General features: G+C 40.8%; 2 protein-coding genes across 3 annotated transcripts; both read left to right on the top strand.

Moving 5' to 3' along the window:
* The first annotated feature begins 20647 nt into the window (after window positions 1–20647).
* On the top strand, window positions 20648–42715 carry LOC139210552 (receptor-type tyrosine-protein phosphatase epsilon-like). 2 transcript variants are annotated; one of them, XM_070840596.1, is made up of 21 exons: window positions 20648–20842; window positions 26989–27220; window positions 33002–33073; window positions 33827–33923; window positions 34385–34458; window positions 34889–35025; window positions 35177–35267; window positions 35432–35508; window positions 35593–35629; window positions 35722–35819; window positions 36441–36560; window positions 37516–37679; window positions 38523–38658; window positions 38855–39004; window positions 39463–39553; window positions 39920–39996; window positions 40135–40269; window positions 40498–40623; window positions 40813–40964; window positions 41964–42099; window positions 42233–42715. In XM_070840596.1, the coding sequence occupies exons 3-21, from the start codon at window positions 33007–33009 to the stop codon at window positions 42305–42307; spliced, it is 2040 nt and encodes a 679-aa protein (XP_070696697.1). In that variant the 5' UTR covers window positions 20648–20842; window positions 26989–27220; window positions 33002–33006; the 3' UTR covers window positions 42308–42715. The 2 variants fall into 2 exon arrangements, with proteins under 2 accessions (XP_070696697.1, XP_070696696.1); XM_070840595.1 differs by having other exon boundaries at window positions 39460–39553.
* Window positions 42716–44691: 1976 nt separating this feature from the next.
* On the top strand, window positions 44692–45498 carry gnrh3 (gonadotropin-releasing hormone 3). Its single transcript, XM_070840942.1, has 3 exons — window positions 44692–44829; window positions 45047–45127; window positions 45445–45498. The coding sequence occupies exons 1-3, from the start codon at window positions 44692–44694 to the stop codon at window positions 45496–45498; spliced, it is 273 nt and encodes a 90-aa protein (XP_070697043.1).
* The last annotated feature ends 26591 nt before the right edge of the window (window positions 45499–72089 follow it).

Here is a 72089-nt window from a genome sequence, read left to right as displayed (position 1 = left end):
TGTATTGAGTGACATTTTTATCAATGCAAGCAATTTCTTTTCCATTATACAAGCATTGAACAACGTCAGCCGCAGGAACACAGTTACCATGACCATCTCTCTGAATTTCTGAATCTGAATTATAATGTGCTTCTAACTTTTTAATCTACTTTTGCTGCCATTAGAACAAAATTCTTGCAGAGATGATATAAACCCTTAATAAACCAAACAGTTTGAATGTAAATGTAACCAGCAGCTTGCTTAAACGTCGTCTGAGTTAGCCAGAAACTTTCAACAATATATCGACAAAACATGCATCCAAAACATCTTCATGTAAAACAACACTAACATGAGGAAAAACTACGACGTCGGGTCATGAATTAATAGTGCTTTGTGCACAGTTATTACTTTAGACAAGGATATAGGAATCTGAGAAAGATGCAGACTAAACACCATAGACTGTATAAATGAAGTGGACTTGCAGTGAAGTGAAGCCAGTGTGGAAGTGCCTTAAACCTGCATTCTTTCTCATGACTATCAAAAAGAAGTCCGAATGAACGGAGGATTATCAGAAAATGACCCTCGGTCTCAGTTGCTAGTTTCAAGTTTTCTTCAGCACAGCATGATGTTCATTTAGTAAATTTTGATCTCATTTAGAGTAAAGCAAGGTACGCTTTAAGGCAGGACTACGTTGAGACTAACCAATCAGAGGCGATCGTCATGGAATCAACAGCACTTCTGGCTCCAAAAAAACCAAGATGGTGACGCTCATAAAGCCAAACTCGTTGGTTTGTATTAAGTGAGGGAGAAGAGTGCAGTCCCTCATAGTGGAGCCTTGAAGCATTACCAACAAGTCGAAGAACAATTGACCCCATCAGACAAGGATCTGTATTACTGATCTCCATTGTTCTATTTATCACTAGTTGCAGTTTTAACAATGACAAGTACTCACATATATATGAAACTGAAAATGAAATTGCGTGTGTTGAAAATACAATACCACAGTAAGACAAGAATGAAATGAGTTTTTCAAATGTAATACTCTCGACTGAAAATGAAACATTTATACTTTATTTAAATGAAAACAGGCATTTTACACCTTGCATTTCGTTGAATGTGTTTAGCAATTCACCTCCAAACCAGCAGGATGAAACGGTATATTGCAGTGAACGCCAGCTCATTTCACGATGTGTTATTCAGGCTCCCACGTGCTTCATTCACATAAGATGCTCTCCTGCTGCTGGTGCCCATTATATCCTACAAAGTACAGAGAGACGGTTGAAGACTTACTATGGATTTTTCTAGTCAATCTCACAGTGGGAAATAAAATGGCCACATGGTTTGATATATATTGAACATACATCGAAACCTGTAAAACATAAAAATTAGTGAGCATAAAAGCAGCTATCAGAACATATCCTGTTTGGCCCACTTCATTAATTTTAAGCACAAACTTGTACAGTATCTCTGCATTAAGACTTTGTAGAAGTGAAGAAGTGAACCACTGCAGTGATTGATATATCCACCAAAAAAAAAAAATTGTTGGATTTAATTCCACAAACCATCTCCTTCAAGAATATGAGTAAAGAAATCTCTTTACAAGTTATGTTGTTGGACTGCTACATCATATACTGTACCGTGGCTGGGGTTTGATTATGACTAGATTAAAAGATACTAATCTGTAATATAGGTTGTTTAGGAGTTAGATATGTTGGTGATTTCATTCTAAAATAGGTTCTTGTGTGCTGCATTGAACTGCTTTGATGATGCAATACCTCATTGAGAATACACTGAGTATTCCTTTTTAAGATTATTATGATAGAATTTATTCTTTTTATTTTAGGAAGAATACATATTTTATTCTATCCTGTCTCTCATTTTGGTTGTTTACTGTTGTAGAACAGAACATTGATTGGCTATTAATTTTGAATTTGAATTTGTGTCTGATTTGAGCATCTTTAATAGGCACTAAGAATGCTTTGCAAGAAAATGTTCACTGACATTTAAAGACATGACTAAACGTGCAATGTGGACAATTATTACTCTTTCCATCTTTTCTCTTTTTTTTTTTAACCTTTATTTCCTTGTTTCTTTTCCTTCTGTCTATGGAGAGGCAGACTTGATAGAAGTGCTAATGCAACATTTAGGGATTCCACATGAGTCCTGTAGCCATTCCCCTTTGATTTGTGCTGTAGCTGTGATGCATGGGCAGTGGTGCTGCTGAAGTGGCTGCGGGTGGTAAGGCTGAGGAATCAGTAGGAATTATCCCACTAAAGTGATGTGCCTAGGGTGCATAATGGACACGTTCGGTGTTGTGGGAAAGTCACACAATAGGGAGAGAGAGCACTGATTGCCTCTGTCGGTCATCATTTAAGTGCTGACCTCTGTTCAAGAGCGGGCTCACTCAGCCTTGCAGTGGAGTGTCACTGCTGTGTGGTTTCTTATCTAACATAAGGCCAACGTTGTTTAATTTTAAACATTACGTGATGCTGGTGTGTGCCTTACTTCGCAGTATCACATGCCCCTTGCCATTTTGCCGCTTGAAGAGACTGAAACTACACATGAATATACATAAACGTACATAAAACGTGTAATGTTTTGATTCGAGTTTCCGTGTGTGCCACCGTGGGTTGAGAGAGACGAGCATGACTGGTATTTGCAATCTGAGCCTCACATGTTGTGGTGTCCCACTGTGCAGGTAAAAGGGCCAGTTGTATTCAGATGCAAAAATATTATGCATAATGTGATTACTGTCTCTACAGAGATGGAACTGGAAACACATCTCATGCCATTATTAGGCTCTCTACGCCAAACATCTCGCCAGAATTATGTGTTCACTGCATAGCAAAGTGTTTATTGTTTTCTTTTTCTCAGCATTACCACGGTGCTGAGGAGCTCTTGTGGGAGCAGCAGGTGTTTCTTGATCCCAGCTCTGCTACTCCTGTTCCTCACCGTGCTGCCTGTCAGACTGACACCAACCCCTGCTACTTGCTCTCTACTGCAGTCTGTTTACCTGACACCAACTTAATAAAACCTCTCTACTGTACCTTCACAAGGGCTCTGAAAGCCAGTGGCTGAGCCTGCTGTGCCTGAATTACCCCTCATGCTTTTTTTCCAATAATAGATTTACAGTGGAGCGATTAAATGGCCTTGAGAGAATTTATACGCTCACAATTCAGGCAAATGAAATAGTGTCATAAAGTGCACTGTTGAGCACCGATTGAAACTTAGACTTGCTAGAAGAAAAAAATGGCAAATTATTCTAGAAAGCAATTAAACGTTCACTAAATCCCTCCCCTGAAGAGCTATTGTCCAATCATAGCTTAACAACTTTAAGCATGGCAGGCTTTTCAAGCTTTGTAATTCTCTGCATGCTGACGCGAAAGAGATAGAGTGTGGAGGGTGTTTAGCCTCTCCAAAACCAAAAACACAAGAGCAGCACAAGTGTAAGAAATTGATTAAACATTGTGTTCTGCTCTAATGTAAGCTGAAATCGTTAGCATGTACAGCAAACTGGGTACTATTGAGTGTTACTTCCAATACTGAGGTCCTCACCGTTTAGCCTATTAACTACATTGGCTTGTAGGGTTGTAGTTTATAGGGTTATACATTATGTTAGTCATCTATAGTGGATGGATTAGTGCACCCATTGTGTGGTGTTTCCCCACTGTGTGGATGCTGATCCTGCATGTTACTGTCAGAGTGTAGGCTAATGTTAGCAGCTCTGTCCTGCTCTTTAGTCTATTGCTGGTAGAAAGTAACTAAGTACTCACATACTGTATTTAATTGTAGATTTGAGGTACTTTAACTTGAGTATTCTGAATGTTCTCTGCTTTGTATTTCTGCTCCTCTACACCTCAGAAAACATATTCTACTTTACTTTAATTATTTATTAAACAGCTTTAGTTACAACACAATAATGTGCTGAAAAATTATAATCCAGTTATATAATATATACTATTTCTGAAACGAGCCATTCCGCTTAATGACTACTCTCACTTTTGGTGATTTAAGTGCATATGTGCCAGCTTATCTTGTGGCCTATTTTGCCTTGTTAGATTTTATAATTAAATAAATCCAAATAAAATAAGATGTATTTGATTATCAAAGCAAGATGATCAAAACCACCCTAACTGACTTTAGTTTCTTACCTCTTCACCTTTTTCACTGTAGAGTTTGCAGGTCTAGTTACAGAAAAAAGAACAGTTATAGGTGTCACTGTCAAACCGCAGTCTGACAACTTCAGGCCTTAAATGCATACTGACAGTGACTGTTTGGCATTTGTATAGAACAAAACACGACAGCACAAATTCAGTTTGCTTGGATGTGTCATTGGCCCAAAACACGCACTGCCAATATCTATACTTTTAAGTACAATTCAGAAGTGCGGATAAGCACTTCAACCTTGGAGACCTGGAAATGGATAGATTCACTGGTTATTCATAGAAATAAATAAAATCTGAAATTCATGCAATCATTTGTGACTTGATTAAAGGAAACATGCAACATTTATCTGCAGGTTTTGTTCTGCTGACTGTAGTCGACCGCATCCATTTCCTCTTGAAGAAGTTCAATCAATATTTAATTGCCTCTCTTTTGTGTGAGATGTTTTAAGTTCACCGCAAGTACATGGCAACGACAATTGTCTGGACATAAGCTCTCCTCTCTCCTAAGTGAGAACCTAAAATATTTAGGTAGAACAGTCAGTCATTACAATGCAAAACCCTTTTTACCAGGCAATCATATTTCAAGTAGACACAAAGCATATTGTAGACTCAAGCAAAAATATGGGGTTGAGCAAGAAACATAAAAATAAGAGCAGGTTACAGTTACAGTCCTGCCTGAATGTTGCATTTTGAACAACTTGCAAAATGAAAATGTGTGCGCTTGTGTGATTTATTTATTTATTTTTTTTTTCCCCCAAGGCTGCTTTAGAAGTCTCCTGTGTTTTTTGTAAGGCTGCTCCGGATGACCAAAGCAATGACATCTAACTACAACAGCAATCCAAGTAACAGCCTTGTGATCAATAAAGCACATATTGTAGCTGAAGGGGAAAGGGGTGAGGTGAGGGCTAAGGGGCGGGGGGGGGGGGGGGTCCACTCTCCCTTTAATGGATGCATGTTTTTGCTTTCAAAGAGAGCATAGACATGGATGGACTGTTGAATTTCAGTAGATTTCAGTGAATGTGAAAGAGAATGTTTTTGTCCCTCATGAGAGGATTCAAGCGGCTTTATGTTGTTCCATTCTCCTATGTCCATTGTCTTCACAGTAAATTTGTCGCCTTCTGAACTCAGCGCTATGCTCACTTGACACTGTCTGACACAAACACTTGACCATTACCCTCTTGGTTGTGTTTCCTAAAGCCACGCTGTCACAGGAAGATATTTTACACAGTTGGAGGATGACCCTGTCTTTTGCAGATAAACCTGCAAATGGCTTAAAAAAAACCTCTCACTGCAGGGATAAAAGAATTCCTTCTCCCATAGGAAGTTTTTGTAGATATCACCTTAATGTTTGGTGTTACCTCAGGAATTTGTTAAATCTCATAAATGAAGAGGCCTTTATTTTCATGACAGGGCCATCACGCAGAGAAAAAAGAGATTTTTCTGTTCTCTTGGGAGACTGTAGTCTTGCCTGAGCTGTGGTAAAGCCGCACTGGAAATCCCTGCTATGCTGATGAGGGTTTAAAAAGGAATAGCTCATATAATGGGGTGATCCTGGGTGACTTATCCAAATCCCTCACTCATCTTCTTTTATTGCTGTTCACTTTGTCCCCTGTGGCCGCTCCACACATGGTGGGTGAGCAACGCCAGAGAAATCCTCAGTGTACTGCTTGTTAATTTGATCTGCTCAGGTTATGTCTCACCGGGATAGACACCCAGTTATAAAGAACACTTTTTTTAATGATGATTTTAGAGTACGAGTATAATGATAACAAAAACCTGTTGAATCAAGAAGTGTCCTGTTTGATTTTGTGAAAGACATTTGTTAATTCAGTCATTCACTGACATTAGAACATATAACAGGAAATCATGTTCTTGGTACATCTAATTTGCAACAACAAAAAAGTTTTAAAAGACATGTAATCCTGCGCGTTCTCAAAATGTTGCCTGACAATAAAACCTTCAAGTACAAGACAGAACAAGTTTATTTTTTTCAAAATTTAAATGAAGCCATAATCTTTCTGTGGCCTCAACCGAAGTGTTTTTGTTGTGTAAGCCTAACAACACACAGGATGCAAACCCCAGTCCTGCTGTTTGGGGCGTCACAGTACCCAAATATTTAAGCCATGAACCATGTAATCACAACATACTGGGTTTGATTCCCATCTGTACCATCAGCCGTCATTCCAATGACTTGTGTGTAGTACAAAATTATAGCTCTTCCTTTGCATGAACAAATTGTGCCCTGGGAACATATTTTTCATAATCAAGCTTTCCAACACAACATAATTGGAAATTACTTTTACATTTCCAAATTACAACATAATTTTACGATATACAGGGCAAGCTGGGTAATTGAAACGTAATTTCTAGGAAAACGGTTGCTACAGGTGGCACACTGACACATCGCAATTATTCTTGTCTCCATTTCTGCTGCTAAACTGCGCTGGGCCTTTGCACATATGACAATGTGTGTCCTTTAATAGGCAAACTGACTCATCTGGGATCCCGGTTTAATATTTTGCAAGTCAGATCTCCAAAGATTAAATATTCATGTCACTGATGGCAAATAGTTTGAGTAGCTGATGCATAGACACAGTTAATGTTCTGAGCCTGATTGTTATGTTTGTGTAATTAGACTTTTGCGGGCATTTATCAGCGTGAGATGGTGTTTCTTTGTATCTCATTATATGCTGTAATTTCATGAATGAATCATCTTTGCAACATATCTGCCCGATCCAATTACGTTGTTCTTTGCATGACCAGCATTCAATTTCTCATCCTGACATACCTCTTGCTCAACTTTTAAATTAGGCCCATGATCGTTAATGATAATTCAGCAACGAAATAAAGGACAATTACAGTACCTTAATGATATTAATCAGATTTGCCTATTAAACTACCACCTTCAGGGCAATTTAATGTATGCGAATATATGCTGTTTATGTAATCATTGGATTTTTCTGAATTTCAGTGAAAGAGTGGGGTGTTATAACTACAGAAACAAGACTTGACCTTTTCACTAAAATATATTGTGAGTTTACACAGCAGATGTTTCAGTAATAAATTGGTGTCTGATAGTATAACGTACACTGTTGCCCATAAAGTTGGAGTAATTGTTCAATACCCCCAATTTTGTTAAAGCCTGAATACACAGTTTGCAAAGGTTAATTGTGGTTTAAGTTTCACTGTGATATGTTTGGAAGAGTTTGATCAATAAAGTTGAGAAGATATACACTTTATTTATCAAGAACAAATCACATCGTCACAATCATTTCATGAGAAGAGGTAAAAAACATTTTATTCCAACTTTACGGGCAACAGTGTATATAGAGAGTTACATGGTCCAATTTCCCATGAGATTGTGGAATGTTATAGGATTTTGTCCTGACACATTAACACTAATATGATTGTTAGTCATGTTTAAATGTGTGTTGCATTGAGCTGGTTGATTATTTGGCAGCCAGTTGAGTTCCAGTCAATGGTCACCACCAGTCCATAATGTGATGTGTTTCTGGTTGAGAATGTTGACTCGAGCAACCACGGACATACAAGTATAACATATGCTGCATTGTAATGTAACAGGAGAGGAGTAAACAAAGATTGCTTCACTTTTGATGACATTATCTACAAGTTGCAATGTGCTGCTGTAATGTTACAAGTGTACTTCTTATGTATAACATTATATAATTTCTAAAATCCAGCTCCAGTAAATAATTCAAACAGCTGTTATAATAAGAGGTAACACGGTGAAATTGCCCATTCCAGTCAATTTAATTGGGTGAAAGTCAAACTTTACATTCAATAAACAACAAAATTGAATTAAAGTGAACCTGAACAAAATAAAAAAGATGAAAACGAAAATAAATGAAGTTTCTATTTGGGGGATTACAGCAGACCAAGAGACACTGAGTGTTACTTAACGACCACTAGACAAACTTGAATATATTCACTGGGGCTTATGTGTGGGACAATGTTATCTTTAGCCCTGAATAAAATGCAGAAATTACTGAAGTCCTGAGAAAGATGTCCCTTCAAGGAAAATTTAAATGTAACCCCAAACTAGTTAGTTTCTATGAATTCATCTTAACTCTGCCCTGTACAAATATCAAATGACTGCTTAGTTTCTGCTCCAGTGAGAGGAGTGTGTGTGCTTGAGAGCTTGAGTTTGTGTGTGTATGTCAGGGTATGCAAATGCCAGTGTACTTGTCTCATTGCTCGTGTGTGTGTGTGTGTGTGTTGTGTTATAAAAGCGGCCTTTATTTATAGGATGTGTTTTGGAGTTGAATCCATAGATTTCTCACAGGAAAGACGGCCAGCCATGTCTATGATAATAGAGTTGTTTGTGTGTAAATAAATCAGTAAAGGTCAAAACCTCCTCCACTCTAGAACCGCAATTAGAGATAGTCCCTTAACTCTGGGCTCTCTTGAGTACCAGGGCAATGTGCCTCTGACCCCCACCCCCCTGTTTCCCACCAGCAGAGTTGAACCAAGACAAGCAAGCAGACAGAATCTGAGTGGGAGTCGGATTCAATGGGATGCTGTCACACTGTTTACAATTTTTCATTCAGCACAGTGGCAGACTGGGAGTGATGCTGACATATGCAGCGGGATTCTCTTCTGCTGTTAGAGTTTCGCTGACACATCCTGTATATGAGTCATGCATTGCCTGATAGATACTTTATGGAGTTTAACGTGCACTCCGGTGTTATTAGATGTGAAATCTATTCAATATTTAAAAGCCTCTACAGCACACCAATATCTGGCTGACAAATGTGTTAGCGATGAATAATTTAAGGGGAACAATTTACAAAGACTAGCCACAGCAGAGGTTATGATGCTGTCCCTTTTCTGTTCCTCAGTGGCATCCCTGTGATATGAGAGCGATGAACACACCTACGCTCTGGCTGTGTGTGACTGCTCATGTAATACTGTGTGTGCTTTAAAATACATGCTTATACATGCTTGTGTGAGAGATAAAAGTCGTATACTGTACTATGGGGCATCAAGGGCACAAAGGTACCGCTGCTATTTTCTGTGATGGTAATTCCGTAATGTGCCTGAATTACACAGCGGTGATACAGTGTTTTGCTTCTGAATAAATATTGATGAAAGCGGAAAGCCAGGCGCTGCTTTGTTATCAAGATACCCAGTGTTTCATTTTCACTTTTTTTGTGTTTTTTTTTTTTCATGAAGTGGAATGATAAGACTGCTACAGACTAGGGGTAAACGTTGTTTATGATGCAGTGATGATGCAGCAAAACATTTTTCAAGGTGAAATGCATATTACAAAATGTTGTTTACCACAGCAGGGGGAGAAGCTCTGCCAGATAGACACTGCTAGCCTGTAAAATCTATATTTGTCTCATTACAAGCCAAGATATCTTGCTTATAAAAGTTTACTGTTAAACGAATCTGAATGATGGAGGGAGTCATGAGCCAATAGATTTATTAGAGGCAGAGACAGAGTGAGGGAGACAGCGACCCTGGTGAGAAGAGATAGAAAGATGATCTTATCTCTTATTATGTCATTGATATATTCACACATGGAAATGGGGGCAAAACAGTATTTCATCAGAGTAATTAAAGCTAGAGAAAAAAAGATTGAGCCCCTGTGTCTTCGTTCGTTGTTGCATATTCATTCGGTTTCACATCGAAGGAATAATTACACATTGATTATCCATGTCCAACACCAAGGACCAATCGTTACTTTGTGAAAAACCACTGGTTTCTGCAGACGCCGAAAGACAATTATGTCCTTATCAGGAGAAAGATGGTTTGTGATGAATTACATGTTGAATATAGCAACAATGATTTTTCTAATGAATATTCAATGATGACTTGATACTATGTTCACTTTCAGACAGACAGGACATTTCCTAACCTTGTGGTATTTGCCTTAAGTTATCCATGTAGCAAATAAAGTAGTAACTGATCAAATAAAATCACATAGAAGGAAGACAAGAAACAAGAAATCGGTACAAAATAAATCAGAATCTTTTATGCAAATTAATAAAGCATTATTCTGTGTTTTGAATAGCCTGGGTGTGCATTTCACCATGTTTTCGGCGAGGTGAAGCATGCTCCAAAAGAAACAGTGCGCTGATGTAAAATGCAAACTTGTGACACTGGTCACACTTCAGGCACTTGCAATTAAAAAGTTGTTTATCGCAGCTCCCAGTCATTGTATTGAAAAGCATAGCAATGAGCTGCGGAGCTTTAATCAGACTTATGCAGCGCTAAGAATTAAAATATCCGGGTGAAAGATGATGGCCACTGCTGCTTTTTACTATTAGCTTTATGACACCCGCTGTGCTCCACTGAATAATTAAAAGATTTATTAATTATTATGAAACAGTTCCATCAGCTGTATGGGAACAATTTCACCTATGATGTTAATCAGGGCGATCATTAAAGAATCAATATTTTGTGCTTGCACAAGTGAGCTGAGTGACAGACATCAACAGGAGATAGTTGCAACTAAGAAGTAGTACTTTAAAATGAGAATGAGGCAAAGCCTGGAATAAGGTGCCTCTGCTGAGATAATTAATTGTTTGGAGTTAATTGTTATAAGCGGCTGCTCTGTAATGTGATTGAAGAATGTGTACAGTGAAGGTGTTAGAGACCCCCAACATTTCCACAGTAGCTTCAAAGGAATAGTTAGACATTTTTTTATATAAATACATTTATTTACTCTCTGGTGGAAAGGTGGGTGAGGAAATTGATACCTCTCTAGTATCTGTCTATTAAATATGAAGCCAATGTTAGCAGTTGGTTATCTTAGCTTAGCATGAAGACTTGAAACAGGGGGAAACAGCTAGCCTGACTGTCCAACAGTAGCAAAATACATGATCCACTGTGACAAGGACACTTGTTGTTTTTACACTTCGGTTCTTGAACCTGGTTTGGTTCTGATGCGCGTTAATTTGTGACCTTTAGAGTGGTATTGATCTGTGATCTGTGATCTGTTTGACTGTTTGATCTCATCTGTGACTTGAGCAACTAAGCACATTTCCCAAAATACTAAATTATTCCATTCAACTATTGAACTTGCTTTCACACTGCTTTCCTCAAATGTTCTATAGTGATACATTTCCAGCCTTTAATATTATCTGTTTTTCTATCTTATATATTGCTATTTCCAGACTTATCAGATTACTCTGTAGCTTTGTGCAAAGCTCTGACTTGCAGCGTATGTAGTTTCCCTCTATTTTGTCAAGGACACATATGTCATCTGATTTGTGTGTGTGTGTGTGTGTGTGTGTGTGTGGTTGGGGGAGGTGCAAAAGTCACCTGATTGCTTTCATTTTGTTTATGTCCCTCCATTTGAGGATCTCTATTTTTAGTCTACGTCGTTGCCACCTCACTTTGTCATGTCACTCAGCAGGGTTTTCTCTCAGCCAATATTCTTCATTACTTCTCCTCTCTCCTGCTGTTTTTACCCTCCAGATATCTCTTTCTCTTCTTACCTCGCCTGCCCCGTGTTCCTCGTCTCATCCTCTTCCCACACACAAGCCTCACCTGCGCTCCTTCGAGCTACAACAGAATGACTGAACGTGTCATTTACAGCTGAAACTCCTTGCAAACGGAAAATCTAATCGTTATCTGATTTTCTTTTTGATTTGAATATTACGCTGTGATTGGCCCGTGGTATTATTGCAACATGACATGGGGAAAAAAGGAAACTGTTGTATTTTACAGTTACATAAGGGGGGGGGGGGGTCTCACAGGGCAAAGCTGTGTGCCAAATATACTAAAAATAAATAAACCTCAGTGATAGTTGATGCTGTGACTTGTACTTTCCAATGCATTTCAGCAGCAAATGTCTGCACATATGGTCATACTTCAAGCCGCTAAGCATGCGTTTAAAACACAGTGGCACTTTTCCTGTGGCAAAGAGCATAGTGATCTTTTATGACAGAATAATGTTTGTTAAGGGTTTTCAGCAGGCATGCTGCATTAGGAGCCTACAGCAGCCTTTAATTTAGTTCACATCTGTTGAATACTTAATGACTGCATCTTGTGTGAGGAATCAGGATACAGGTTTACGTAACAAAAGCTTATCCAAAAAATATTCTGCTTTGCTTCACTTCAAGCTGCATTTGTTACAGATGCATAAATATTAAGATTGTTCTGCCTTTTTTTTTTGTCTAGTTGTCAGAGGAAAACGTCAAAACTGCAATGATATGTGATACAAAGGTTAGAGTCACAGAGAGCACTTAGCCACGCATGAACGAACACACAAACCTTTCTCTGTTATACTTAATTCATGCTGACTGAACAATCTGTCCAAATGATGCTACACTTTGTTTACTTCGTGTGTCCTTTGAAAGAAAAAGAACAAAACTGGATGTGACACAGTTACAGCTCTTTCATCTACAGTGAGATAATTCCAGATGTTGCGAGTTTCAATTGTGCAGTTCTGCGCATTTTTTATCTTTTTTTACCTTAGGCTCCACAATGCATTCACTCTACATCAATCCTGCTATAATACTGCAGCGGCTGTGTTTTAGGTGCTCCTCAAAATGGAGTCAAGTTTGAAAGTAAAACACCAAGTTCTGACCCTGACCAGTACTGCAGCGTTTCAAAACTAAATGTCAGCACAACGCCCATGCACGCAGTAACTGCAAAATCTGAAAATCAGAGGGACAAGCTTCTTCTCACAGGCCATTCACAATGTTACTAATGTAATGGGTTTAGGTCGCGTGGTGACAAGTTAGCTGATGGATGAGGTGATTATATCGCTCTTTTGCTTCACTCGAGGACAGTCCCCAGTTCCTAATTGGTAAGAGAGCAGACGACAAGAGAAGAGACGTTTTCCTCTCTTTGCTCCTCTCCCCCCTCCGTCCTTCCCTTACTACTTCCCCAGTTCCCAGTCATTTAACTAATCTTGTTTTATCCCCTTGTCGACAGGCACAGGACTCAGGCAGTAAAATGGAGTGCAGTAGAGATAACTTGCATGGCAGGGCCACAGTAATTTTAATGGGAACAGATGTTTCCTCTGCTAGAGTGACAGCAGATCCTTCTCCAGTTCCCTGAAGGGAGGAGTGGACACATTACAGATGGTTGTTGTGCCTGTGGTCATCATTACTAAGGCCCAGGTTTGGACTGGGCTCCCATCCTGTTCAAGATATGAAAGCAATGATGGGCAGAAGAGCCCCTGGATAGAAAATGACTTAAAAGGTCTTTGCCTTAAACCTTGAAACAGAAGCAGTGATGCAAAAGTGTGAGAGATAGACGAGGCAACAGAGAGACATGTATAAACACACTGGGTGTGTGTTTGTGGGTGTCCTTGCATGTGTCCATGGATTCATTTTTCTGTGTTTGTACCATAAGTGTGTGTGGGTTTTCCTGTATTTATGTATGAGAGTATGTGTGGGCATTTGAGGCACAGTCTGTACAATCTCATCACCAGAGATGGGCTCCACAGACAGTGAGGCAGCAGACACTGATCGACCCGCGCACTGCACAACAAACACAGGCAACGACGGCAAGAAAGGCTCAGAATGTGCTCCTCTCTGCCTTTTCTTTCTCCGTCTCTTTGCACTCAAGAGATGAATCCCTCTCTAGGACCTCCTCAAATTGAATTCTTCCCTTTTGTGTCATGCAAAAACAAGGAAACATTTCATCAAGTCGTTGCTTTTGGGGTCATGCTTGTAATTCGTGTTGTTAGCTGTGCTCCGTGAGTCAACATCACACCGCATTTTCCTGGCTGCACTGCCATTCATAGTTTTTTCTCTTTTACTTTGGCAAGACAAGTTCTTTTTCTACAACAAAAAAAGCCTGAGAAAAGCAAGACCACAAGCTTGAACAAATGAAAATCAAGTCTTATTTATAGGGATTCTGAGGCAACATACACAATAAAATACACTGATTTAAAGCAGTATTGTAATTCATTTGATAAACGTGATACACTGCACTTCAAGTACAAAAATAGCATTTACTGTAAATCCTGTGGCTCCTAGTGATGATAGTATTTCCAAATCAAACATCCACTCAAGCTTTTTGTTTTGATAGTGTTGCCAGTTCATTCTGCACTAATATTTCCCAGTGATTGCTCTTCCTAACAGTTCCACTGAAAGGTAATCTATTCAAGTAAACAGTGATTTTTGGCAATCACTCCCCGTGCTTCTATCCCCAACCCCTGTGCAGAAATGCATTTTATGATACAATCTATCCACATTGTACACAGGGAGACTGGGAATTTTATTGGTGTATTCTGTGAAAGCTGTATTTTCAGTGTGTCTCCCATGTGTGTATTTTGTCTTGTATTTCTTACAGTATGTGTTAACGGTCCAGCAAATAATTTCTTACAGGCCAGTAGTTCTCATTGAGTTTCAAAGTGTTAAGACAGCTCTACGGGAATACTTTTGTCTTTCTGCATCTTGTTGGCATGGCGTATTGCATATTCATGCAAAATAAAGGCTTTTGTGTCAGTCATGCTGTTTAATTGCTGTGAATGGCCACAGTTTAATCAATCCCCAGCTTGAATCTGTCCTCATTTTTTTTTTTTTTTTTAAAGAAAACCCCACAATCTAGTGTTAAATTTACATGGATCTTATTATTTATTCACCATGCTGAACATTAAATAAACGCCATATTTCATTTTATATGCAGGCATCTATAGAAATCCTTTAGAAGGAGTCTTTTTTTTCAGGGATCCATCAGACTGGAGCTGAAAATCGAGCACAATGGGACCACCATAAACTTCCAGTGACAACTGACACATCCAATGTCAAAAAGCACCGCCACACTGATTGTACAGTATGTTCTCGCTCCGAGCTCTCCAATAGGCAAAAATGCAATTTATGTGCATATTAAATGCAAGATCACTCCTGGTTTCGGGAAAGAAAAGCTGTCATATTCGTAAGAGGATGTGCCAATTGGAAAGGTCACAACTGTCTATAGAGAACAAATGAGGCCGGTAATCGTTTTTCCTGCCAGCCTTCTACAGGCACATAAAAGACCAGGTGCTTGTCTGAATCTTGATGATCCCCTCTAAGTGAAATCATTGACGCGCATCCAGCTCAATTAAGCAGCTACTATGGTGAGCAAAGAATGATCACATTCTGTAGCAGATAGTGGAAAAAGTCACACTGTGTGGTGACAGCATCATGAGGATAAGTTAAATTAGTGGTTATGATTAGCTGTAATGTCACTGATGACTCTGCGAGGAATTGTGGAGCAAGAGAAGTCTTTAAATCCTGTTTCAAAACAACTTTTTCACCCACAAACGCCAGCAGCCAAAGTGCCTCTGACATTTACTATACCTCTGTGAGAACTCAGGAGCTGTTAAAATAGCGTGTACTGTTATACCTCAAGGTCGTGTGTGGCACCGGGTGAGGAGGATTACAGGGTCTAATGGACAGTGCTCGACTGTAATGAAGAGCCCTGATGAGAAGGCAGATTGGTCCCCATCGACGGATCACCCGCTGCCATTTCCATTTTCATGGGTGCCCAGATGCATCACTGGGGGAATTTCATGGGTGATTGGTGATCCCTGTGGACTAAATTTGCCTTTGCACATACAAATGCGTGTGTATGTATACATGTTTCCTCTGTGTTGGTGTTTTACAGTATGTAGGCTCAGACTGATCCATTTTAGATACAGTGGAAAGTTTAGCCTGGTTGAGTTCTTTGATCCTGAGTCAGTATTCACGTGACACATTCAGAAACACAATGTGCTGTAAACAGAGATGGGCAGTATTTGAATTAAGTATATTTAAAATATGCATTTAATTAATTTGGAGTAAAACCCCCCAATATGAAATATGCAATAAAACACTTTAAGAACTTGTATTTGTTTATTTTAAATACTTCAAATAAGACACGTTTTCATCCTCATGTTTAAGCAGTAGATAAAACTGTACGATTAGACTAATCACAGCTAAATGTCCTGTCGGGTCCAACAGCATGTTTGGTGCAAACAGCTGAACTGATGGAGGAATTAGTTTTGCTGAAAAAGCACTGAAATGGAGGTACTGCAGTGTTAGGGGGTACACAAAGGAGAATACTTTTTTTAGGTTGCTGTTGGTTGGGGGGGGGGGTCAGTCCTTCTCTTTCTCTCTTTCTACCATTTTGTATTGCATCATATTCTGCTGTAATGGTACTGTTTTGTGTCTTTTGTGCTTGTTCAATTGGTTCCTTGTAAAGTTGGATCTTGGAAGATTACTTCCTCCACTGCACTTACATTTATCGCTCTTGAAAAAGGCATCAGCTCAATGTCCAGTCTTATTGTCACCTGAAGAAAAAACGAGTGCGTCACTAGTGCATGGCCCAACTGTTAAGCTCCCCTTGTTGCATTTCAATTGACTGTTTACTCAGTCAATCAGTGGTCGCTTGAACAGAAACCACCCAGTATGCACCAATGAATTTGCAGCCTCCGATGGCCAAGACATCCAGATTGGCTACATCAAATCAAATGATGTGCAAAATTTGCAGAGGTCATATTTTCACTGAAGGGCGGGGGTTAAAGTCAGACCCATACTGAGGCTGCTGAATGCCTAAAACGTTCGTATCAAATGTATTTTTATATTTTCAAATTCCATATTATTTTGATACATTTGATGAGCAAGTATTTGTAATATGTATCACGATACCTTTGGATGTACTTGTGCCCATCTCTGGTTGTAAAAAGATTTCAGGCTGTAAGTCCGGCAGCCTTATACACATATGGCTTATATGAAGACTAATCAGAAAACTGTTGGGATTTCCTGATCACAAAAAAAAGCTTCTGATGCAGCTCTTTTGTAGTCTGCAGAGCAACCAGAAACGTGAATTGGATTGTGGTTTCATCCATGATACTTAATCATTTTCTTATCAGTGGTTGCTGTCAGAGCCCAGCTAAGGAATGACCCAAAAAGAACGAGGAGAAATGAAGGACAGAGGGCGCCTCATGCTAACCCGCCATCTCCTTTGAGCTCAGTGACACACCTGCCTATTGACACCGGTGCTTTATTCCACCTGAAATCCCCTCCTGATACCCACTCTGTGAAGGTTAATGGGGGATAAAGCATTTTGTCATAAAGCTCGCCGCAGCACCCTTTCTCTTGGTCAGGCATTAGAGCCAACAGGCAGGACAGAAAGAAAAATGTATATCACTGCAAGCGGTCACTAGTGAACAACTTGTCATCATGGCCTATTTCAGAACAATATACCCGCTTGTGCCAAGCTGTGGATGCTCCAAGTACAAGGGCACAGCTTAAGATGTGCAGTGTGGGTATTTCACTGGTCGCAGGCAGGACATTTCTGCTTCGTGATAAGCTTTAATAAATCAAATCAGTGTTATCAATCACTGTATTGTAGTAGATAGGAAGAAAAAGCATATAAACTGTCTTATTAAACGCTTAAAACCCATTTAACGAATTCCCTCTCTCAGATGTGATAAAATTAAGTGATGAAGGTCAGATACACTGAGTTGTTTCTCAGGACAGAAGTCTATTTGACATGCAGGTGGAAAACGTTTTTTTCCCTAAAGGTCTCCTGAGCTTTGAGGAAGAATATATCCATAGCATAGTGCCACGTCGTCCATCCATGAAGCGCTTCGCTAAACGCCACAGTGCAGTGTCACTGTAAAACCTGCAAGTTTGAATATTCTCTGGGAAAAACAAACCAAAAGAAAAAGGAAATGTGGTCACTGAGGACCAAAGCAATCAGGTGAAGACCAATGCTTTCTGTCAATTCGGGGGTGATGTTTGCACGTCGCACAAAGCACTGATCATTTAAACTTCAAACAGTGAGAATGCAATGATTTTTGTTTCGAGATGCTCTATGAATGCCCCGTATTCATGGCATCTTTTGTTTGCTCAGCAGGCTTAAGTGTTTCGTCTATCACAATTAACTTCAGCTGGGCGAGCAATCCACATGATTAACTCACAATGCATTTCGTTTAATTGGAGCCGAGAATGACGGTTGGATCTCTTTTGACATAAATATGGAGTGAAACTTAAATAATTTGATTGCATGATGAGGTGAATTAGGTAAAGGATTGGGTCATTGTTGCACACACACACACACACACACACACACACACACAACAACAACAAACTTTATAAATCACAGAGCAGAGTTCAGCATTGCCAGATGTTTATTCAGTATTTATAGAGCAATACTGCCCCCAGCTGACATGCTGTATGTGTTACTGGTGTTACAAGTTCACTGAAATACATACTGCCAAGACAAGTGAGTACAGAAGCACAATGTGCACATGTAACAGACCTGGACATATGACCACCACTGCAGACATCATGAACATTGGTACTTGATTTCAAAGGCACAGTACAGGTGACTGGACAGAAGTTATGTTCCATGTTTGCGACTTTTGAAGAGGCAGAAGTTTTCTAATGATATGAAATACTGCATATTATGGAGTCACAACACAAGGCTGCAATTTATTTTCAGTTCTAGCTCAAATATTTGATTATCTCTGACAGTACAAGCGTGTGATTGCTTCTGTAAATGGGAAACTGACTGTGACGCACTGATGGGGAGGTTATGTCTTGTAGAGTTATATGTAAAGTGAGCAGAGAACATTGACAGACATTAACAAAATGACATAAACTAATCTCATTCAAATATCAGATGACCCTGCTGCCCTGATCACGTGGACTCATATTCTTACTCTTGTTAGCAGTGATTTTCATGTTCTTTTCAGGTCCAACTAACACATGTAAAGTCTGCTTTGTCATCAAGACAATTCAGTTATAGTGCTAACTTTATCAACTATTTCATTTGATAGGCTCAGCTTCATTTTCAGTTGTATATTTGTGTATTCCCACACAAAACACCTCAGTTCACTGAAAAACATCTGAGGATTTTCCTCTTTTGGAGAGCTGTTTAGATGTGTGCGTACAGATTTTTTTCAGTAAAATGTGTTGTAGACACATTTCAGTGTTATCACTGATTTATGATAACATCATAATAACATCATCCTTCAAAATTGTCTGTGTCACAATTCTCTTTAGAATTTCTATAATCAATAATTTTAACAACTGAACCACTAAACTCAGTCCTGTCATGGCTAGAATAAAGTCAGGCAGGGAAGAAAGAAAGAAAACACAGGAGTGTACGTAAAGAAATAAAATAGAAAATAAAAAGGAAAACAAGTTTCTTATGTGATGACTGACGTCATAACCACCTAAGACGTCCATCAAGCTTGTGAATTAGTATTAAGACAGTTTTAATGCACCTTTAAATGAATGGGTCTCTCAGTCATTTGTTGACTATTTGTCCCACCTCTTGAATGTATTAATTTGGGAACAGCCTCCTGAATGAAGAGTGAATCACTCTGTTATCTCAGTGTAGAATAAATGATTTGCTTTTATGTATCTGCAGCATCAATAAAAGCCACAACAGATTATACCACACAAGTGCAATTGTTTATCACACTGTCTAACTGTGATGAATGCCAAGTAATACATTTCAATACTCACCAACCTCTGCGGTCTTTAACTTTGCCTGTTTGGCTGCATATGCTGGGAGCAGAGGAGATTTTACACAGCTGCCTTTAGTAAAACTGCCCTCAGGTGTTATATTTCTTATATTTCTAACTCATGAGTCACACAAGTAAATGCCACTTATTGCTCACAAGTATTTTATGTTAACAAAATGTGACTGTACACATTAGCTGTGATTGCAGCAGAATATATGCATGTAGGATCCACATACTTTACTAATAACAACATTGAAAATGAAAGTAAATAGATGAAATAAAGGTTTTATACTTTCTCCAACAATACCAAACTTACAATTGGGTCTAGTATTGTAATTTTTTGCGTGAAATTGATGTAATATGTCAAATCCTAACCTTATTTTGCTGTTTGCTCATCCTATTAACAACTTTTTGTGAGCTGATGAAGGCAGCATGAAGACAACATGACCAGCAGATGGCCCTACTTACATCTATGGTGAGTGGTAAGTTTGGCCAGTTCATATTTTACCATGTAGGTTTTGTGATATAAGAACATAAAGTTAAAAAAAAATCTGATTTGCATCGTGTATATATATATTTTTTTAATAAATTGAAATGAAATGATCTACCTGCTGTGGAGCTCCTAGGAGATTTAGGGCTGATAGAAAATTACTAAACAACAGAAAAGTGGAGAAAAATGTCAGCGAACATGCCAATTTGTAACGAGATAAGGTCAGTGTGAATTGGTACTTTAACCTCTAGAGGACAAGTGCAGGGATGTTACACCTTGAGGCTCATCTCATCCTAAAATGTCAACCCTTAAAAAAAAACATCATAAGGGAGAAAAACCAACAAAGTGAGCCTTGCCATGCACAGACCTGCCCTTTGTCGTCCAGTGATGCAGGAATGTGGAGGATGCTGAGCGTCCACCTGATACACTGCTCTGCGCCCGGGGGAGGGTCTCCAGTCTCCTCTCTGGCTGCCATAACGCGGCTCAGCGCAGGCAGGCAGGCAGGCAGGCAGGCAGGCAGGCAGGCAGGGGGGGGGTGGGAAGCGCATCCTCAGAGAGCTTTACAGGAAACATGATCATCAGGGGAACCTAAGCGCAGGCCTCGGCTCCGGTTAAATGATGCGACAACTTGGTGTGTTTTGAGTTTTTCTCCAAAGGACATTGCAGAGGAGGAGGTAGTGGAGGAGGAGGAGGAGGAGGAGGGAGCTGAAGAGGAAAAGACACAGACCAAGATCATCAGCCGCTTCGCCGTGTGAGGCGAGGTCACCGCAGAGCACCACGGTAAGATGCCAAAAAAAAAAAAAAACCAAACAAACTGAAAACCCATCTGCGGATTAATGCGTAAAAACGGACTCGTCTCTGTCGATTATTCAGCCAGCCTCGTCTCTGAAACCTCTCCCCGGCACTCAGTGCAGCTTTGATGCATGAAGCTCCACGCATCTCTCTTATAATTAGACCACGCTGCGTTTCGCCAAAAGCGAGAAAAGGTTGTTTATTGCTACAGCAAATTTCCTGAGATTGGAAACGAATGCAGGCCACGGGGATTGGACTTGACATTTCTGTCCGTCCGCGATGCCATTCCTGAACACGGCCAACATGGAGTAAATATGGGTTAGTGGAGCAGATCCACCCTGCGACCACCAGGATGCTCCATGCGATTATTTCCTCCTTTACTATGGCTGGTTTTTACATTCACAGCAGTGTGATCGGACACATTATTGATTGCGTACTGAAATCCTGACCAGATTTTATGGGGAGGGTTGGAGATGCTCTCTGGTCTAGACAGCCATACACAAGGGGGCGAGCACGCGTACTATACAGTATAGTAGACAGGCCTGTACGCTGCATACTCAGCTGTCACAGTGGATGCTATAGCCTACACTCTATTGGCTGTTTTCTGAGGCAGTAATAATCAGTTTATTTTGATCAGAAAGCTGAAATTTTAATTCTGTATCAACAAAAAAATAAGAATATCTTCTAATTACACATCCACAAAAGGAGCAGAACAGGAAGTCTATAGATTTGTTTTGATGTATTTCACATATATACAAACTGTCATGCACTGCGACACATGCGTATTCATTTTAAATGTTGAGAATAACACAATAAAGTTGCAAAATAACTTGTAATTCTAACTGATGTGGTCCCCCAGTAAAGCGATGTCATTTCTGCAGCTGTGATTGTTTAGTACAGGCTCTGTTGTTAGCGTGGAACTCATTTAACAATGAGATGATCCTGCCATAATCGGCTGGAAATGCCATGTGTTCATACATGAATTATAAATGTTCCTCATTCACCATAACCTCATTCACAATAACTTAACCTCTAGTTCCTTCCCTGATTAAATGGCCTAGTAAAAACTGCTGCTAATTTTAGAATTACCTCAGATTTTTCATCTGTGGTCTAAATATCGGGCTACATAGCTCACATCTTTTTTTTTTTTTTTTTTTCACCTTGGGGAATGTGAGCTATAGTTAGACATGTGCTAATATAAAGATTCATTTTCTGACGATGACTTTTCAATATCCTAAGGAGAGAATGATGTTGATGTGTTAAAGGCAGCCACATTAGCCTGAATAAGTGTTATATAAGAATATTTACACTGTTTAGTGCATCTAAACTCTGACACATGAATGCAGGACATGATAACAGCCTGTGTAGAAAGACGTTACTCATTGCTGAGTCAACGTGAGCCACTTCTCTTGCTTAAAGAACATCCATCCGCTTGATGGATAATGCAGAGGTTGCCATAGATGCTCTATCAGATGACGGCCATAAAACCTATTTCAGGGTTTCACTGCAGGGCATCATCAGGCGAGAGCTTGGAGGTGAACACCTGGGCTGAAAGAAGAATGGAGAGGGGGACATGAGACTGTGAAGGTGGAGGATCAGTGTGTGCTTTAAAAGTTGAGACATTTGATATATGGGTCCTCTTAATTTCAAAGCAAATGAGCCGTGATGGGGACGTCATTGGAATCCTTTTTTTTTTTTTATACTGGAGTTTTGTATATAAAACAGTTTAGGACACCACTATCTATTCACAACCAGGTTTATAGAATTGTTTTATAGATTTTCTCACAGATGAAGTTTGTTTTGGAGAGCTCTTTCATCAGACATGTTCGAGCCAGATAGGATTTGTCTAGCGTGGGAAAGCAAAGTCTTCTATCTAAACTGATTTATATTTGAACATTTTGTTATCTTGATTGCACTCTTCTGTCGTGGCTGGCTAATTCAGTCATGTGGACTAATCAGATGTTAACTTAGCCGTACAAAATGTACTTAGGTGCCTGGGTAATTACCTTTGGTAATTCGCTGATCGTAACTGGTCAGAGTTTCATCACTGTTGCCTTAGAGGTAGTGCTGTCTGCAGGTGTGCATTGGCCAGTGTGAGGTGTTTGGTGAAACAAAGAAATGAGAAAGACCCCATAACCCTCATGAAACACTGCAGTGTTATGTTAAGTGTCTGTGGATGAAAATGACTGTTCCACACACACACACACACACACACACACAGACACATATATATATCCAACCCAATTAAAAAAAAAGTTTCCTGCTCATGACTCCAGTCTGACTCTTATCTGTCATATTTCATTAACACACAGCATCTATTTAATGCTCAGCCGCTTGTCATGCCAAGTCAGTCAGTTTCATAAGTAAACCATGACTTGAGGAAGCGCTCATGTCTGATAGAGAGGGAAGAAACTAAGTGACTTTTCGTTTTAATGAAAGCTACTGCACTTAAACACAAAGGGCTGTTTCGAGAAACATGAACATGGCCATATTAATTAGAGCGGCAGTTTGCCAGGTCAGACTGATGCCACAAAATAGTTTAAAACAATGTGTTTATATCCCAATATTTAAGGATATAACAGTCAGGAGTGGACTGCTGTAGCACCGCTTACTCGATTCACAGTCTCTCCAGCTTTAATCCACTTATACTTTACTGTAGTGAAAGGAGCAAACTTGTTACCCGTGGTTGAGCCACAGTAGAACGAGTGGTGACGCTGTAATTGCAATGATTACGATCTCTTGTCCCTGGTTTCACCTACACTGTGCCCCAGAAGTGTCATTTTCAGAGTCCTCAAACTTGAGGCTGAAGATTACTCTGCTCGTCCTCTGATATGAAGGCACAAAAATAATGATTCTCAGCTATTTCCCTCGGCAGTTGCCACTAATTTCAAAGCAATCGGGTGCGAAGCTCAGGCTCTGACATGCTCAGTAGACCAGTCAGTTAAGGTTCACGACGGAGTGAGGACTTTTATGAAGTCTCAAAGTGGCATCTTTACATGATCACTAAGAAATGTATCATAATATATTGCATTGTATTGTATTGTACAATTGTTTCACCTTCTCAGCATGGTGTTCCTTTATATCAAGCCGTGAAAAGCAGCATTTTGTCTTGTTGTCCAGGCAATTTCTCAGCAGGCAGCCGAGCAGATTGAACTGAATTAGCAAGCATACAGATGCTCAGCATGGTCTGAACTCGTGTGAAATCACATTTTCCAACCTGCCTGACAAAACAGTCCCGGCTTGCTGTCTACATTGAGCCTCATGAATGAAGGTTACTGCATGCATCTGTGCTCTCTGAAGAGTAGTTTACCCCATTATATGTGAAACCCTGGATTCAGCATCTCAGTCAACCACATGGCCCTTGGGGTTAGAAGCCATCAGTATTGGATTTATGTGTCAGGAAGACAGCATGTGGATAGCGTGAATAGCTAACTTTAGATTCATTGAATTCATTGAATATGTGGGGAATGTGTGTGAATAGCAACCATCAGATTTGGGCATGGATTTCAAATATTTTGACCATGCAAATCATCATTAAAACAGTTTTAAAACAACAGAATATTTAAGAAAGACAGTAATAGTGATCTAATTCTTTACTTCATAGAAATAACTTCGTACTTGCTTAGCCACAGTACTTTACTTCAGTGTTGTCTGTGTTTGGGTATGAATTAATGATTGAACCACAGAGTGCTGGGTGATGACTGCACTCCCATAAAACTTTAATGGCCTGCATGTTTCCCCTCTTAGTCAAAGGGCAGAGTGGCACAGAAAGGAAGCGCTTGTGCCTGCAGTAATTGTATGCCGTGAGCACGTCTCCCTCTTCTTTGGGCTCAATGTGCAGAGCTGACAGGAGAACAATACTGTGTGTGAAAAGATGGTTTCATAAAAGTCTACCGAAAGACTTTTAGGCAATGAAATAAAGTATGAATAACTTAACATTTTTCATACATTTTTTATGCCTATTATCATTTAGCTTTGGTTTTTTAACATTAATAATAATATATTAGCTTTGCAAAAAACGTAGCCTGGTTCTTTGAAGCGTATTATTACTTCAGTGTAGCACGTTATCTATTTGATCAATTATTAATATCTTTGTACATCTGCTTGGTTACTAAACTTCCCTTAATCCCACTGTATAACAACCAGCAGGGAGCTCCACTTGGAGGATAAAATGCGCTCAGATACTGTGCCAGTTCTGTGTGGTTACTGCGACTCATTTTTGATTGACAGATTCGGTTACAGGATTAATGTTTGCAGGCCAAGTCAAAGGTCACAGCGCAGTGACAGTTTTTTTTTCCTTTGTTAATCTTTTTAGCTTGACCTTCTTGTATCAGCGGTACATTAAGAAGTTCCACATACAGATTAAATCACCGGAGAGTGACTTAATATTCTGCTGATTGGAGCCACACACTGACATGTTGGAGACGTTTTACCTTAAAGGAACATATCACTTTAGTAATCTTTGCTTGTGGATGAAGTTTGAATGACGGGTGTTAACAAGGCAGGGAGTTTCTATAAAAGAGTTACATCATGTGAGGTGTAAGATCCAGTGTTTTTGGATATTGGCCCATACTAGGATCTAAAAGTCAGGACAACTCAGCCTTTGCTGCATCGTTTTTTATACCACTGTGGTGTGAATGAACATCTATGATCGGATATAAAAGATATGAACAGTAAACAGGATATTATTTAGATGTTTGAATTTTGTGCCTGGGATGTTCTAACCCTAAACGTCATGATTTAAGGAAGTAAAAAAGAAAAAGTATGTTACTGGGACGCTGAAAAGCTCAACTGTGCTCTGTAATGTGCCAGGCAGGCTCCCAACTGGACTTAAATGAATGCTAAGAATGTACCCTTTAAAATGACATTAATAAGAATATGGAGCTAATTATGTGACAAAGCTGCCACATCTAAATATTAACTATAGACATGGCTTTTAACATATTCTTCTAACTGGATTTTGCCACCTTGAGTGCTTCTAAAATTGTCTCTGGCCCATGGGCTGTTGTGGTGTTTGTGCCTCCAATTCTCAAAACTTGGCTTTTGCTTCTAACAATGGAGAAAAACTAGAACCTGTTTCTCGCGAGTCCCCCAGCTTTTATGAAAGTGCAGCACTAAACTACTAGAGCACATTTTAAAGCCTCATTTATGGAGGATCTTTTGACCAGATTTACAGTTCTTGGGTTAAAATGGATGCTTTAGCTAACATGTTCATGTTCAAATGCCAAAAAACATTTGGAAAAACTGAGCACAGCTCCTTCACTACGGGGGGATAAGAGGTGTTTTCCATACCTTGTTCAGTCATTTTCTTCAGACTGAGTGGGCTCGTCCAGCTGGGTCCAGTGACTAATTCACCTCGTCTGCTTTACTTTCTGCTCGGCTTCGTCACAGTGGCCAAGTGTTAACAATATGGCTTTGTGTCTCACACCTGTGGGCAGTGGCACTCTGGGAGAGTAGGAGTGAGGGGCAAAGGGGGCATGCTTTGTTTCTCAGACTCAAGGAGGGCGATAGAATAACATCACAGTCAAGTCTTTGTGTAAATTGTGAAGAATTAATTCCAACATACTTTATACAGTGGTTTTCTTGTACAGTCACATTCACGGACAGATTTGAGGCCGTGTGTAATGGTGTAATTTTAATTGGGCGACACTGTTTGGGAACACCATTCACCAAGCGTTCAATGTATGCAAACTCCTCATGTGCACCGCAAACACTGTTCGGCAAGACTTGTTTGGGGATAATTAGTCGTGCATGGTTGGAGATAAGTAGCTTGTTAATGTTTTTGCTTTGCAACAGTGGGTTCTGTAAGTTGCAACAGAGGTTGTGGCGAAGCACTAAACAGTACACATTCGGCATGGACAGTACACATGGTTTCAGTTCCACACACGCTCACACAGTTGATTAAAAGCAATTCATAATCATTCTCTCAAACATACTGCGCACAGATGCAAACTCCCACTCATTCCACTTCTTGTGTATTCATGCATTTCACTGTTTCTCTGAGTCAGCCTAAGACAGTGAGTCACGGATAATCGGCCAATGTTACTGCTTGACATTACAGTATGTGCAATAGCTTTTGGGTTTGGTTTAACTTCTGTACATTTCTTACTATTGTCTTTTGCTTCATTTTCCAGGTTCCCATGATCCCCTGTGCCTTTATCCCAGTCTAAAGCTACGGCACCGCCAGCGACCTCAGTCATCTCTTCACGCGGTACTATTATCAATATGTCAGAGAGGATGTGAGTAGGAGAAGGACTGAGGGTAGAAAGCCCCAACAAGTCCGTCCAAGATAGGAACTGGGACCACGTGGCTGCTATGGACTGACGGGTCAACTGATACCAGATCGCGCTGGCTTTGCTTCGAAGTGTAAGTCTTTTATTAATCCCTCTGACCACAGACCAGGTCAATTCTGTTTCCAGGAATCGATTGAAATTCAATTCATTAATGTGGAATAATCCAATAATTGCTGCGTCTCCTCTCTAAATGAGACTAATTGGATTTGAATCATCTCTCCATATTGATTCTTTTGACCTTAACTGTGCAGGAGGCAGTGATCTGAGACACTTGAGAAGCTGAGATAAAGATACAGTAGAACTCCCAGTGTGAGATATCATGTCTTTTTGATAGGAAGTGTTGCAATAGGATGTTTTGTAAATACCTGTCATATGACAGTTTTATTTTAAAAGGCAGCCTTGTCGCTCCCTTATATGTGAAATACAGCGCAGCGCATCTGAAGATACAACAGTGACTTATCAGACTGTACAGCTTCATCCTTTTCACTGCCTCTGTGTACTAAGGATGTCTACCATTATGGCTGTTATCTGTGAACCCACAATCTAGACATTTATCTCCTCCAGCTCCATTCCTCTCCCCTCTCGTCTCATCTCGTCTCATCTCTCTCATCTTTCCTCTCCTCTCTGCTGCCACACTTTACTGACATGTGTTTGTGCTCTCGTTCCATCCTTTTCTTTGGCACTTGACAATAGAAGTGGTGGCTGCTTCTGGTATTGTGATATTTTTTGCTCTGTCTTTGTTCCTCCTCTCCCTGGAAACAAAAAAAAAATCTTTTATCTTTTTGTGTACAAGACATGTCTTCTCTTCTGTGCCAAGCACAAAATGTGGATCTGTCTTCGAGGCTATAATGATCTTTGAAGAAACTGAGACATGATTGGATACAGCTACCTATTTGATATATTTTGTTGCTGTATGAAATCTAATATGCTGGATAACTGCTATCCTTATTTTCAATAGCGTTGTTTATGTTTCACTGATGATTAGAAATGTGTTGTCATGCATACTTAGCAGTACTGCTGCAATTGTTTCTATTGTTGGAACCATAGTTGAATACACATTATCTGGCAAATATCCATTCATGTCCTGCACACAGTGTCATGGATGAAACATGTTGAGTAATTGAGAAATCAGGCATTTTTCAAATCAATGGCTGGCTGTAGACTCTCAGTCTTGTTTTATGGTGCTGTGCTTAGGATCGTATTAAACTGTAGTAAATAAAAACACACAGAAAATCATTTTACCTACATTCATGTCAAACGGTATTCACTAATAGAGATTAGATGACACAGCAGTCAACTGGCTTTAGTTATGGCTACATGTAGATGGATATAGACCATTCATTAACTTGGAATTCATAACATAAAAGCCATCTTGATAAAGTAGAGAGCTGTCCAGGGTGCACCCAGCCTGCTGCCAGTGCATGCTGGGATAGGCATGCATCCATACATGCATCCTTAACCCTAAGCAGGATCAGCAGATATAGATAATGCATAGATTGTGAGCATAAAGGCAGATTTTAAAAGATAAGGACTTAGGGTTATTTTTCAGTTTTTGAAATGAAATTACACATCAGAGCACATACATGTGAAGCATTAAATCAGCAGACTGGATTAGTGCTGGAGCCATTTAGATAGTGTGAAATACTAATGCAAAACATGCATGATTGTCTTTTCTCTAGTTTGCAGATTTTAAGACTACCTGCAAAAACAACCATAGCTATTGCCAGCTATGTCCCATTGGCACCTCATTTCAGCACCTCTGTAAAGGTGTAAACATTCCATCATTACTTTTCCCATGTTTTGTCCCCGTGCTTTTAGGAAAAAAATGTAAAGAAAGATGCTGAGCCCACAAATACACCGCAGCAATTTATTGTGTTGCATCAAACCAATGCACTGTGACAGCACATATACTAAAAGAACATGAGGTGGGAATACAGTAGCACATTAGGTACCAGAAAAGGAGGAGGAATATAGACCATGTATGAGTTGTAGAATAGTGATGTGCGCTGTGTTAGCCCTGATGGCACATGATGAGTCTCAGCAGTAAAGTGTGAAATGTGAGTTCTCCTGAATCTTAGTTAAGGTGTTTATCACAGAATACAGTTGATTATCTCTGTGATTTCCCAACAATAGGATATACACAACAAATCTTATCTGTAACCATGACACTAGATTTAATGTCCCATAGCCTGTGATCACTTCATTTCACAATTCAGCTACAAACTATAGTTGCAGATGCTGCAGTGTAGATTTCTTGTGGTCAAGGTTAAAAAAGGAAATGAAAACTGAAAAGTGTGCACCGTAGTGCATAACATACTGTGCTTTACACATGCACATAATCCGGTACTGTTTTCAGTGCAGTGGGCGCAGAATTAATTATTTAATACGAGGAGTTTAACCAAGGTCAGGAGGTCAACACGGAGTCATATGATTATGTTTTAAGTATTTGGAATCCTGCACTAATGTTCGCATAAACGCATTTAATCATCACTTGGACGTATTAGTGTTGTTTGGGATTATTGCAAAGGAAGCGGTGAGGTTAAATCTGTAAGCACAGTCATGTTAAGGACAATTTAAGGAACACCTCTCACCTGGGTCGGTCACCTTTTGATGTGCCATTTTGGAAATGGATAATACATCACCTTCCCCTGCACAATACGCTTTGAATTAATGATAAAAATGAGTGAATAGGCTGCAGGTCTGGCACAAGGAAAAGAGACATTTCTGTGGTTGGTGTTACTATTTCTGATGTCTGTTTTCGTTGAGTCTCATTTTCAGGTTTTCATGTGAGCACCAGAGTGAGGAAGAATTTGAAGCGAAGCAGAACAGATTCATTTTAGGGTGCTGTGAGTCTTGGGATTTGAGAGCTGTACGGTGTTTATCACTGAATTTTCTTTTCTTCGCAGGGTTTTCGAAGTTTCTATAGCCATCTCACATTTAGTGCACATTCTTGTGCTGATCTCTGTTCACAAGCACAAAAGCAAAGTGGATCCATCTTGAATAATGCATATTCGTGCACAAAATATTAACATTACCCTCAAGGTTCAACTAGCATGTGATGCATTCTGAATGTTAGCATTGCATCATGCATGGATGGGATGATTTGCCTCTGCACTCCCAACTCAAGTGATGTAGTATAATTTAATTCCCTTGGAACATTTATGTCAAGCAGGTGCTGGAAGTTGCAGTCATCACATTGGTTTTAGTATTTCATTAAACAGACAGAAAAGTAGGGATCTGGAATGTATGATGCAATAGCTGGTGGGGATGGCAAAGATAATTATACCAAAGCATTACCTCCTTGTTTAAAATGTCTCTTCCAGCGAATCCCCTTTCATATGAGGGTCAGATGATGTCATATGCTAATTAAGATATTTGTGTCGTTTATATAATAAGTGCCATTAGCCATAATGAATAATGTGTTTTTTCTAAACACCTAGAAACCACAACAATTCAAGCCCTCTAAGGCTGAACTGAAGGTATTAAGACTGTGTTTATAATCAAGGACTTCTAACTTCTGATGCCTTATTCTATATGTAGGATGAGGTTTTCATTTGCACTAATGATTTCATTACAAATGCACATGTTCCCTTGTTCGCTTGTATTAAAAGTTAATTAAAATAGATGCATTCATCCTTCAATAAACTGAGAGCTTACCATCTGGTAACAGTTACAGTACAGTGTCCTGCCTTCCCATGCAATAAGATGTCTGCTGTTGCTTCCTCTGCTAAGTTGTGTTATTAATTCCCTCTGTTGGTCAGAGGGCCACACTGCATCACAAACTGTATCAGGAAAGACGACTGAATTCTATTATATTTTTCCATTTACCAGTTCCTCTTTTTCACAGAACGGTGCAGGAAAACATTCAATCTAGATCTCAGTTATCATTTTTTTTTCCCATTTAATCAAGTCACTTAAAATGACATGCATTGACACGTATCTGTTCTCTCTTTTCCTGGCTATATGCCGTGTGTACTGTAGCTGCCAGGAGATGATAGATGTGCAGTGGCCTGTGCAGTGACCCATACACCACACAGCATGCCTTGCAGCATAGAGCTGTAGGATGGGTCTGTGTGAGTGAATGTGACTGGCCCAGTGGGGTAGAGTGGGGAACAGGTGCTGACACTGTCAGCTTGTTAACACTGGGTAGAGAATTGGCTCCTCCAACAGAGTGTGGCACATATGCAACACATAGCCTTTGGCTGTGGGACGTATGTGCAGGCATGCATACATGTGAAATGATAAAGGCAATTTGTGTGCTCGAGTATGTGTGTGTGTGTGTGTGTGTGTTGTGTGTTTTGCACACAATCGTGATTCAGGGACATTAAATATATGTATATTATATACATATATATTATATGTATATATTGTATATGTAAATCTTTGTCCAATCAGGAACGTGAACATTAGACAAAACGAGCTTATTCAGCCAGCGCCACCCTATTTACAACCCTCTGAGTGTGCAGATGTATGTGTGCATGTATGACAGCACATTGTGTACTACTGCAGAGAGACTATAACACGCAAAACATGGAGTAACTTATTTGTTTTCCTATAATATTTTATAAGTTTTGACATAAATTTGGTTTGAGCACATTGTTAGAGTGTCATTATGTTGCTCCGTTTTCCACAAAGGCTTCTTGAGATAGCGTTATATGCAACCCCCCAGTGTTATGTGCAAGGAGGTCTCTCAAAGATCACAAATTAGGCCCCTAGATGACCCATTTTGAGAAGAACTAAATTGACACAATGAATTATTCCATTCATTCTTGTGGCCTCTATAACGAGAAGGGGACTTGGAACAGAGGATAAATTAGGACACTCATTTCTTCCTCCTCTCGTTTATACCATCAAAGCCATTTAGGCAGATTTGCCCCGTTTGCCCAATTTGTTCTGTGATTTCTTACCTTCTTATTTGGAAGACGGGGAGAAAAGAGGAAATGATGTGAGTTCTGAGAAATAGGCTGCTACATTTAGGAGATAATAAGCCACAAGGATAATGTTTCTGAATCAATTAAATTCTGATGTAGTTGTAGGGGACCTGACGTATCATTTTCCTTTCGGAAAGACACTCGCAAAGCTCTGCCCCAAATAAATCACTGATAGCTTCCAGCAATAAAGTAAAAGGGAAGAGTGAGAATGTGGTTTATAATAAAAGGATGGCTCACTGCAGAGGAAGGGAAAGAGATACAGTGATGGAGGGAGCGAACAGTAAAATGAAAACAACACCATCTGGCTCTTCATAAAGCCAAGAGTATAACCTATATACATATGCTAATTTTCACACAACACTCAAAGCCAATTTATCAATATTACTATTCCCCTGAAAAAAGTCCTGCCATTGGAATTACTATATTTACTATATTTTTATAACAGCTATGGCTTTGAGGAATAGCGTGTTTGTCTTATTGTCACCATGCAGGATGCTTTGCCAGGCTGCACAGTGCTGTACATCAAAGACAACACAGCAGAATGAGATGGCTTCTAACAAATACTACACTGAGCTCAACTCCACTGTCAAATCCACAGGGTCCACAGAGGATATGGTTACTGTCACCTGTGGGTTAAAGCCTTCTCTCCCGTTTGATGTCTGAGAATCAGGTTATTTGATATGCTGCTGCTCTTTCAAGTCCACCTGACAGGACAAGACTGGAAGCAGATTTCCCATAAGGACTTTAAGTGCTCAGCAGAGAGACAGACATCATTCTCAAGCCTCATCAAAGATGAACCCTCGTATTTGCCCCCTGTATACTTCGCCAGACTGCAGATGCATGCGTTTCATATTGATCTGGCGCCTTCTAGTGGAATCTTAAAGGAATTACAGGATTTAATCTGTTTTTCTTTTCATCCACAGTGACAATGGTGTTGTTTCTGATTGGAATCTCTATTGCTGTTAATAATTCATCTCATGAGAACCAAACTGCAGGTAAGTGTTGAGTAACTTTAAAAAGATGAAATAACACATTATTCCGCATACCCAATGAAAAGTTGAATTGATTAGCATTGAATCACATTTTTACTCTATTTGATACACACAAAGATTTTGCTGTTACAGCCTTACTTCATCTGGTAAGACCAGTACCTTACAGCACGATAGCTATTGATAACTAATATTAGTAAACTATACACAACTATTGCTGTGCATGTTTTTGAGTCACTGACTTTATAACTCTTCTCTACTTACCATTACCATTTACCATTATCCTGTAATTGTGGCTACAAGTGTCATCATTCAGAGAAAGTTGCATAGTCTTGCTTTAAAGGAACAGACACTTTGAATAGTTGGCTTGTTCGATTTCTTGGAAAGAGTTGGATTGCGAGGGTTGACATCACTGTCATATCTGTTAGTTATATGACGCTACAGCCAGGAGATGGTGAATGAAGTTTAGCCCAACGACTGGTAATAGGGGAGACTCAGACAAAGATAAATAATATATAATGTGTTAATTAATGATTAATTAATGAGCTTTCTGATTTTCAACCTTTGGGTAGAGCCACATCAGCAGTTTCCTAAGCTAATTGGTTCCTGGCTGTAGCTTCATATTTAAAGGACATATCAGATTGTAGGAAAATCACTAGGTGTGTTTCCCAAAACATTAAGCTATTAATTTAAATATCAGATATCAACTTGTGTGAATTTATTTTGGGATTACTCTATTATGATCACTGTGTGTTTCAGAAAACCCCACCCATCAGGGTGCTCATGTGCTGCCCTCAACACTGGTCATATCCCTGCTTCTTATCATCATTGTCCTGCTGACAATCTACTGTCTGAGGTAAATAAACCTGCACACACATCCACAACATATTCTATTTGCCTGTGTTTGTGGGAGTCTCTGCTTTCTCTTTGCTCCGTCTCTCTCCCTTTTAGCGTGTGTGAGCATTAGAGTGAGTGTGTCAGGTCAGGACATTGGGGCGGGGGTGGTTTGAAACAGGCGGCGAGCATTGGCTTATGGGTAAACAGCTGCGCCTCAAGTAAGACAGCAAACAAAAACAAGGTCAGGTCAGACCACAGACACTCATTCACTGACCAACCTGATGACGACATGAGGAGGAACGGCTTTGCCTCTCTCAGATGGTTGATATTGGTTTTGGTATTTGTTGTTTGCCTGCCTTATGTGCTTAACAGCTGTGTTCTAGAGATCAGGGTCAGCTAATTTTTGCCTCTTTAATACTGATGTCTGCCCTTTATCTTCTCTGACAGTTTTCTCTACTTCTCTCCCCGTCATTACCGTAGGTTCAAAAACCACAGGAAAGCTCTCGTTACCTCGGTGGATAAAAAGATCCCAAATGGCTTCATGGAGGATCAAGGTAAGGTATCTGCCAGTGCATGAAAATATAATCTAGCTTTTTAATTTTCATCTCTTTTTTATTTTAATTTTAGATTTAAATTCTTTATAGCCCAGGGAAGTTTCATGATCTGAAGTCCAGGCAACTGTCATGGCCTGGAAAGGTTTGGAAGCTTTCTTAGCTTTCCTAGCACGTGGGGAGCCATATAAACTCTCACTTCAAGTGAAAAATAAATAAATAAATGGAAAGGCCAAATTCTGAGTTAAGACAGTTTCATGCAGCAGCCGCGGCACCATGTTTATGACTCAAGAAATCATTTCTGTCATGTACCCACAAAGGTAGGAAATCTTAATGGCCATCAGGCTTGTTTTTGCAGGTGCTATGAGTGCTTGTAATGTTCTCTATTGGGATACATTAGCAGTCTGACCGTCATATATTCCTTTACACACAGGAGAGCAGACAGTTGTCCTCCTCCCCAGATCTCCCTCGCCATCCAAGAGGTACTTCCCCATCCCTCTGGACTCGCTGGAGGAGGAGTACCGGATACGCTCTGCAGATGATGGCAAGCTCTTCAGAGAAGAGTTCAATGTAAGCACGAGTTTGTGTGGTGTGGACTATGCAGTAAGATCCTGCTAGCAAAGAACAAGTACAGCATATAGTAATAAAATGTTATGTTAGTGGGCTGTGTACCCGTGGCTTTATTTTTATCTCATGAGGATTGGGTTCTGTTTCTTTATAGTCGCTGCCGTGTTACTACCACCACGGGTCCTTTGAGGAGGCAAGCAGGGAGCACAACAGAGAGAAAAACAGATACCCAAACATTTTACCATGTGAGTGAGGATATTCTGCAGAAGACAATATTAACGTAACCTTTAGACTTGCAGTTTTATTGATCACTAAATTGTAAGGAAAGGTGATGTGGAAAACTAAAAGAACCAACAGTATTTACAGGTGTTTTATTTTGTTTTGTTTGTTTTTCTTTTCTCTTTCACAGATGATCATTCAAGAGTCGTGTTAAGTCATCTTGACGGACATCTGTGTTCGGACTACATAAATGCATCTTACATAGATGTGAGTCTTAATTACAATGAAGCTTTTAATGTGGGCGATTGGGCTCTTGGCAAATTATCATTAATACTGTGCTTTTTCACACAGGGTTACAAAGAGAAAAACAAATTCATTGCAGCTCAAGGTAAATCAGACTTTTTAGCCAGGTTTAGCAATTTAAGTAACTTTGCACATTCAAGTACTTGAGACTATAAACTTTTTTTTATTTTGCTTCAGGCCCAAAGCTTGAGACGCTGGCCGACTTCTGGCGGATGGTTTGGGAGCAGAAAACATCAACTATAGTAATGCTGACAAATCTGAAGGAAAGAAAGGAGGTTCGTCGAAGAACATTCTTCCTCTGCATTACATTCTTTTACCAAGTAGGGCGTGTTATAGAGTGAATCTATACAATCTATAGGGCTCCAACGCACCATTAGTCAAACCCTTTTGTATTCTCATGACCCAAAGTCATGGGCATAATTTATTTGACCCCTTTCACAACTCAGAATCTATACAAAGTGTCACCCAGCAGATTACTTAGCATCGTATTAAATTTAGCCACAAAGGGATGATCAATTGAGAGCTCAACAGCAGGTTTGATAGGGCAGAATGGAGGCATTGGGGATCAATGACGGAATAATTGTTGATAAGATCCTAAGAGGCTTCATGATAATTAGTCTGAGAATCTAGTTAATGAGTTGAAACGTCACTGTGAAGATCTTATTGACTGACAGAGTCGCACAAAGTCCCTCTGATTGCCTTTGAATTGGATTGCGAAATGTACGCATCAAATACACGTTTCTATACACACACACGTATGATACACAACAAACGCTGCTCTGCAAGCCTTTGATATCTAAGTTGCAATGATAATGCTCCTGTTTGTTCTTTATAGGTGCAACTTGTCTACTAGTTCAGGAAGAATAACCCCTTTATTGTTGTTTTTCTCTTCCCAGGACAAATGTTATCAGTATTGGCCAGAAAAAGGCTGCTGGATGTACGGGAATGTCAGGGTGGCAATGGAGGACTTCACTGTCCTGGTGGACTACACTATAAGAAAATTTTGTGTTCAATATGTAAGTAAAATATGTGGATCAACATATGAGAGTATTAATGATATTAATGAGGGCTATACAGTAGGAACAAGGAAATTACCTAAGATGAAGATAAATGTTGCTTTTATTTAAACTTCTGAAAAAAATAGTGTTCTGTTCTTGATATAGTTCTTAATTGCTAGAAAAACATAGTCATTATAGCTAGATTCTTATTAAAAATTAAACATGAACAACAAAACATAATGTTCCCCATGAGGAAATTGGAGCGTTTTAGTAAAGTGTAAGAGGATATAACATTTAGTAATAAATGAATAAAAGCCAGTATGGAAACACATTAAAGAATATTACAGGTTATATGTGATAAACAGGATAATATCATTTGGGTGTGTTTAACATACAGTAAACACTGTGCAAATGTGCTGTGTTTTCACATCAACTCATCTTTAATGGCTCGTACACGTACAGTATCTTTTCCCGAGTCTTTGACTGTCGAGTTGGGTGCCCTCTCAGTTTGCTGCGAAGCCTTCAGATTGCAAAATTCACTTTGTTCCTTCTCCATTTGAAGCCTGAGAAGTGCAGATATCCTCCCTGACTCTGTGAAAACTGTGACTGCGCTGCAGCGCTGCAGTACAAGCTGACAGACCGGGTGCTTTGACGTTCAGCTCTCTGAACACAGAGCAACCAAGTGTTCAAGAGAATGAAATTACTCTCTCTTGAGAGAGCATTCATGTTATATGAGAGTGAGGCAGAGGCAAACCAGTACACATGTTTAATAATCATATTCTGTCACAAACTGAGAAAAAATAATGAAAAATACAAAATGTTCAGTTAATTTGAATTTCCTTTCTCCAGTAAGTAACAGTTTTTAGTTGGCTGGCTTGATAGAAAAGAGAGACAGTGAATCTGTCTGATTTTTGTCTGCACACTGAACATTATTCATGCACAGGTATTGACATTATGTGTCTGTGCTTCACAGCAGGGCAGCGACGGTCCCCGAGCTCCCCGGCTGGTCACCCAGCTCCACTTTACCAGCTGGCCAGACTTCGGGGTGCCATTTTCACCGATCGGCATGCTGAAATTCCTCAAGAAGGTCAAGGCTGTCAACCCTTCCTATGCTGGACCCATTGTTGTGCACTGCAGGTAAAAAGTGTAGCGTAAAGGACAGAGATCATATAAGAAAAGCCAAAATAAATCGAGTCGGAGTTGATTCAATTTATTAAGGAAGAGAAAACACTTCTTGAATGAGGAAGATCCTGTTTTGCAATAAATCTATGAGCTAAGATATAATACGGTATGAGTTCTTAATGCTTTCAACAGTGCTTCATGGACTAAGAGGTTAAAGCTAAACTTTAAAAGTTGAGAAGGTTAGAGGTGAATTTATTGCATGGAAATATTGTATGAAAATAAAAACTAAAATGAAGCTCATTGTAGAGGTTTAAGAGCATCAAAAAAATATGGTATGTGCATATGTTTGCCTGGCTAGTCAGAGTAAAGCCTCACCAAAGAAATCTGCAGCCGAATGTAGCAACTGCGGCAACAGGTGCTCGGGGAGAGGGACTGTTGTTCTTGAAAGAGGCCCATTGAAGAGGCTTCAACACCCTGCTGTGGAATCCCAGCTCTGCGCTCCCAGAGGTGCCGTCTGCTGAAATGACCCTTGTAAATATATTAGGAGTGTGTTTGGGCTTCAGAGGTGAAGCACTTTTACACATGCTTGGGGCTGTCCACAAATGACGTCTATGTTCAGAGCAAAGGGATGGTGTGGTACGACATAGCGAGACCGCAAAAACATTTTTAAACCATTATATCTTGTCTGTATTCTTTATGGTGTGAGGAAAAAAAAGTCACTCTTGTGTTGCTATGATTCTATTTTTTCTATATAGATGCATTTTCATACAGAGTTCTTATTTGACATGTTTTGTTTTGTAGCTTGGATGTTTGTAACAGAGACGACCTTGTGCCTTCTTCCGATCTGTGTTTCCGCAGCGCCGGGGTTGGGAGGACCGGGACGTTTATTGTCATTGACAGCATGATTGACATGATGCACATGGAACAGAGGGTGGATGTCTTTGGCTTTGTGAGCAGAATACGAGAACAGCGCTGTCAACTCATTCAGACAGATGTAAGTGTTGACCCTTTCCGACCTGTTGTACCTTGGACAGACAGCTCCGCTCACTTGTTGTTGTGGCATAAACAAGCAGGGCCGTGGAAAACAACCACGTCTATGATGCGAAAAATAGCAAGATATAGTTTGGCAAACTAAAGCAGCTACTTCTACCTTTTTTCGTCTCCTTGACTTCCTTTGTCTTCCTCCTCAGATGCAGTACTCCTTCATCTACCAGGCTCTGTTGGAATACTACCTGTATGGAGACACAGAGCTAGATGTGTGCTCTCTGGAGGGCCATCTGCAGAGGCTTCACAACACCAGGGCTCCTCACGACAGGCTGGGCCTGGAGGAGGAGTTCAGGGTAGGAAGAGAGAAGCTCACTCTTAAACATTTCAGTCAGTAATGAATCGTGCCCATCACCCTGCGCCCTGCATTGGTATATTTTCAAGGAAAACTAGCCCAGGGTGCCACTCCTGGCAGTGGTAACATAAATAACAATGCTTTGAATCAACTAAAACTTTATAAGACACCACCATCTGCCACACAGAATTTACTGTAGCTTGCTGAAAATTTCTCATTTTTGCTGCAAATAGTACCTCACAGTTCCCTACATACTGAGTGGAATTATTCCCTATCGCCTCTTCTTCTTCCTATCTTCCACTCTACAAATAAGAAATGTGTTCATCTGCGTTGCATTTTTAAAAAAATGTTGTCTGTCTCAGCATCACCAGCTTTAAAAAAAAAAAAAAAAAAAAAAATCACAAAATAAACAAACTTTTGGGATCATGTCAATCCACACGTGTTTCCTCCCGTCAGAAGCTGACCAATGTTCGCATAATGAAGGAGAACATGAGAACTGGGAACCTTCCTGCCAACATGAAGAAAAACCGTGTGCTTCAGATCATTCCGTGTAAGGACTGCTCTGATACTCCTCACAGTTTCATAATACATCACATCCAAGTAACATCAAAGCATCACACTTCTGGTGATTTTATAGATGCCGTACCCAGATATATGGCTAATCAGTTCATGTCTGTGTGATCAATGACATTTAAATAGGCCTTGTATCTCGACTTAAAGTTGGGAGTAGAGAGGGAAAGGAAAGCCAAGGTACAACTTCTTACAGTGAAAACTGATATAGGCTCTGGCGTGTTTGGCCCTAATAACACAGCTAAAGTTTTACTTAGCTGCTTTTTTTTTTCCATCAGCCTCTTCAAACTTTTATTTTATTAGGAATCACTTGTGGAAAGTTTCATTTTCCTTTTTTCTTTTGCAGATGATTTCAACCGAGTAATACTCTCAGTGAAAAGAGGACAGGAGTTCACCGACTACATCAATGCCTCCTTTATTGATGTAAGCACTCCCTCATGACCTCCTGTATAGATTTCCCATAGAAGTATATATAAAGCTCATTGTTTCCTTTACAAACAATGCAAAATATTATGTTTACTGCTCTCTCAAGTCTTGTTTACCGGATGATCTGCCCTCCAGGGCTACAGGCAGAAGGACTATTTTATCGCAACCCAGGGCCCCCTGTCTCACACAGTGGAGGACTTCTGGAGGATGGTGTGGGAGTGGAGGTGTCATTCAATCGTTATGCTCACCGAACTCAAAGAGAGGGAGCAGGTACAGTATGCTGCTCTTGCAAAAGTACAGGCTGAAAAGTGGAGTTGCACATTTAAATAATCTTTTTGATTCCATTATTTCAGTCTTACTCGTTCCTGACAGTCTGTGTGTGTTTTTGATTTTTTTTTTTATTGTTTTAATGGTGCACACTGAAAATATGAAAACAAAAATGGGATATAATCAGTCAAATGTAGCCTAATTGTATTTCCATCTGACCTTTCCAACCAGGAAAAGTGTTTCCAGTATTGGCCATCAGAGGGCAGTGTAACATTTGGAGATTACACTGTGGAGCTGACTGGAGATGCACTGTGTGAAACATTCACTCTCAAAGACATGGTGCTCACCTACAGACCAGTGCGTAATGTTTTATTATAACATTTAAAAGCAGTAAAACAGAAATTTAAAAAATTAATTTTTCCGTCTGCCTTTTCTTTCTTGCTTTGTGCCATCTTACAGATCGATCTGTTTAATGTTCATGAAATTTCATTAAATCTACAATTTTTGCTGCATGAAAATAACAGAGTAAGCTCTCCCTCTCTCCAGGAAAAGCAGTCACAACACGTTCGACACTTCCACTTCCACGGATGGCCTGAAATTGGAATACCAGCTGAGGGAAGAGGAATGATTGACATTATTGCCGCTGTGCAGAGGCAGCAGCAGCAGTCTGGAAACCGTCCCATAATTGTGCACTGCAGGTGAGGAACTTCAGTTTGACAATTCTGCAGCATGATGTGTGACTTCAGATGAAAATTATACACGGTATATCATGTAATATCTTCTTTGTCCACTCACCCTTTTAATACAACCCTTCTCTTTTTCTCTGTGGTTTTATTACCTGATTGTCTGAATCTCTCAGAGTGATATTGTTAGGAATTTTAACGGATACATTTTTCTTATGTCTGTTACAATAAATTCTACATTTTGCCTCAGTAGACCTGGTGTTCTATGCCTAAACCACTTATGTGATCCCTTATAAAGACTTAGCTGTGAAAGCTTTGATCAGAACCTAGCTTCAGGTGAAGTGATTCTAAAGCAGCATGCCCCTGTGGGATTGATCCAATCCACTGATTCACAGTCAATTAAAACCTCTCAAAGTGAAATCTCCTCTGACTCCCACTATGATTAATCTGATAAGATGAGCTAACGACAGGAAATGGTGTCATCACTCTCTCCTATTCCTTCATCACCACTTGTCTAAGAAGGGCTTTTTAAAGCTTTTTCTCAGCCCTTGGGAAATGGGGCTAACCCGTTGCAATCCCCAACGTCTCTCTACACTTCTCTTCCAAATCGCACATCACTCTCCCTCCCCGTCTCCCTCTGTCTTCCTCTCTCCATCCCACCATCATTGTAAACATTGACTCAGTCAAACACTGAGCTTCCAAACTGATTAGTGTTAGCGTTTGGATTAGCCTCTCTTTAAGTGAGGATGATTATTAGCACTATTACACAAAGGTCACCTTTTCGCTTGCAAACTTTTTCTCCATTTAAATGGAAAAAGGATGTGCTGCCAAGGTTACAAATGTTTCATTATAGCGTTATTGAAATGGAGAAGTAGACGGAATTTAAACATTTCTTGTTCAACCTCTGCATTTACTCAGTCGTCTGTGGTTCTTTCGCAACTGTGAATTTCAAAGGCTGTCCAGTGCTTACATTATGTGCCGCGGTTGCCAATAGTTTTGTCCTTCATGTTTCAGTGCCGGTGCGGGTCGGACTGGTACCTTCATTGCCCTCAGTAACATTCTGGAGAGGGTGAAAGCTGAAGGCCTCCTGGACGTTTTTCAGACAGTCAAGAGTTTACGCATGCAGAGACCACACATGGTTCAGACTGTGGTAGGTGGAAAACAAGATAATATGAATCCTGCTGTGCAGAAACTGTCAGCCTATTCACACTTGTGTTGTTTGGAACAATTTCTTCACATATATGCACGGTAACATTTTTTTCCGTTTTGCTTTTTCCTTCCAGGAGCAATATGACTTCTGCTACAGAGTGGTCCAGGATTTTGTTGACATCTTCTCAGACTACGCCAATTTCAAATAATAACTGTCAGATACTGTTCTGTATACGTCTGCCAATTTAACTTATGCATTGTTTTCCTGAATGTTTTTTTCTAAAGCAAGCTCTTTTTACATTTTGCACTTGATTACAGATCTAAAAAATGTTGTAACATACTGTAATATAATTGAAAACATCTGTGCTCCAGGAGAGTCTGCCTCTTTCGGGAATGCTTGTTCTCAAGTATTCCAATGTAAAATATAGAAATTATAGTGGTTTACTTAATGGGTTGGTTGGATTCCTGAATATGTAAAGAAATTAGAGTTTTATGTTGCATAAATGCAGCATCGTGAGGGTCTGTGTTTAAGAGTGTTCAAGAAGAGTTATTCAAAAATTGTATTCCAGTTTTATCTATATAAATAATGTATATATATTTTAGTATGTATTGCTCACTACCTGAAATGCATCACTAATATGTTATAGAGTACATGCATTCTCTTTTATTTCTGCTTTGTCTTGTTACTGACCACAATGCCTTTGGTTTACATTAGGCTTGTATTTTATGCTGTCCACACAACATGATTATCATGAGAAGAATAAATTGTGTGTTTGATATTTAAGGTAAAATAATTAATGCTTTTCCTGAAATTATGTCCCGTCTGATGTGTGAATAATATTTATGGTCTTCTTTTAGCTCCAACAAAAACATAAAAGTTAGGATACATCCTGTAAGACGCTGCAAATCACTTCACTTCTGCCTGTGCATAACTTAACAGCTGCTGCCTGTTGCAATCTTATTCAACTTCACCAACTTTCTTTTGTTGCCTGTGGCAATATTACTTAGTGGATTGGTGCCTGACGCTGCGAAACGCAATTAGCCCACATTGGAACAGGCAGAAAATAATGTCTTATTATGTGAATCCAAACGTATCATTCTCATAAATGTTGCAGCCAATGCAGCCGAGCATCACATCCTACCCTAAATAAACCTTTTTATACACATTTGCAAGCCAACTTTACATTTGCATGTTTGCATAAAGCAGTGCCATAAAGATTAGAAAGACAGTTCTAATTATGAAAAACTTGTCACCAAGTGACACAACTTTAATACAGATAAGCTAGATGTGTGTGATGTTTGATTTAATATAATAGACACATTTTTAAAAGTGAATTGTTTTTGAATGGTAGTCTCCTGTACAAATCAATTAATTGGTACTTATTTACTCACTACTCACAATATGATAAGGATGACAAATGTACCATCATTTTAGCTAAAGTAAGTGAAAGAAACCGAGGAAGACACTGCAGGAATTTGTGTTTTAATGAAACAGCTGAAAAGTGATGCAGTTGAATCTTGTTCATCCTGAGGAACTTAGATAAAAAATGTCTGGGACATTGAAAATCATTGATATCAAAAAACAGTGCTTAGCCAAACTATGAAATATGCATGCACAGGCATTTTGACATATTTTGACTATGATAGTTAGTCTTAGTTTCATATTTAAACAAGGAAACCCCAACAGTGCTGCAAAATCAAAAGCATATATTTTTGCAAGGCTTCTGCTTACTTCTTTGTAGAACAGTAAGCTTGAAAGTCTCAACTTTCTACTGTGTTTGTACTTCAGTTATTATAAAGTCATAAGATGGGTTTATACATGCCACTCTGATCATTTTGTTTATTAAATGTACATAAATTCTTGTTGTGGTCTATAATCAACACTAAGTTTGCTGCATTGTTGAATTCATTTTAATGTGTTGTCATGCAGAGAGAACAAGAACTAAGGGGTGAAGACAGTGAGGCCTTGCAGCTGATGTAACGTAATTGCACAAGCATCTTGTTTCAATGATGTTTCTGCCTTTTGAATCTGTATGGATTTGAAGTACCATTTGTTTGCTAAAAGCTGATTCCAATAAATTATAGATGGAGGGAAATGTCAGATTTCATCTTAATGTTGTCTTTTTGTCTACCTCCATACAAATGCATTCGACACAAACACAAAGACGTTTTTGATATATATATTTAATGCTCTTTGAACCCTTGTGATGATGTCAGCATATCTGAGCACTTAGCCAGCTCCATTAGTAGTATTTTGTGTCCCATTAGTCAGTAAATGTGTCACACCTGCAGAGAGGGGATTATAATCCTGACACCAGCCCTCTACAACACCTATAAAATCCCCCTCTGGTTAATGCACCGCATGCTAGCAAGGCGAATACAGAGGTGAGTCAGTCCTCAATGAGGGAGAAGTTTGTTCAGTGCTGATTAAGTTAGAATTACTCCTCTTATTAATTACTGGCTAAATGCTGTTTACCAATGTTGGGCAGCGCTGTCTAACCCCTGGTCTACGAACCGTGGGGCTCTGAGAGAGGAGACTGTGACATTACTATGTTTTTTGTAAAAAAAAAATTTGCTTTCCTCTGCAGCTCCAATGAAAGCAAGTAGCAGAGTGACGGTGCAGGTGTTGTTGTTGGCGTTGGTGGTGCAGGTCACCCTGTCCCAGCACTGGTCCTATGGATGGCTACCAGGTGGAAAAAGAAGCGTGGGAGAGCTGGAGGCAACCATCAGGGTAAGTGATTTCCCTTTCTTCAGTTTCAGGATATATGGTGTGTTCGTGAAACTTATAGCAAAACGTAACAAAAAGACTTCTATAAAATCGGTCTGTTAAGCTTGACTTTGGCTTTCCTTCTTCTTTTTCTTCTCTTTTTTACAATACTGTAAATTTTGTGTTGGGTTCAGATTTCGCAGCAGTTTTCTAGAATCTCTGTTTTATTGTGCTTGCTTAGATGATGGGCACAGGAGGAGTACTGTCTCTTCCTGAAGAGGCGAGTGCCCAAACCCAAGAGAGACTTAGACCATACAGTGTAGTAAGTGCTCATTATACATAATTTATCACCAATGTCTACTTCAATTGTACAATATTAATGCACACGACACTACTGCGTGCTGCTGTGTTCCAAAGCAGCAATGACAATATACAAACTGCTCAATGACTGTTTTTATTTTTCTCCTTTTGCATGATTGAATATGTGAATGCTTAATTTTTATCTTTTAAAATGTGGCAGATGTAATGCTAATTTGCTCAGACTTGCTTGGTATCGTATATATAAATGAAAATTTAAATATTTGTTTGATTAAATATTCAAGCGGCAGTTCAACTGAGATTTAACTTCTCTCCCTTCAGATTAATGATGATTCCAGTCGTTTTGACCGAAAGAAAAGGTTCCCTAATAATTGAAGAGCTAAAAAAAAAAAAAAAAAAAGAAGAGAAACAGATAGCATTTGCATCATCATCAACGCCAGTGATGGATCGTCTGAGTGCAGGATACTGACTTCAACAAATCATCACATTTATTGCTCAGATGTCAATTATATGCATGTCTGTAACATTTAAATCAATTTAAAATTGTAATAAAGTTTCTGAAACCTGAGACGATGCAACCTTATGTTTTATCAGATTGTCAGAAAATGTAATCTCACCTTTTATATCTGGTCAATAGAACTGAAATGATAATATTCAAATGTAAAAATGCTCTTTTAAACCCTTTGAATAGATAAAATTGCCTTTGTAAAGCAGCCATGACCGACAAGCATGACAAACTTGTGACACAACAATCTTAGCATGACAACAGCTGGTGATTAAGCCAGTTTATTAGAAATCAATGACTTAATTGAATTTGTTACAGTTTTGGTAATTCCATTTTCTGCCACACCAGTCATGTGCATATGTGATGTGGAAAATTACACCAGCTGATTTCTGTGTTTCTACCTGAATGTTGATTAGCTCCCAAACTGAAAGACACACATCCAAATATTTTCTACTCGTAATGTCCACAACAGCTTTCCGCTAATTAAGGATAACTGCAGTCATCCAAAACAGAAAAAGTATAAAACTTTTCTTCCCCCCTCTCCATACAGGAAATTGGTGTTCATTATAAAAATTGGAATTTCATATCAGGAAAGGAAAAGAATCAGCAGGGGGCATATGTTTTAAAGAGAACTCATTTTCTGGCAAAGCCCCACAGACAGAGCACCATACTAATCGCCTGGTGCATAAGGGGCTAGGATTCATGAACTGTGCTGACACCGTGGAGGCCCCGCATTGTTAGAGCGCGGTTGTAATGCACACCAATGAACCCAAACCCACTGGCACAACTGGGAAAAGGTGAACATTATAAAAGCACATAGAATTAAAGAGAAATTAAACCACATTCCATTGCACTTCCAGAACAATGCTTGCTCATTTGTGATACTTCACATCGTTGGTTTAATATTCATGGTTGTAATTTGCATAACACAATCATTTCCTTTGATGAGGAAAGACTTAAGGATTTTTTGAAAAGTGCTATATTCTATTTTACGTTCTTTGACAAAGTTACAAGAGGAAAATGTTGTCCAGGGCATTTTCTTCTCAAAGTCACTGTGAGACTTCCTGAATTGATTTGTACTTATCTTTATGGATTTTTCAATAAGTTTTGCAACATCCTCATAAAAGATAATCACGCTTTTATAACATTTCCTAAAATATGGTTTTAATTCAATTTGGTATACTTGTGTGAGAATAATTAATGTTTACAGACAAAGCATAAAATCCCATAAATTCCCTTTAAATAATCCCTAAGCATTTTCTATGAAAGCCAACTTTCTCCCTCCCAGTGTCCTCATCAAGGACCTGCCTAATTGCACGTATATCAGGACAACAAAACCTGCTGGTATCTATGTTTCCAAATTTGATTTAACCTCACTTTCTCCTTCCCAGACCCCCTGGTGGATATTCACTTTGTTTACCTCAAATTAAACTTCATATTGTTTACAGCCTCCTGGTCCCTGAACATTTTATAGCATTTTAGAATTATTTCTTTATTTATTTTTTGTAATGATTGTAGAGTTGGGATTCATTTGAATGTTTCCCTCATCTGCATGAAAATTATATAATTAACTTTTGATTAACCAGCTCAGTTGAGTTGGTTCCCCCATGCACACTGGTGAATAGTACCCACCGCATTTTAATGACTGTTTTCCAATTGAGTGGCGACCTTTTCATCAAAGAACCACAACTGGGGCTAAACAACGGTAGAAAATAATCACGGTGAAGACAATGGTAGAGGCCGACAGGCTAGGATGTCATCCTTAAATATAACAACAAAGATGAAAGCAACCTTACAGCACGTAGAGGCTGTGGCAAGAAGCCAAGTGCTTATGCTGCTGGATGCCCCATTGTTAAAGCTGTGGAGGTCACGTCCATTGGCATATAGAGAGGGAAGCACAGGAAGCTGAGAATGGCCCATTGTTACATGTCCTTGCTCAGAGGGAATTCCATTATGAAGAGCAATACATTTTTGATACTTTGATTTTTGTGCCATTCATTTGTTTGAAAAACAGAACATATTTGGATAATGGCTTCAGGAAAAAGGGGTCTCAGAGCACCTCCATCCAAGGCTACAGCGCTGCATTAACACACCTGCCAATCAACACACCGGAGCAGATGTGCATCATCGCACAGACGACCATCAAATAAGCATTCCATCATATGCATAATATAGTTTTCATTTCATCACGATTATGCTCCGTGAACCGTGTGTGTGTGTTTCCGATGGGTCATAGGAAACTTTTATTGAAGCGGAGTGTATAATAAAGTCATTTTCCAGGTGCTTGTTGTGGCTCTTATTATGAACAGAATGATAATTTCCCCTAGAGGAATCTGGCACTGCATATCAATTGAAGTTTAGTGTGGGTCTTATTATGTTCCCGCAGGCTATAGTAGAAGGCAAAGTCATCTTCAGAGAGAGTCTAAATGTCAGGGAGGTCTTCAAACACTTTTTTTTCCCAGAGCCTTACTGAAAAGGGTCTTTGGAAGTACTATGTCTTGGAATTGATATGGTGGAGGTGAGGTAAAGAGGGAGGCTGAGGGCTTAATGTAAAGCAGTTGACATGAAATTTAATTGGGAAAAAATATTTTAAAAACGAAGGAAGGGGTCACTGCAGAAATGAAAATACGACTGCTTTTATTGAGCTGCCTTCTCAGGTAAAGCTTGTGCTCACGCTTGCACTGCTCAGTTACCGTTTTGTCGTATCCACGCGTCTCCACATGGTGACACTCTTGAGCTGCGTGTTTTGAATCTGCTCCTGGCTGTCGGTCTCACAGCAATTCCATCACTTAAGTTGCAGAAACTGTTATTCCTCTAAATCTAACAAAGACTTCAATCAATCATCTCTAACTCTGTGAAAATTGTTAATTTTTCTAGGCGCTGACTGATGGAGTTTGTGTTTATGACAAAAAGTGTTTTGTACAATTTGCGGTAGAGCTGCGCATGGCCTGAAACCAAGCTTCCTGTATAATGTGGAAATTCACATAACAGCATTTCATCTGTGGAAAGTCATGAATTTATTAGATGTTCTTAGTTTTGCATTTGCAAGGCATTAATTTAGTTTATTCTCTTTTTTTCCCCCGTAATTTTCGCAACTTAAGTTGAGATATAGCAAGCTATAGGGTAGCATGTACAGTATAGTAATGGATTGGCCTTCCTTCTACTTCTTGGCTGGCAGGGAACCTTCCTGTTGTGATCCGACTTCTCTCCTTTGATCAAAGAACAGTGTTAAAGCACTGGGAGAAGGAGGAGGTATGAAATATGAATGAATACAGCTGTGTTTTGATGGATATGTCTCAAAGTATCCCAGTAAGAGACTGCTAAAGGCCAGGAAATCTGTTTGTGTTGTGGAAATAGGCTCTTCCTCGCCTGTTTCTTTACCAGCTTCATCTTGGGTAGCTTTTCACTTCATATTTTAGAGATCCTTTGTTAGGAAAGAGATCAACCCCTTATCCATGCATTTGTAGGAAACTGTTCTAAGAGGCCCTAGTTCATAATATATATCATTAATGACATCATTTCCTTTGTTTGGTCTTGAAACCACCTTTTGAACAAAATGAGCGCCTGCCATGAGAGGAGGATATTTATTATTTTTCTAGGGTAAACCCAAAGTTCTCACAGATGGAATGAGATCTTATATGAGGTGATGGAGGCTTTGTCACTAGTTATGTCTGTGATTCGACTTCCTTTTCTAAAACCCCATTGGGAGCTGTGACTCATTTTGAAGTTGGAAGTTGATACTGTGGTGTAAAACTAACGTTCCCCTCTGAATTAAGAAACTATCAGAGCTCACACAAATCTCGGATTTTTAGAGTTAGATGAACTCATCTCTCACATTACACTTCTTTAATAAACAAAGCTAATAAAAAGATATGCTCGTAAAAACACAATTATTAGGAGAGATTGTAAAATGGAAATTGGTGTCTATAGATGTCTCTTATGCCGCATCACAGCTGCGCTGTCTTATTAATAAGCATTTAAAGACTCTCCTCAGTCATTTAGGACTATATTAACTAAGAGCCAGCCTTCAGACCTGTGGCAGGACAATGTCTCTGGACTACTGGAGGTTCAAAACTTTCTGCCCAGGCTTTATTAGCCTCACTAATAGCTGGGTTCCCCAAATGCCAGGGTCCACCTCTGCTGGGAGTAAGGGCTCAGATCCTGTCAGAGAGGGGTCGCATTAACCAACTGTAATCTTTAGGGTACTCCACTCCCGCTGACCTACATCTAACGCCGGTTCCATCCCCCCTGCTTACCCCCAACCGCTATCCTTTCCCTCCCCAATCTGGTCTACCCATCCCACTTCAGTTATGCCACCCTTGGCTCTCCCTCCCACGTCTTACCACCCTTGTGTGATAGTATCCCCCCACCCAGCCCGCCCCGTGCCTGTTCCAGCCTCGTCCGGCTGGCCACAGCGAGGAGCATGCCTTATCCTGTGGTAACGGCAATTAGCAGTGTAAAGCAAGCTGTGGAGAAGACTGGATCCCTGTCCATGTTTCAACCCCAGATCACGAGTCTCCAGCACAACTTCAAGGCAAACCATGCAATTAGCTACAATAATGATAATGTGTTGTAGGGGAACAAAGAGAGGGTAAAACAGACTACTGGTGTGAGGGAGAGTGGGGTGCTAATAGTAGGGGGGTTATTTGAATACCCTGGTGCAGATAGGAGACCAAATCAGACTGATTATCAAACGTATGATGAATTATATTTTTCCTCTAATTATCCAAGCCTTTTATGTGTAAACCAACTGAGTGAATTTTGCATTCTAGACATCTACGGTCAGTGGTCTTTGGGCATCACACTGGGGTTACATCTTTTATTTCCTCTAAGAAACATACAAGGAGTTACTCATGTGGCTAAGCTGATGGGAAGAGGGGAGAGATGTACTGACAATTTTCTTAGTTGACTTAATTAGATACTTTCAGAAATATTTGGCAGAGGTACAAGAATGGAAAAAGAGAAAGTATGTGGTTTGATGTTTGACTATCGCAGATGTGTTGACAGAGAGTCAAAACATGCTGGAAACAAACCACAAAACCCCGACCACAAATAAGAACATTTCAAGTCAAGGTTGTGAGTAGATACAGTCGAGAAGCAGACTCACTGCCTTGGTTGGAACACAAAAGTGCAGCACCTATTCTCTCCGCTGTGAGCAGAGACCATTCCTACAGTCTTACATCCAGAGGTTTATAGAGGATATTTTGCTGGGTGTTGTGCAAAACGAACCGTGTCCCCAGAGCAGCAGCAACTTCACCTTGGCGGAGTAATGCTGTGATATTCTGTTTATTCTTCACTCACTTCATTTTACTCAGAGGAAATCCTCTGGAGATGGCTTATCTTGGAGCTGGAACAGGTGCACTCTAATTTACTCCTATTGCTTGGGGAGCCCAGGGGCCCCTGTAGAGAAGAAAGTAGCGATGTAGCACACTCCACTGTAAAACACAAACAGCCAGAGAAAGAGCATTTAATCGAAAGAGAAGAAAACTGTGAGCTTTGAGTGCAGCCGTATCATTTGGATGCAGAAAATCTTTCCCTCTTTTTTTTTTTTTTTTTGTTTTCCTGAGGAAAAAGGACCCGTCATTTCATTTAACTTTCATTTGTTCAACACTGTTAACTTTGCTTGAAACTGTCATGCTACACTTGGCAAAGCACCAGATGACGTGGGGGACCTGTTGTATTACCCCTGCATAATAAATCGTTTCCTTACCAGTCACTCCTGAAATATCTACAACATTTACAGCTAAAAAATGGCTCATAGTATCTCTGATATGTGCCATTTAAGTTTAAGTGTACGTAAATGCGCATGCTATGGCCTATTTGTTTTGGTAATGCTGCACATTTTCAGCCAGGAAAAAAGTTTGTTTCATCTTTCACCCTCATCCCCGCATTCACTGCGAAAGAGCGAAGCTTTCAACTTTGAATTTACTCTCCAATTCCTTTTCTTTAGAGAACTATGGTTTTGAAGAGTGGAGCTGGTATGTTATTTGTTCGGTATATTATAAGTCTGAATTCAGTCAGTATTTTTGTTTTGTGTTGTTCGTCTCTTGGGAATTATGCAATCAAAGCAGATGCCTCAAGCAGTCTAGAAAGCGCCCCTTGTGAATAAGAGAAAATCTTGTACACAGCATTTTTTGTATGTGTGTATGAGGAAGGGGGGCATGACAACAAAGCAAATATATGGCATTGTTCTCCGTATACTATACCCCTATTCTGCACCTTTTTTTAAAGAGAATATAACCATCACACCTGTATTCAATTTTAAAAACTGTCAGACCATTTGACTCCATTCAAATGACAATTCTGCACCACTGATGAAGCGCATAACACGCCACTTAAACTGATGCAATGGAGGTTCAACCGTCAATGCACTGGTTCTCTATTATGGAAAACAAGGTTTGAAGACTGTTGCTGGTAGAATTTCACAACGTATAGACAGACATCCCTCACTCAAGAGAACTGAAAAACCCAACAAACGGCAGAGAGACAAAGGCCTTAGAAGAAAAAGGAGTAAACACAAAGACGAGAGAGCAATACAAGGACAACAAGAGAAATATCATATACACTTTTAATGAGTGTGCCTGCCCCAAGCTTCTGTTTTTAATCACCTTTCCGTGTGACATAATTTGCTGCAAGATTGTATATGCTTGAGGGACTTTCAGTTCTTGTCAACTCAAGAGCATTTGAACCAATCAATACCTGTCTATCCTGTGGCACACTCATAGTTGGCCATTAGGAAAGAGCTGCTTAAAGTAAGCTCAGCCAATACCATTAGCCCTAGCCTAAGGGCAGTTCCATGCCTTAGTCAGGGTAGGCACCTGCCCCCATCACCCCCACCTCACCCCCTTAACCCCCCTCCACCCCTCCCCCTACCATTAAGAACGTCCCCTGAGACATCATTTGGACACATCGGCCAAAGAGCACTTCTTTATTCCCTCTCTTTTCTTTCCCTGGCTCCACCAAAAATCAATACATCTCCCCTTTTTCTTATTTTCACAATTTTGCCTCAATATTATTCTCTCCTCTGCCAGAAACCAATGGACTATCCTTTTTTTGTCTTTTCATCTACAATTTCCTGTGACTAATGTCTCCACACCTCCATGTTTTGGAAGTAAAGAATTGGAAAATAATTAAATTATCTTTTCATGGTGATATCAAACAGAGGTCCCACAGTGCACTGACACATTTTAAAAACAGTGTGGTCATTCTGCATTTAATTGCTCCCATTTTAACCCTATAGATCTCTGCGTTTACTTTCCATAACCCGTTTTATGTTGTCTACAATGCTGCTTTGCAAAGTCAGCACATTTTGATTTTGACACTCAATAAGGGAGACATCAGAGCTCAAATATCTTCGCAGTAATGAGTGAACTTCCTCTGTGTCAGTGTTTTTTTGCTCTGACCATGTCAAAATACCAAACCCTGGAGAACAGAGCAGCATACACAGTAATACGTCCTGACTGCTTCTAATTTTATTGCAAGGCAATGACTCCACACAGTGCAAAGTTTCAACAACTGATACAATATAATGTCCTTAGAAGGGCCTCGGTCAGCCAGTTATTTCCCTTCCAACCCTCTATATCCAATAGAAACAGCAAAAGTGGGGTACTGCCCTAAATCTTGGCCAGTGCTGTTTACGATAATAACTCTGAAGAGTGATAGCTGGTTCCGCAGCACTGGCGATTTCTGTGGCCGCCTATATCGATCGGGGGTCCTAATGAGCAGCAGCGGAGCTGTGGCTAATGGTGTTGTGTCTGGTGTCCGTAGTAAACGCCCACGTTGAGATTATCATTCCCAGGGGGGACTGAGAAAGGTTTTGCCAGCCCAAGCCCTCGGGGTGTGAGCGACACACTTCAGGGGTCAAGGTAAACTATCAAATGAACAGCCAGGCCTTCCCTTTTTTGCTTTAAGGACTATACCATAATACACTACTACAGTAAAGAAGAGCACCGGGCATTCTTTGATATTTTCCTTGTTTCAGTGCATATGCAGGAGGTGATTATAACCGGAGAAACTCTGCACCCTGTTGCAACCTTACTTTATCAGTTCAGTTCTTTGTGTAATTTCTCTGCAGCAGTTGTAAAAAGCCATTACCGGGGCATCGATAGAGACTTCACCAAACTGCCTAACTGTTATTAAGAGACTTCAAATGAGACCTGGCTTGACAGACTGATAATGGCTTATTTGACTTCAGAGATCGCCCTGGCACAAACACTCTAGCCCCCTTCACATACCCATGGCAGTCATTGTCCTTTGCTATGCACGGCCATTCTGGCGATCTTGAGTGACATCCAACAAGTTCAGCAGATTCAGAATGTAAGTGCACACCAGACAGTACATAGTATCTTCAAAGAAGGAGCTGAAACATTCTCGATGCAATGAAGGGAGTTGTTGCTCCCTTCATAAACCTAGGCTTGGTAATGAAACCTGCTGTCAAGTCACATGTGGGAAGGGAAACTCTTTAAGCTATGTGGACAATTAAGTCTTGATAAAACCGCAGCGAAAATGCATCTTTATTACCGCGACCACCACTCAGCTTCAACAGACAATTCCTCCATGGATTATGCTTGATGGTATTCAGCTCAGGGTGCGCACGGGGCATTAGTAGGGCACAATAATGAGGTCAACCCAATGCACAGCACCTCTCAGAGTCATGCCCTGTTTGGAGTCACACTTCCATGTCCTGGCAAATGCTGAGCATGTAAAACAGAACTGTCAATTATTCAACATGAACAGGAGGATGTATGGAGTGACACGGGGGGTGGACAGGGGCCGACTAAGCCTCGGGCATATAGGGGGTACCACTTTGATGTGAGTGTGTGGGCCCGCAGAGTTGAGCAAGGTGCACTGGGTAATCTGCTAGAACACCCCCACCCCATCACTCCTTCGTTTTTCTTTCCCCTCCCTCCCAATGCTGAGCCTCTCTGCACCCTTTATGTCCTGCTTCGTTTTCCCCTCTGACACTCACTCCCTCTCTCGCTTCATCTCTGCTTCACACATACATAAACAAACCCACATACAGATGCACACACAGAGAGACACACACACACACACACACACACACACACACACACACACACACACACACACACTCACACACCTACACTACATGCACATGTCAATACACACACAATGACATGAAAGCAAGCTTCCTTTGTCTGTTAACCAAACAGGAGCTGGCAGCACTTGTTACAGATAATAAAGTTGTGAATGGCTGATTTTGGAGAAATAGCGTTGTTGCAGTGTCACAGGAATGGCATTACTCATTTATACAATGAATACTAAAAGTTCCTCTCTCTTGAGTCTCCTCTCGTAGTCATACAATAGCAAGCTTAATTACATTAAGTTCTAAGAAGAGGGAAGTTAATGGATGACATTTTGCTACAGCATGAGTGCTCCTTCCAATAACAATAGAAACCCAAATAAGACCTAATTAATATGCATAGCAGAGCCAATGAACTTAATTGTCAAGTTGCTTTTATCAACCTGTCAAAGGATTGACAATTAAAACAGCCTCCGTTAAAACTTTAATGAGAAGCAAGTAGGAGAGAGGGATGATGAGGGAACAAAAAGACGCAAGCTTCATCCGTCATGAACGACGCTACAAGACAACTACCCATTATTATTTCCTATCAGGATAAAACTATGCAAATCATATTATGCATTTTTAAATAATGAGTCAATGAGTAATATTTAATTTATTACCTATACTCTTAGAATGAATATTTAACGCTGTTTTTAGGCTGATGAATTCATTAGATAATTTAGTGGTGAGCTGTAACAGCAAGTTCTTTTTTTCTACTCAGAATGTCCTTCAGTTTCTGTCCTGAAATCCAGAACAAGTATGTGTCAGTTTTCAAGTTCAACAAGTAAACTTCCTAAAGTCTTCTCTCAAGGAGGTGAGCGCGCCTCCTCATTTTCGACGGAGCCTAAGCCTAAGAGCTGAGGTCCATAGCCGGACCGGAACTGAGGGAAAGGCAGCATTTTGACTTGAGTTTTTATCCCAACATTGACACCAGCATGTCTGTGCTCCAGAGGGGAGTAAAAACTGCTGACTCACTCCCAGTGCGCTGGTTGTTGTTCTCCCTTACAGATGTGACCGTTAATAGGCCTGCATCCATAATCATTAGTGTGTCTCAGTGCACAGGTACCCGATGGGCCCCGTGCGTCTGCCATTTGGTCTCGGTTCACTGTGTTTGCCTGCAGATGTGAGCGAGACACACACCTGCTCAGGGGCTCTCAAACAGACCGCCGCCATCCGTCACAGCTCACGCTACACTCGCTCTGTCGGAACAAGGCCTTGGTTCCGGTCCAACGGCCCTCAGACTGTAGGTCAGCGGCCGTCTCTCGTGATGAACCCACCCTACCATGAATCATATCCTCTCGTCTCTTTATACCCACTCCTCGCCATCCAAGCCCAACCCTCATTGCCCCTGTTCATGGTTCGTGCTTCCCTCACACAAGCACTGAAGCGCACTGAGGTAGCACAGGTGAGCCAGGTAAAGACAGCACCTTAAAGAGAGACATAAACTAATGATCATGTTTTCCCACATCATACACTCCCTCTGCCCATAAACCACAGTGCATTCAATGAAAAAAAAATTAAATAAAAAAAAACTTTCGTGTGGGTCTTTCACGGGCATCAGGCCACACTTCACACTACATTTGTTGATGTGTGCATGCATGTGCACGTCTCATGCCAGCCCGCCTCCCATCAAGTCCTAATGAGGCCAGCTGGCTCTGTGCTCGGACCAAACCAAACTGGAGAGACGGCACAGTCCTGGCTCTCTCCGCCTTGTACACCCCACCTCCCCGAAGCCTCCCGCACACCCTCCCTCTCCTCCAGATATCTTGGAGAACCATGGACGGCTGAGCACACACGGCAGATTTGGAAATGGCCAGTGTGTTTGTTAAAATCTAGTCTGTCTCCCAGATCCCTTGGCCAGGGCCTGAATTAGAAAGTCCACGGCTGCAGCCCCAGACCTGCCTCCTTGGTTGCTTACCACTACAGTATTTTCTACATCTACACCAGCAGCAGTGATGTTGAGGTCTGCTGTAGAACAGCGGAAAGGAGGAGATATACCCCCAGGCACAGTCAAGGGAATATTGTTCTTGACTATGGAAACAGAAACACGGCCAATATTACATATACCAACAGTAACTACAATAAAAACTCAGACAGATAAAACAGATCCTAGACAGCATGTCGTAATGTACTTTACTAAAAAGCCAAGAAATCCAATGACACACATCAGTAGCCATATTTGAACTTTAGTGACCATTATTTCTAAGCTGCAGTCTTTTTACATTTTTAATTATCAGGGAGATAATTTCTTATTAGGCTGCAGCAGTTAATTTTACTGCAGACTAATTAGAGACATTTCATGTTATTAAGAAGCATTATAGTTGATATGGGCCAAAGAGGTCTGAAGACACACTTGTACTGTCCAGGCTGTTACTTGGCATACAGTTATGTCCATGTGGGTGAGTAATTCCTGCTCCCATGCCATGTCTCCCTGACAACTAACAATAATACACCTCCTCTTAGTGACACAAGAAGTCACGCACAACATTCAAACATGCACAGCAACATGTGCATGCATTAGCAGATGCACACATATGTGGTTGTCCTCACACATGCATGATGCGCTCACAAATGCTTAAGCGGTTATGTGCATTATGTGCATAGACATCAATTTGTACACAAGTGCAAGAAAACAATACAAAAACGTGCTCCTTGTCCCCCTCATCCAATCAGCAATCAGATCTTGTTCACTGTAGAGTGGAGACAGTAAACTGCATGCGAGTTTCTTGCCCAGGAAGAGAGACTGGACCGGGGGGAACACCTTAACAGGTAGCCCTGGGGTGCTTACCAGAGTTCGGGCAGCCAGGGGGAGAGAATGGCTCTGGGAAGCTGTACCACCACTATCCTCTCTGTCCACTGATTATGAAGCAGGTCCCAGACGGGTGCCTTTAGGAACCCCCCAGGCTACTCACAGCCTCCCTCTCCTCTGTTACAGGATCTGTCGCTGGGGGATTCGACTGAAGTGTGAAGAGGGGTGTATGTGGGAGACGTGCAGAGAATTCTAAATATGTATGTGCTGATTTCATTTATTGTATCTTTGTTAAGTTTTGTTCCGGTTACAGAGTTGATGACAAAAAAAATACAATTTGTATTAATTGCATAGGCTTCATATCAGATTATTTTGATTTAACCTGTGTATTCCCCCGATAACTCGGCATGTCTCAGTTGTTGAAATAGTCAAAATCCAAACCAAACATGTCCTGTTTTGTATGTGCTACAAGAGCTGAGAGGAAAAGGTCTCAACACTTGGGCTCAACTATAACCCTGTCTTGAGTTATGATGACGTCCCAAGTTTGCAAAAGCCCTCTGGCTTCAACTATCTCTGACATGGTGTGCATGTGTATGTGTGTGTTTGTGTGTGTGTATGTGTGTGTGTGTGCGTGTGTGTGTAAAACTCCTTGCAAAGTCCAAAAAAAGAAGGAAAAAAATCATAACTAATGAGCCCATTTAGCGCCCAGCACCTGACTTTGGCCCGTGATCTCCGGGAGACATTAGAGGCAATTTGCCATCGACTTCAGGGCTCGTGTCCCAAACGTTATCAATGAGCTTGTCAGGTAGAGACCTAACCTCCCTTTGTTTCCTCCTCCACCCCCCTCTCTGCTCTGGGCCCCCAGCCTGCTCCCCGGGCCCCCAAAGAGGAACCAGCGGCATGATGTCACACACCTGTTTGGCTGGAGGCTGCGGCCCGGCGATGCTCGCAGCCGTGGGTGTCGCGTTGGCACCCCTCGCTCCCCCCTTGTCGCTGCCTGCTACGCCCCGTGGATGTGTCAAAATGGCAGATGATGGTTGGGGTGTGTGCAGCTGCTTGGGAAGAGGAGTGCCAAGGGCGCTCATTTCCTGCGGTGAGTTTTAATTTGCTCTACTCGCGTCTTCTGAAGAACCCTACCCCCCCAACACACACACACACACGCACACACACATACACACATTCATCTACTCCTATAAACACAGGTCGCACTGCACATTACACACTTGCAATAAACACACACACTCATACTGTATACAAATCTGCCACCACCCAAGGGGGCAAAAGCCCCAAATGCCCAAATAGAGGTGAGTGCAGGTGGGGAAGCGGGATGGTGCCAGAGTTTAGTTCTGTGGAAGCACACTTTTCTTGAAACTTGAATAAAACTCCAAACAAAAATGTGAGCTCAAATCATCTAACTGGTGCATGTACAAATCACTTCTCAGAGGCGTTCAGTTGGGTAAAAAGAGACAAGTCACAAAACCTGCTGATAGAAAATGCGGCTAGCATTGCTACGGTATGCGAGGGGTCTATGTCTCTTGACATCTGCTATGCAGTTGTCACTGGTAACTTAAATCCCCATTGATCAGACAGCTAGAGTGAATTTGTGTTGCTGTTTTTTTTCTAACTCCCACTTTGCGAACAAACCCATTTTCACACGGGGCACACGCATATACCTGACAGTTACACCCAAACAAGCCTTGCTGTTTACTCGAGAACAAACACATAGACGCCAACCAGCAAATCTATTCTCAATACACACATCACCCCAGACGTAAAGAGATTCAATTTTCGCCTACCGGGAGTGTTTCCATTTTTTTACGCAACAATTTTTTTCTTTCTCTCCTGTGTCAAGACAGCTGCCTTTGATGTTAGCATCTAATATACAGGGCTAAAAAACTATAGTTTGCTGTGAGCTGACAGATAAAACAGTGCAAGACGCCATTACCCTGCAAAGCGGAATAATGAGGAGACCTGAACACACAGAAGACAGGAGCCCAGTTGAATTACCGTGGTCTCTCATCCAAGGTGGGAGCTTTTTGACAGCTTTCCAGGCAGCACAACACATTACCATACTGACGCGGCTCTGTAGTGCCAAAGAAAAGCTTTGATGAAAACATAACTGGGAAACTGGGAAATCTTTATATGTGTGTGAGTGTGTTTGTGTGTGTGTAAATGCGTGTGCATGCATGCGTGAGCCTGTCTGTGTGCTTGTGTGTGCATATGCATGTTGCACATTCGTGCACGTACATGTGTGTATGTGTCGTTACCGAGTGTGTTTGTGCGTGTCTGTAAGTGCTTGCGTGTGTGTGACAACAAAGACAGGACAACAATGGGAAACCAAGCAGTGTCAAGCTGCAACTTTATGTTCTCTAATTACTAAGTGGATACTGTATTCTTGAGTGTGCTCCTATTGGCTGAGATACAAGGGCTTATTTTTTGATTTATATTCATGTTGATGATTCAGTTGAATTATCAAAGTATCAAACCCAACTGACAATATGTCTAAAAGAAATTCTTCAAGTGGAGAGTAATGCTGCCAAATTTATTCTGCCATTTCATTAATGTGGTTAGCTAGTTAGTTATCCATATTCTAACAGAGTAGGCTTGATGTTAGATCTTTGGCAAGGACACCCTGTACTGAGTTTTGGCACGGTACTGTGCCGCAGTATGCTGCTGACTCTGGGTCTTAACGACAGGCTAAACGAAGCGGGCGTTACGGCCCCCTGGATAGGTCATTACTCGTCCGTGGCCAAGAGCTAAACTGGAGCAGGGCTTTTTAAAGAGGGGAGCAGGTGTGTTTCACCATAGGGGCTGGAGCCGGCCCAAGACCAAACAGCCTTAACGGTCTTTATCTCCTTCATAATGAGGCCATGCTCTCCACACACCCGAACTCTGCCCACATGGGCTAATGCTGGAGGTATGGAGACCCAACCCTCCCCCTGGTTAAATGGTGACACTTTCAAAATGACCCATGCCCCAAGCAATGGAGGAACAGTGGCATGTCATGAATGTCTATAGACAGAAATTGGTGGGGCACTATGACATTTAACATGCGTTTCTCAAGAATTTCACCCAGTTAATTATCAAAAAGTGGGTTGTAAAATGGGATAAAATACCTTTGAGTATAAAAGAGATGTATTAACCTTTTCTTGTTTAAAGGTAAAATGTTTAAATAACTCTGTGAACTGGATAAGGGCTCCTCGGCATGTGTGTAATGTGTCTGTGGTTGGGTTTGTGTTTGTATGTGTGAGTGGCTGCGCATGTGAGTGTGTCTGAGTGGTATTGTCCCTCTCCTCTTTCACCTGTCTGAGTAGGTTCTCTAGTACGGTCCCTGTGTTCCCCACAGTCTTCTCAGCCCTGTCAACCGAGTTGAACTTGATCAACATCAAACGGCATAGCATTCAAAAGTATTAGTGTTCTCTGTTGATGGGCCCTCTTGCTATCACAAATCAGTCCCCGAGCTACTTCATTATTTATCTCTAATTCATCAGTGTTGTCTCCTCGCACACGGGCAGTAATGCACACACATATACTGAATGTAAACGCACACACACACACACACACAGGACACACATTGCACATCAGCACATTAATCTCTGCTTACCTTCAACAGAGCTTTTGTTTTCGTGATCACAGTTTAGCTAAAAAAAAAACGTTAAAAAGAAATGTTTTTCTAGTTTTTTTCTGCTACCTTTTCCCCAGGTCAGTGCAAAGCAAAAATATTCCTGTGGAGTGATTAGGCTCATGCTTGTACTTTCAAAATGCTGATTATTGCACGGACCCGACAGGCCTTGTGTTTTTCTCCGAGCATTCTGGGGATGTGAGTCCGAAAGTAGCCCCATGGTGCCGTGACCCCTGACCTAGCGTGGGCGATCCCACCAGATGTGGAGTGTGTGCTGGGACAGTGGCGAGGGGCAGCTCGGTCTCACGCGGGGAGGCCCTGTCTCCCCAAACTGCCACAGAGAGCATGGCCAGAGGGGTTCTGTCAGCACCGTTATCAATCATACTCCCTCCCTGTCTCTCTCTCTCTCTTTTTCTCCCACTTTTCCTTTCTCTCACTCTCTCTTTCACACTGTTTCCTTTTGCCACTGTCTCTCACTTTGCCTCATTCTCTGTCATTCCCTGTTCTACTCTCTCTACTTTTGTTTTTCCTTCTCTCACTTTCTTTTTTCTCTCTCAGATATCTTCTTTTCCACTTAGACTACCAGCTTTTTCATTTTCAGTCACATACAGTGCACGCCTTCAGCATTCCCCCTCCCTCACATATACACACTTTAACCTTCCTAGTGTGACTTTTTTTCTTTCTTTCACTCTCTAATCTGTTTCACCCCTGGCTTTCTTCAGTCTTAGCATGCACTCTTAGACTAAAAATGTTTTTTACTTGTCCTTTAGATTGACAAAGCAGATGCTCTGGAAGAGCACGATACCTTGTTCCAACTCCAAAAGGAATACATAGCCCATGATTTATCATACCCAGGGAATCTGATTTAAGTGCAGAGGAAATGGAGAAGTGGACAAAAGAGCAAATAAAAAGGACAAAAATCGGAATCAGCAAAAATATATAGAGGACACCCAGAGGAAACATTCACAAAGATTAAGTTTGAAAATAACTTTTTTTGTGAATAGTGATGCAGTGTAATGGGAGATGGAGGCAGGGGTCATAGTTTGAGGAATAGATGCCAGTTGTCCCTGCCATCCGGTGTGAGGTGTTCTCTGACACATGGCTCTTTGAAGGCCCCAGTCCCTCCTATCGCTGCAATCCTTTACATCTGCAATCAGGGCAAATGGGTTACAGCCAGCACAACAGACAACAACTAAATAAACAACATACCTGGGGTGGATCCCCTCCAATTCCGGACTGCCAGTCTGGCTTTGGTGCATTTTTAAAACATCACTAGGTAATTGAACTCGAACGTTCACACTGACACATTTGCATGGGGTAAAGGGGGGTTGGTGTAAGCAATGGAGCAGCTGGTACGCACCAGTACGACTCCGGCTCAACCAGTCCTTCTGACTTCATATGTAGCACTTAATTGGTTCCCAAGGCAAGAATGAAATATTTAGCTCGCACGTCCTTTAAAATGCGATTGATTTTGATCTGACAGCTGTGCCTGTCCCGCGCGAGGGAGTGAGAGAGAGAGAGAGGAGAGGGTGAGGGCTGTCTGGGCTCGTTGCCTGAGAATAGCACGACAACACCCACTCAACCACACACAAACACCAGTATATGGCCACTGAATGTAAAGGATCATTCATGGATGCCATATGCTTTCAACTAAAGCCTCCTTTTAAAACTCCCCCATTTAACCTCTAAGATACAACAAGCTTTGAGCTTTGGACGAGCATTAGTGAAAGCTGTTTCTATCTGTTCAAAGCACAAATGCAAAGTGTATAGTGTGCATGTGCAATCTCATGCACGCATCACAAACCAGAAAATAAATGTATTATCATGATTAAAGTCAAAACTATTAGGTGTAATTCAGCATGCAAATTAAAAAAAATAAATGTAGATTTGAAATAGAATTTGATCAAAGTGGAAAATGAACTTCAGTGGACTTCATCACACTTAGTAGGAACCTTGTCTACTGTATCTAGGTGCAGATTCTACTCAAAAGTAATTCTCTAACCAAAGTGAGACAGATATCCAATCAAATTGGATTAATGTCACTAATTATATGACAGAAATGAGCAGTGAAAGGCAATGGTGTGGTCACGCCATAACATGATAGAAATGCATTAAATGAAAACCTGCACGGGATCCATGGCCGGGAACCTCCCCCCTGTCAAATTGACTAAGCTGCAAATTACATACAAACGGATATATCCTTTATATAACAGCAGTGATTTTCTCCACTTTATCCTACCTGTCAAGCTCAGAACATCACAGGCTAATTCTTTATTAAGTGAAAGGGCATCGGGGACCAGATGATCCAATTTAAGTACATTGGGCAGAATAGAAGACTAATTAAAACCCATATTTTTACATTATTAATTTTGGAACTTCACTTTTAATGAATGTGAAAAGACAGGCCTTCCATTTATACACACATACTCTTTGGGCTGCTCAACAAGGGAATAAGAGTTACGGGTATACTGCAGGGGCTAAGAAGAATTTTTAAGCATCCATGACAGACTTAATATCAAAGTTTAGACACAAAGGTGTGTGTAGTTAACTTCTGTATCATAAACACAGCTGTTAATTGAGTCTATAGGTTTAGAGCTTTTAGTTTATTTGGGGCTGCTGTGAGGCTTGAGACAAAAAGTAATCAGGACGTCTGTTGCCGGGGGTGCAACCTTGTCATTTAGCCCTCATTCTTCCTCTCAGTACCTGGAGAAAGAAAGAGAAAGAGAGAGAGAGAGAGAGAGAAAGAGAGAGGCACCTACATGCGGTTTAATGATGTGCCCCATTTCCAGTAACCTCTGCTCAAAAGCAGTCCACTTTTTTAGCAACGTCACCCTTAATTGTACATCATGCCCTCTAATCAGACCATTAAGAACATGACCCCGTTTTAGTGCTAACTTTAATTATCTTAGCGACTAGCAATGAAAAAGCTGCTTCCGACTGAGACTTTCTGCTTGGACTTCTTGAGAATAATAATTTAATGTCAAAGGCATCTTGTCCCAAACAACAAGGATGAAAATGAAATGCATATTGCAAGTTGAAAAACAGCTGAATGAGTAGCTACTGTCTGAAAAAATGGATGGAATATGGGTAAGGTGGGTCTTGCGTTTACCCTTCGTAAAAAATGATTCTCTCTATGCACTTTTTGTTCCCCACAGGCTAACGCATCCTCACATCCACAAATAGGCGCAAGTCAAAGGCCAGTGAGTTTGTAAAATTGAGTCAAATATACAAAACAGCAATATTTAATGACGTTTCTTTTTTCACACCAACTGACCCCTGCATGGAAACCGATCCGCTTTTTTTTTTTCCTCCGGTTTCAGGAAACTCTTGGAAGGCAAAAGCAACATCCTGAGTTGGTGAGGAGACAGGAGAGGTGCTGACATGCCGACAGGCAGGGGATCCTGGGAAAAGCCACAGACAGGAAGAGCCTGACTGACTTTGACCCCCGAGGTCAAGGCTGGGGGCTCGGCAACTGAAAGATGTTTCCAAGCCACACTCAGACTATCATAGAGTTTTACAGGAAATAGCTTAGAAATACTGTATGCTGTGAAATGTGGGAGATCTTTTTATTGCTTGCTCTTTTGTTTTGCTCTCTGTGACATAAAATGCATTTTGGCCCTGAGCTATATTTGACTTATTTGTTTGAGGGTTACTGTATGTAATTGAGTTGAGCTCAAGTTCATTTCTCAACTGTATAATGTGAAAAACTGTATTTTTTCAGTGTATAGATGTGCCGTGACTAATAGAATTATAGATGATGGGAAATGTGGAGATTTGTGTGACAGAGTTTAGACTGGGACAAAGGCACAGTGTTACTTTCCTGCTCCAATTTCTGACATGTGTTTTGAATAGAGTGAAGTTTCTCTACTTTTTTAGGCTTTGTGTGGTGGGTCTCCGTAGGCCTTTTACAGTTAAACCAAATTGGGTGAGAGGAGATTGTCCTTTCTCCAGTCTCACAGAAGGACCCATAAATCAAGGCATCCATCGTTTGTCACACCTCTATCTCCCAGCTCGTAGCTCAGGCCCACCGCGTTCCAACGCTGAGTTTTTACGGCACAAATGTATCCATCAACCCCACCGAGTGGCCACCAGCCGCCAAGCCGCTTCAGCGATCGATGGGTGCAGTGTACCCTCCCTCTCGGCCTGTGTGCAGCTCTCTCTGCGTGGGAAGGGGTAAGAGGAACCTCATTTTAGCTGGTTTTAGCCTCGGGCCACTACTGTGATTTTACCCCATGCTCCTGGCCTGACGTCATTAAAGATGCATGATGATGGATACCATGAAGTCAACCTCTCCGAGGGGGTTTTGAGGTGGAAAAAAAAAACCTTGCTTGTTTTTCAGATCACACTAAGAATAAATCAAGACTGTTTAAATGTAGAGGTTGCAACTGGATGCATGTGACTAATCTTTCAGTGCACATCAGAGGAGAGAGTAGTCAGGTATTTAATGGTGAGGAGGCATGCTTTGACCAGTTGGTGGTGCTCCTGTCACAGTGAATTCACGAGTTTGGCTCTCTCTGTGATTCAGATAAATACACTCTTGGCTGTTTCCAAACTGGGCTGGAGAAACAGAAGACAATAGTGCAAATTTAGATTTGATATCAAGACATGCTTGAAAAATTGTTTCTTTTTCTCCTCTTTTGCAACAGAAACTTGTACTTGCTGTTGCTAATTTTAGACTCTCACTCCCACTTTTCATAATGTGATCCCCATCTTCTCCTCCCACTACATGTACATGTTTATAAGATGATCGAGGATATTCATGAGGCCCTACTACACCATATTCTGAGGAATTAAGAAAAAGGGAATCCATATTCATATGCATGTTCAGTTATTTTCATCCTGGAATTTCGGCATTAAAAAAGTTATTAATATTTCTCCATATGTACCACAGACACCAGGATATGTGACCTTGGATTTGCTACTTGAAGTGTGTGAGTGTTAAATGCAACAAATGTGGCGAGAGTGTGTTGTGTGTGTGTGTGTAAGTGCAGTCATGGTCACTGAGTGTGTGTGATGTCTTGCGAAGAATCGGTATGTCTCCAAAGGGAATGACAGGGGAGACATTTGACAGCTGTGCTCCTCAGGTTCAAAGGTCATGTCAAGTCCTGGATGAGCCCAAGGTAAAATGCTTCACAGGGCCCGTACCGGTCAATGGGTATCGTTTGCCTCCATAGAAAACAGGGTTGGCGGTAATGGGACCTCAGTCATATGTCAGCGCCTGAAAGAAAAGTCAGATACCATGAGGCCACATTTATAGCCTCCCAAAACAAAGGGGAGAGTGGAAAGATTGAACTTTTAAACTCCAATTTATAGCTTAAAGGTGTCATATGCATGGTAAAGTCTCTAGGTAGCATCCATTATCAGTCAACACCTCTCTCTTTCACTTACCCTCTTCTCTCAATCTCTTCTCCCACTTTCTCCTTTACTTTCTCCATCCCACCCTCCCCTCTCAGTGTTTCAGCTCTAACTGCAGTTTCTAGCATCTGCCTTAACCGGCGCGGCCCATGCCGTCCCTGCTGGGGAGTAGAATCCAGCCCCTCACTGGAAGACCCTGAAATAAGGCCTTTATCAGCCAACCCCACACAGTATCAGGGGGCCCCCCGCTCCTCCAGCAGCCTCTGATGTGAAGGAGAGATGGACAGAGCTCTGTGGTCCTCTGGTCGAGCACCAGAACAGGATTCAGCCCATTGTACCATTCAAATTAAGCAGGCATCAAAAGGGAAGAGGAAGCTGTTGTTGATGTATTGTCTCGTGTTATTTTAACCGGCTTAACTCAAGCCTCTTCATGGTGGAGTGTTGTGGTGCTGGATGCCGATGATGATAAGTGGTGGATTCTCTGTTAAGACTGCTAAGCTGCTGTGCTGGCTGAACGGGGGGCTCTGGCTCCATTGGCTGTCGTGGCTGATTTTGGCTGTGGTTGAACCATTTCAATAGGTTACCATGGATTTATCCACTCAAAACCGCTGACTTGGCTGTCCATGTACAGCCTCTTCATGTCACCAGTGGGACCACTGTTTATTTCATAATGCTGACATTTTTTCAGGAGATTTGATGAAAAATTAAAGTTCAACACAACAACACACAAAGAGAAACTTTTTTGTTAGTTAGACAGTTTTAAAAACTGCAGACTCGAAATCAACATCTCCATATACAAGAAACTGGAAACTTGGAATTAAATTAAAAACTATTTAGATTTCTCAGGTTTTTAAGTGTCCGTATCATTTACAGTGTTATAAAAACCAGCAACCAGTTTTGTGCCTTCAAATTCAAAACAAGCACAGGCCTCTTTTTAATAATGACACCAATAACATGTAAATAGGTGCTATAAACATACATGTGAGAGGAAATATGTTTTCTATAGAGCTAAATTGCAGCATTTTATTTACTGGCTTCGTAAATAATCACCCTGTAAAGACAGTTCAGTCAGCTCTGAGTACTTGTGAATAGCTCTCTCCATTCTCCGCTGAAAGCTGTCTATTTAATTTCTCTCTTCTGTCCTCAGAGCAGTAGCTATTAAGTGCCTTCATATGTCAAGCCAGTGACACCTCCTCCATTCTCTTCAGCTTGTTTAAGCGTGCCCCTGTATTGTTGCCCGCCGTGCTTGACGTGTTAATAGCTTAATAACGTAATCTGGCAAATAATGACACCTCATCACAAAGACGGAGGCCAAATGTTTACAAGGGAAGCTGTAATGTATGATGACAGTAATCTGAATAAAAATGAATTTACTGGCATCGTCTCATTTGCAGTAAATTTTCACTTCTTCTATGCACAACTGATGCTCCGCGGACACCTTCCTTTGCTCTCTAGCTGTCTCATTACCCTGCCTTTCAAGTGGTGGGAGAAAGGGAGAGATGGAGAGAAAAGAGATGGAGAAGGGTGAGAGTGTGAGGCGGAGAGAAAGAGGGGGGAGAGAAAGGGGTAAAGGAAGGGAGACAGAGAGGGCAAGGAGGAGAAGGCACTGATAGAGCTTGTTATTTTCAAAGCCATTTTCCTCTCTATTGTTTGCTGTGGAACAGGAACCGGGAAAAAAGAAGAAGTTCACACCGATTTCAAAAAGTCTCACTTCCTTTTTGACAGATGTGGTGTCAGCTTTGCTGTTTAATTAAAAGGAAATGGAGGTGATGATTGCAACACAGACGTGATCTGATATGATAATGTATTTACAATCATCAAGATGATCGTCATTAAGGATGTGTCAAGGACGAATTCATTGTGGGATTTGGGGTCCTGAGCTGTCAAGTGTATTTTTCTGAGGCAGTTGTGAGATTGTCAGGAGGATGCTGTGACTATGACAGTCACAATTAATAATTTGTTAAAAGAATCCGATTGAGTTTTATACGCAGTTTTGTCATGGCGATTTCCAAAGCCCAGAACATTCGTACCAGCAGTGTGAGCGAGCGAGCAAGAGAGAGAGAGAGAGAGAGAAAAAAGGGCCCAGGCAAGACTGAAACAAGAGACAAAAATACCCTTGATACATATGCTATATGGGATTCTATTATTAAATGACTTGAATTATTTTATGCACGCTAGCTTGAATTTTTCACAAGAGGTGCATATGGAAGGTTCATCAAAACAAATTGTTCGATTTTGACAATTACTACAACAATCACAGCCGTCTTTCGCTGCACCTGTTTGAAAATGAATAATTTGAAGTCATTTTAATTGCTTATGTGACAGCTAATCATCAAGGCATTAATTTATTTATCGAGCTTCATTTGAACTTCCTCCTTAGTGATAACATATCCAGCCTTACTCTCTAGAGTAACAAGATACTGATTAAACTGTAGCAACCTCCTTCAGTATTATGCAGATGCCGGGGAGAGAGCCCTGGAGTGGCTGCAATAATAACATGCATGATCCGCACTAAGTCGAGACGAACCATGTATTGGTCATAGGACTGAAATGCAGAAAAAAAAAAGAACTTGTTGATCTGATCATAATATTCAAAACTAAGATTGCCACAGTCAGGAGGCTGCTGCCTACTTTAATTGTGAGTATCTTCGGTATAAGGATTACAAATGTGCTTTTAATCACGTTGCTGTTTTCATGAGGTGACCCAAAACATAGCATTTCTAAACACTGGAGTATACTCTAAATCAAAAGCCAGACTTGACAGTGTTGAGTTATGTGACGAAGCACAGAAAGTGAGGAACATCTGCCCCAAACTCTCAGAGAAGCGGAGCATTAGCCTGAATGTTTCTAGCTGCTGGTGGCTCATCTGCAGTTGGTGGTGTGCCGGGATTGGTGCGATGGCTATGGGGAAATCAGCCACTGTTCTCTCTCTCTGGGTCCCAAGCATGGCCATTAACTGACTGCCAGCAGCTCTGGGAAGAGGAACAACAGATGCCAGCAACTGAAAAGCCTCCAGCTCTTCAGCTAAACCAATCCCAACTGAGTCGGGACGGGCCTCTGTAGATTTTTGGACATACAGCGAACAAATGTGGACATGAAAGGGGGAAGAGGAGGGCTGTTCTGGAGGTAAAGATTTGTTAACCCTCTTGAACTTGACAAGAGACGGGACCGAGGCACAGATTAGCCCTCTCAAAGCTGGCTTTTGCAAAAGGTTGCTGTGTGAATATGTGAATGTTGGTGTGAAGTGGTGTGTGAGTGTGCGCATATGTTTGTGTTTGTATGCGCTTGTGCATGTGTGTTTAAACAGGTTTGCCTGTTTGCACATTCTATATGCAGATACGTACAATTGTAATGACAGCAGCACATTAAATGGTATGTAATTACTGTGATGAAACCATTTAATTATGTTGTAATTACATTTTACTTTACTCTGCCATTATCATATCTGTTCTACCAGCAAAAGATTTCTTTTCAGCTGATTGTAACCGTATGGCAGAATATTGCAAAGCTACACCACAGCTCAACTTTTATTTCTTCCAAAAAAAGAAGGAAAAGGCATCAACCCAAAAAAAAAGTCTCCACATGTTTAAATGATTCAAATACTTGTCTTCTGGCTGGAAATACGTAATGACGCTAAACTATTAAGGTGCTAATGCTACCTCCGGGTGCAGAGGTCCTGTGCTTGAACATTATATTACACTTAAGCAAAGACACATGAGAGAAGTCAAATGATTTTGACCACATCAAGCTGCAGAGCAACAAGGAAACAGGGAAATGACGGAACGGTGAAGTAGGAAGTGGAGGTGGAGAACGGGGTGGGGGAGCAAGAAAGCACAAAGCCTGGGTAAACACAGCTAGGTCTGCATCTGGAACCAACTAAAAAGATGCTTAATAATGCAGAGCCGTGCAGGCGGGCCCTGTGCAGCTGTTGTGTGCGCAGGACCATGAAAGACTCTCCATCTGACAGCTGGCTCCATCTAGCTGGCTCCATCACCCTCTCCCTCTCTTTCTCTCTTTCCCTCTTGCTTCCCTCTCTCCTCTGTGGTCCAGAGTGGCAAGGAGACAGCAGATTAGGGATTAGCCAATCCCTGCCATCCTCATCTGTCCCATCTGCCTGCCAGCAAACCAGGCTTCTGATTCCATGGAGAGATGGGACGTTACTGGGAAAAGGGGGAGAAGGGGACGTGAGACAACAGAGAAGACAAAGCAGGACAGACTGGGGAGAAGCGGGACAAGGCAACCTACAGGGGACGAGCCCGGGGTGGAGGTTGGGCCCAGTGGAAGAATGGGTGGGTGTCACAAACATGGAGGAAAGGGCAGGACAGCAGAACTTGACTGGGATAGACAGAGACACACTACTGAACGGTTTGGGGAATAAAAGATTAGAGACTTCAACCTTTCGATGAACTTCAGGCTACTTTAACAATTTCAGTCAATGCCATGATACACGCCGCGATTCTGTAATCTCATGAAACATTCAAAGAACCTGCCACTCTGAATATTCAACAACTTTTCACTGTACCACTGTATCTTGATCCGTGACTTTCTCGCTACGGGCAGCACATGAACGTACATTATTTTCTGTACAGAATTTTCACCTGAACAAAGCTGGCACCCCTTTATAGTTGCTAAAAATACACCCTTGTATTTTGTCTCGGTATCAAAGAGACCACTTGTCTTTTTAATAATCTGCCAGCTCACATTTGGCAGAGACCAGAAAGCACACTCAGAGAAATAATTGCTGTTATCTGTTAGAGTCAATAAAACCTCTACAATTGCTCTATTTGAGATAAGAGTGTGCTCCTTGCCATGTGTTCCCCTAAACGAAGTCCCACTAAATGATTTAGATATACGCTCACTAAGTATCTGCTTATACATTATGAGTGTAATAAGCTCCAGGCAATTGCAGGCTATTGGAAGCATCAGTCATTGAACTAAATAACAAGGAAACAAACTCTGCACACATGCAAATCTGGTTTTGAGCCAAAATAATTCAGATGTCAACACTCTGGCTGCTCTGGTTGCAGTCTTTCACAGATCTATCTTTTACAACAAGAGCAAGAAGTGTAAATGTGTTCACTGTATATTTTCAAGTGTTAAGTGAGCATTATCAGGTAGCAGCAACATTATAGCTTTTGTTTTATATTATGATAACGATTCAAACTTAAGGGACCAAGTTCTGCTCAGCAACAGGGGAATAGAAAAAAAAAAGTTAGCTCCTTTTCCTCTAGAAAGGCACCCGGTAGCTTAACAGGCCCTCAGCTCCAGTACCTGGTTCCCTCTGTGCACACCTTTAAATCACACCCAGGATAGTTGCCTTGTCAAAGCTCTCTCAGTGAGCCAGGCATCTGAGAAACATTAAAACACTTCCTCATGCAAGCCAGAGCCTCCCACAGGGCAGCGAACGGGAGCAGAGCCTTTCTCTCAGGCCCAGTATCCGGGGAGGATACTGCTCAGTACCGCTTGGAAAGTCCCAGCTCGGACAGCGGTGGTTAATATTTTAATAGCCTACGGCTGAGGCAGTTATCATCCAAGAGTATTCTTGTTGGTGGATTTAAAAAACCCACTCGCTCACTCCCTCTCTCTCTCTCTCTTTCTCACAGTTAAAAACCCGATTTGAGTTTTTAATTATTCTTTTTTGAATTCCCCA

This window comes from Pempheris klunzingeri, chromosome 12, assembly GCF_042242105.1.
Source record: "Pempheris klunzingeri isolate RE-2024b chromosome 12, fPemKlu1.hap1, whole genome shotgun sequence".
In the NCBI taxonomy this organism is placed as follows: Eukaryota; Metazoa; Chordata; class Actinopteri; order Acropomatiformes; family Pempheridae; genus Pempheris; species Pempheris klunzingeri.
Note: the sequence above shows the minus strand (reverse complement) of the source record. Positions and strands in the feature narration are given on the sequence as shown.

Excerpts from the sequence above, each read along its gene's own strand:
- LOC139210552 (XM_070840595.1), top strand. The coding sequence starts at position 33,007 with ATGGTGTTGTTTCTGATTGGAATCTCTATTGCTGTTAATAATTCATCT. Across the intron at positions 33,924-34,384 it reads CTGACAATCTACTGTCTGAG|GTTCAAAAACCACAGGAAAG; the intron begins GTAAATAAACCT and ends TCATTACCGTAG. Across the intron at positions 39,997-40,134 it reads TCAATGCCTCCTTTATTGAT|GGCTACAGGCAGAAGGACTA; the intron begins GTAAGCACTCCC and ends TCTGCCCTCCAG.
- gnrh3 (XM_070840942.1), top strand. The coding sequence starts at position 44,692 with ATGAAAGCAAGTAGCAGAGTGACGGTGCAGGTGTTGTTGTTGGCGTTG. Across the intron at positions 44,830-45,046 it reads AGCTGGAGGCAACCATCAGG|ATGATGGGCACAGGAGGAGT; the intron begins GTAAGTGATTTC and ends GTGCTTGCTTAG. Across the intron at positions 45,128-45,444 it reads GACTTAGACCATACAGTGTA|ATTAATGATGATTCCAGTCG; the intron begins GTAAGTGCTCAT and ends CTCTCCCTTCAG.